General features: G+C 48.5%; 2 long non-coding RNA genes across 18 annotated transcripts; both read right to left on the bottom strand.

Annotated features, from left to right (window-relative positions):
• Positions 1-25,243: 25,243 nt before the first annotated feature.
• LOC147827560 (uncharacterized) lies at positions 25,244-45,306 on the bottom strand. Of its 14 annotated transcripts, none has more exons than XR_015451876.1 (6): positions 45,118-45,306; positions 36,744-44,426; positions 30,938-36,052; positions 28,382-28,550; positions 26,427-27,690; positions 25,244-26,263 (listed from the first exon to the last, which is right to left on the bottom strand). It is a non-coding gene; the product is annotated as an uncharacterized LOC147827560 (long non-coding RNA). The 14 variants fall into 14 exon arrangements; XR_015451878.1 differs by having other exon boundaries at positions 25,244-26,148; XR_015451873.1 differs by having other exon boundaries at positions 25,244-27,690; positions 30,938-31,623; positions 31,761-36,052.
• A 2,948-nt stretch (positions 45,307-48,254) lies between these two features.
• LOC147827559 (uncharacterized) lies at positions 48,255-70,396 on the bottom strand. Of its 4 annotated transcripts, none has more exons than XR_015451867.1 (5): positions 70,208-70,396; positions 61,844-69,516; positions 53,482-61,152; positions 48,499-52,790; positions 48,255-48,361 (listed from the first exon to the last, which is right to left on the bottom strand). It is a non-coding gene; the product is annotated as an uncharacterized LOC147827559 (long non-coding RNA). The 4 variants fall into 4 exon arrangements; XR_015451866.1 differs by lacking the exon at positions 48,255-48,361 and having other exon boundaries at positions 48,510-48,676; positions 49,102-52,790; XR_015451868.1 differs by lacking the exon at positions 48,255-48,361 and having other exon boundaries at positions 48,578-51,248; positions 51,527-52,790.
• Between the last annotated feature and the right edge of the window lie 837 nt (positions 70,397-71,233).

The raw sequence follows: 71,233 nt of genomic DNA, 5'->3' as shown, positions 1-71,233 counted from the left end.
AATACTGATGCCCCCAGTCCGATTGACCAAACACAGAAGGCACACCAATTCCATCATCTTAATGCTCACACGCTTCGCCTTATGTATAAGCTTACTAGAGAACAAGCTAGACAAATTGTTAAGGCCTGCCCTACGTGCACTCTGCACCTTCCTACACCTCATCTGGGAGTTAATCCTCGTGGCTTGATTCCAAATGCCCTATGGCAAATGGACATCACACATTACCCTAAATTTGAAAATCTTAAATATATACATGTCAACATTAATACATATAGTGGATTCATATTTGCCACCCTGCAATCTGGGAAAGCTACTAAACACGTCATTGCTCATCTCCTCACTGCCTTCTCAGTGCTTGGCTGCCCACAACAAATTAAAACAGATAATGGTCCTGGCTATATCAGCTCTGGCTTCTCCAAATTTTACAAACAATTTACAATAACACATATAACGGGAATCCCATATAATCCACAGGGACAAGGTATTATAAAAAGGGCTAATCTCACACTTAAAATTACTTTAGACAAAATAAAAAAGGGGGAATGGTATCCTACTAAGGGGTCTCCTAGAAATCTGATATCACATGCACTATTTATTCTTAACTTCTTAAATTTGGATGCCAAAGGTTTATCTGCAGCCAATCGTTTCTGGCAACCAGAGACGCAACGACAATTTGCCTCGGTGATGTGGAAAGACCCCCTGGACCACTCATGGCACGGGCCGGATCCTGTACTTATCTGGGGCTGAGGATCGGTGTGTATTTACTCCAAGGAAATGAAGTCAGCCAGGTGGCTCCCAGAACGCCTAGTAAAACAAGTTGATAGGTGTGCTGATGATGCCGATGACCTGACGTTGTCCAATCTTAACCAGTTAACAATGGCACCTACAATTACAATCTAATAATCATCAAGAGTATAGTATAATTCAATTTGGCTAGTTATATTTGGGTACACCCTAATTTTACACACTGTCTTATATGTTTGTCTATTGTCTGTTGTTTGTGTTTGTACAGTTGAGCTCAATATGTTCCTTCCTCTTCAAAGGATATTCGCCTATTGTTAAATTGACTTATAGATAATATTATTAAACTAAAGACATGCTTTTCTTCCCAGGTTGTTAATTGATCAAAGTACCACTGAAATTTATTTTATGAAAGTGACGTGCATTGTTACCCACACGCAACAATCAAATTACAATTAACAGTTATAAAATAAAAAGATATATATTCTTAATTGTTTGTCAAAACGATTATAGATGGGAACTCCCTTTGATAAATATAGAAGTGGCCACCCAGAAAATGATTATTCTGGTCTTAATTCATTAAAGGGACCCCCTAGTAAATTTTATATTATATAATCTTATGGGAGACATATCACAATGAATATTATCTAAATATGTTATAAATTGATTGTATTGGTTGTCCTTGATATTTAAGCACTAAATATGTTGTTACAAAACGTTCATATTGGTTAAGTTCTGAATATGTTATTGTAGCATGTCCACATTGGTTATCTTCAAAAGCTTAATCAGGGTAGCTTAACTCTCTTATTCACAGTCTAGCCTTAAATGAACATTGCTGTTTTTATGCCAACAAATCTGGGATCGTCAGGGGAAAAATTTGCGAACTTCAGGAAGATTTAAACAGATGACGACAAAAATTCACTCAAAATCCCCTCTGGACTGGCCTCAATGGTTTCCTCCCTTATCTCCTCCCTTTGCTGGGACCCTTATTGGGTCTACTCTTGCTCATTTCTTTAGGGCCTGTACTTTATAACAAAATCATGGCCTTTCTTAGAGCCCAGATAGAGGCAATAAAAACAGCGCCCATACAGGTCTACTATAATAGATTGGCAATGGCTGACCAGGACGAATGTCGGACCATCGATTAGGTCCTTGCCGTGGCAAAGTGTTCTCGCCCCACCTGGTGAGTGGGCTGGCAAGCCAATGACGGGCAACTGAGCAAGCGTGCCATGCAATGAGAGAGCCCTCGTGTGCCGCCTAAGACAGGTGCCAGAGCCTTGATTCTCTGGTTAACCGATGACGGGTAAGGTGCACGGTGCAGACACGTGTGTTGCTCTGACCCAAGACAGGCTCAGCCCCCGCAGGCTTGGCTCTCCTGACGCCTTTCTAAAATTATAATTTTAAAGGGAGGACCTGTGGGGGGCCTTGCCCCCCCGCTAGAACTCTTGAGTGCCTTTTACGGACATATCCGGGCCTGCTGCAAATCTACCCGGCAACAAGGAAGTAGCCCCAGTACCCTTCTCTTGCTCCTCCCCTCTAGCCCTACGGTATATATGTTGTAACAGCTTCTGCAATAAACGAGACTTGATCAGAAACCTGTCTTGTCTCCATCTCTCGTGTCCCCTGTCCCCTCTCATCCTCGCTCCCCCTCTAGGGTCTCCGTTGACTTACCCGCGGGCCGGGACAGAAAAAAGGTGGCATTTTTTTGGACCTAGAAGGCCATGTGGGAATTAGACACACAAACATGTGGGCAGAAAAATATTAGAGATTTCAAAAAGGAAGTGGTAAAACAACATAGGGTGGTGGCAAAGAACAGAGTGTGGGGGCTGAATTGATCAGGGAAAAATGTCGACCCTGCTACTAGAAGCTGGGTAAGTTACTTGCCCTCTCTGTACCTCGTTTTACTTTGTTGGAATGGAGATCACTCCCCAAAGCAGCCTCCACAGTCCCTCCCATACTCTTCATAATGACTTTCCTTTCCCCCCTAGGGGGCGGGGATTTAGCGAAGTGGTTCTGGTGCCTGCCACACAAGCACAAGGTCCCGAGTTTGATCCCTGGTACCAAAAAATAATAATAATAATAAATTAATTTTTTTAAAAAGAGGGAGGATCTAGCTGCCTTCCCTCTGGTTACTGGCTCTGAGCAATAGAAAGTAGCAAACGTATGCTGAGTCTGGCTCAGGCTGCAGGAGGCCTTGTAGCTTCTGCTTTTACCCTGCAGGATGCCAGCTACCATGAAAGAAACTCAAGCTAGACCCCTGAGTGGTGAGAACCATATGGATGGAGAGGTAGAAGGAGAATGGAGCAACTACAGGAGAGAGCCAACACTGATGCCTCAGACATCAGACGAGACTCCTCCCCATTTCAGGGCCACAACAACAGGCCCATGTATGGCTGGACGGGCATTCTCGGAGGCTCTGCTCAAAGCCCTGACCCATGGAGCTGGGAGGAGTGAATGCCTGATATTCTAAATCACTATATCCTGGCCATGATTTTGACACCTGATGCACCTGGTGAACATCTTAGCTATCTCATTCACTCTGTAAACTCTAGGACTACAAGAGATGCTAAGAAAAAAGGTACACAGAAAAAACTTTGTGTACCCCAGGTGTGAAGTCCTGAGACGCCAATTGGAAAAGCAGAGGAAGCAGGTGTCGAGGGAACCAACACTGAAGGTGCAACCTGGGGACCTGAGGCTAGCCACAAAGTCAATCAGGTGGCGAGAATGCTGAGAAGCTCCCACCAATCCCATCGGCTTCTGGCCTCAACGCAAACAGTCTTGAGTGCTTACAGGGAAACCTCTGAGAATTCTGCATCTGTGCTCACTTGGGGCTGCAGCTGACTGGAGAACAACAGCTCCTCCTTCTCTTCAAACTTTCCAGACCTCCTGCTAATGCTTCTTATAACCCAAAACCATAGGGGAGTGGGGTTCTGGGAAATGGAATCCATAGCTGCTTAGAGCCCTTGAAGTGCCCATGATATTGAATTGATAACAGAACGTTCAGTCCAGGATGTAATTCATTAATTGTTAGAGGATGTCTCCTTTGTGTCTTATTTAGGTTTTTCAATTGGTTATCTCCCTCCTCCATCCCTGAATGTCAGGTCACGCAACAGAGACCAACAATAGGGTGAATAAAGCCTCAGTATCCAAAATAGTCAGTGGAATATTTCACTTCTTTTTCCTTGAGAGTCACAGGGTAGACAATAGCAGCAGTGTTGGGTGGGGGCAGAGGTGTGGAGCAGAACACCTGCTGGGGACTAGAATCATTAAGAAAAGTCCCTGTTAAGGCTTCTGCAAAAGAAGAACAAGAAAAGCTTCCAGACTCAGGGTATCCAGGTCTCCCACTATGCAGACCAGGGCAAACATAATGACAATGACTGGTGTTCATTTACTCAATCCACTATCATTTTTTGAACTCCTGGCATAAAATGGGAATGTTGTCAAAGACATACAGTTTGTTCCCTCAAGATTTCCAGGAAATAATGATAAGTAAACCAAAAATCTACAATACGCTGAAAAGAACTATAGTTGAAGGAAATATAAAGATATTGTCCAAGCACCAAACATGAAAGCAATTGGTTCTAAGGATGAGATTTGGGAAAGCTCAAAGACAAATGTATATTGAAACCTTTAAAAGATGACTAGAAACCCCTAGAAGACAAAGGGGGTCAAGTACATCTGTTCACACACAGAGGCATGGAAATGTGAAGGGGTATGCTGCTTCCATGGACCAACAGGCTTTCCCACAGGCATGAGACCAAGTGCGTCAAGAGCAGAGATCATGCTCAAGGACAGAGTAGAAGGGTAGTGTGGGCCAGCCCTGAGGACTTCTGAATGCCATCTAGAGAGCTGGGATCCAGTTCTTTAAGTCAATTTCCAAAGCACATTTGCATCTGCACTAAAGGTTACAGAAAACCCTTCCATGGAAGTTTTCTTAAATAATAATAGTGCTTCACAGCCATTGTAATGAAATATCCAAATAAAATGGAAGTCTGACAGCTTTGATCAGTGAGTTTCAAAAACACCAGTTATATTCAATCATTGTGCTCTCATCAAAGACATTATATTAGTGTAAAAAGTTTCTTCTATAGACTATTAACAACAATATTTTATTATATTATAGTACCTTTTATTATATATATAATTTATTACTATGGCAGTAGAGATACCTAAACAAATCTGTGTTGTGGGTAAAAAGCATTTTACCAATAAATGTGCAAAATCAAAATATTTGGAAGTCATTCTAGCAAGGATGGACAACCATCAGAGTGCTTAATGTAAAATAACTGGCTAATAATATTGGTTTCTGGACATCATGCTCTCACAACTATTTGGAGAATGATTGAAGGAGAAAAGAATGGAGGTAGGGAAACCATGTCAAAGGAAGTTTCAGTAATAAAGTTGGGAAATAAAGAACCTGAACTGGTTGCTTCCAGCTGTGGTTGAGTTTGTCACCTGATGCAGAGTTTGCAAACAAAAACAAAATTTTGCCACATGCTTGTGCTTATGAACCAAATTGTTTGCAAACAAAAGCATTCATGAACTGTGGTACCACTATATTTGAAAGTAAGGGACATTACCTGTCCAGTAGGATGCATTTCCAGTAGGAAGCCAAAGGAAGAACTGGATTGCTCCCAAAATTACTTTTATTATTGGGGGAAGGACATAAGGGTCACACAAAAATTTTTAGCTGAGTTTCCAAAGGTGATTGTGACAAATAAGCTTAAGTGTCAGACTGACTGCTTTGGGAGTATTTGAGGGGATTATTAAAGCACATTTCTGAGACTACCTGGTGGACTATGCAGTTGTGACCTTTTGATACTATATTTGGTCCCTGGCTCCTTCTTCTCTAGTGTCCCTCCTGCTCTGCTTCCCAGCTGTCATGAACTAAGCATCACCAATGTCCCTCTACCATGATGTTCCTGCTTGGGAGCCAGCCAACCATGGACTGAACTTTCTAAATCCATAAGCCAAAATAAACTCCTTTAAGTTGTAGATGTCAGGAAGTTTGTCTGGAAAAATGACTAATACAGAAAATTGATACCAGAAAACTGGAATTGTTCCTGTGACTACACAGGATGACATGGTTCAGAGGCTTTGGTACTGGTTTTCAGGAGGAATTGGGAAATTTTTGGAGATTTGACTTTTTGAAGCTTTAGATTGCTGTAAGTAGAGGCAGATGAGTGGTTCTGGGTGGAGTTCTAAAGATTAGAATGCTGATAGGAATGCAGAAAATAAAGGCCAGGCTCAGGAGGTTTCAGTTGGGGACAAGAACTGTAGGGAACAGGGGAAGGGGACGTTACCAGAACCTCTGCAGTGAGTCCTGGTCTCCTGCGAGCCACAGCAGCACACAGCAAATTACAGGAAAGTTAGACAAATGAGACTGAGAAGAAGCTGAGCTTTGGGTCTGATCAGTGCTGCTCAGGGCAGCAAAGACAAAAACCCCCTAGCTTGCAGCACCTTTTATTCAGTACATGGGGAAACAGATGTAACAAGTGAAATGCAGAGTTCAGTACTTCACATTGGGATAAACAAGGTGTAACAGAAGGCTGGGGGCAGTGGAAATCCAAGAACAATGAGGAACTATGCAGATGAAGAGTTGGTTCCTCCCTGGCGTCTCCCACAGGTGTGGTCTTGTCCTGGAGATTGAAGCATCCAGGGATCACTGAGGTCTCAGTTGTGACCAGAGGCCAAAATGCAATTATGTCTGGAATGTCCTAGCTGGGCTGTAGGCAGGAGAACTAGGCCTACTCAAATGATTTTTCCCTAGAATTATGCAGCATTGCTCCCAACAAAGAACTCCATTGGAAATTGAACCATGCCTATTTCATTCTGGCAAAAAAAAAAAAAATGTCTACATTTTGCCTATGTCCTGAGACTTTACAGAACACCACAATTAAAAGCTGTAGACTACTTGATCTGACAGTATAAATTTCAAGACAGCCCAGTGTTTAGGATGTGGCATTTGTACTGTTGGCTGCTTTTAGTCACATTTGCATGGAGAATCTGGGGCAAAAACTAGAGCAGGAAAATTTTAAAAATTTAAATTTTGGCCCAAAAGGAACAGTGTGTAAAGTTGGGGTGAAAGGAGGTGTGATTGCTGAAGAGATTAGCACCATTTAAAAGAAACTCAGTACTTTTTACACCAACAAGAAGAAAAATGGCTTCAGGCATCTCAGAAATTATCAAGATGCCACTCATCATAGGAGCAAGTGTACACAAGCGTAAGTATTCATTTGAGAAGAGAGCTTCTGGGGTCCTTCTTTGAGAAGGGCTTCCTAGGGAATTACTTCCCAGGTTTCAAATTCATTTAATATCGCACAGCCATCCAAACACTCAAAGACTGCTGCAGCTATGATCAAGGTGTGTTGGCCACTGCTTGAGCTTCTGATATACCTTGGTGCTATCCATGCGATGTTGTTTATTTCAGGCATACAGAATTCAAGAGCTGTAGAAAGAAGAAGGCTTTCACTCAGTTTTTAAAAGAAGGCCTGAGAGGCCAAGCATTGTGCCCCTGACAGGTTTGTAGGCAAAGCTGTGCGAATGAAGACAAAGCTACAGTAGAGACTCCAGGAGTTGAAGATGCTAGGAAGATAGAAAGACTGCAGAGCAATCCACAGGTAGCAAGTAGAACCAGCCCTAGAGAGAAGACGTATGGCTGCCTCTAGCAAGGCCGTAGTGGTGAGGCTGCACAAGCCCTCTGAAACTCAAATGTTATAACCATGTGCCCTGAGTATCAGACAAGGAGCTACAGGACTTAATGTTTGGCCTGCTGGGGTTTGATCTTGCTTTGGTTTCATTGTTTTCCACTTGCCATCCCTCCCTTCTGGAATGAGAGTGTTTATCTTGTGTTGTTTTATTTTGGGATTAGTTAACATGCTTTTGGAATTTTACAGAGGTTCTCAGCTGAGCATTTGCCTTGAGTCTGAGAGGAGACATGGACTTGGACTTTTGAGCCATGCTGAAACTGTTGAGACTTTGGATTGCTGCATTTTCATTGTATGCAGAATAGTTGTATCATGTTAGGCAGAATTATGAACTTGGAGATTGTGTATGGTTTAAGGAGATGTGCCCAGGTGTCAGGTTGACAAGCGATGCCATGTGCCATGTTTGTCAACTTGATTCACTTGGGAGCTGCCTCAGGAATTAGTAAACACACTCCTGTGTGTGTCTGGGCAGGTCATGGAGGAGTGACCTAGGGTGCTATATCTGTCTCTGACCCCTTCCTCTCTGGCACTCTTCCCTGCTCTGCTTCCCAGCTGCCAGGAACTAAGCAGCCTTGCTCTACCACATACCTCTGCCATGATGCTTCTGGCTTGGAGCCAACTAGTCATGGACTGAACCCTCAGAAAACATGAATCAAAATGAACTACTCATTTTTTAAAATTGTGGATGCTGAGCAGTGATTTTTCCCACCGATGAAACCTGATTAATACAGTTATGGTGATTTCTTGTAGTAGAAAGGAATGTAAATGGCATTCTAAACCATGAGATCCTAAATGCAAAGCCTAAAGAAATAAGTGTTGTTGATATGTGCAGGAAATAGAAGCCCTTAGATGGATCCAAGAAGCAGAAGGTAAGCTGGCTCCCAATCACAATGGGCTAGGAATGCTGCTGCAATTTCTAAGATATTTGTGTCTTATCCTGTAGTTTATTTAAACAAGTGAAATAGACAAGACATAGAAGGTTAAATATCATGTTTTCTCTTACATGAGAAACTCAAAGTATGAATACTTAAAGAGCAAAATAAAAGATTATAGGAAACAGAAAAAGACCTTTTGAAGTTTGGAAGAGGATCTAAGGGAGAGAGGAAGGAGAGGTGGAGAAGGGAAATTAAAAAGTATCAAAATGTGTCACATACATTTACCAAATCATGAAGAATGTATCCATTATGTATCACAAACTTACTGAAAAAGCAAAAAGTTTTAAAAATCAAAATAAAAAGCATAGGAAAAGACTTTATGAACAAAATCTCAGTAGCATGGGAACTAGCATGAAAAATCAACCACTGGGATCTCACCTTATTAAAAAGCTTCTGCACTGCAAGAGAAACCACCAACAGAGCTAAGAGACAATCTACAATGTGGGAAAAATTTTTTAGCAGCTGTAACTCAGACAAAGAGCTACTATCTAGGATATATAAAGAACTTAAAAAATTCAGACCCCCCAAATTTAAAGACTCAATTCAAAAATGGGAGTCTGAAATGAACAGACATTTCTCAGACAAAGAAGTAAAGACAGCAAATAAATATATGAAAAAATGCTCAACATCACTGGTCATTGGAGAGATGCAGATTAAAACAACACTGAGATTCCACCTCACCCTACAAAGAATGGCTGCTATCAAGAAATCAACCAATAACAAATGCTGGTGGGGGTGTGGGGAGAAAGGAATCCTTCTCCACTGCTGGTGGGAGTGTAGACTGGTGCAACCACTGTGGAAATCCGTATGGAGATACCTCAAAGAACTAGGACTAGAGGTCCCATTTGACCCAGCTATGCCCCTGCTGGGGATCTTCCCAAAAGAATTAAAAGAATCATACCACAGTGATATATGTGCACCCATGTTCATAGCAGCACAGTTTGTAATGGCTAAATCTTGGAAACAGACCAATTGCTCATCAACTGGAGACTGGATAAAGAAGATGTGGGGTTTTTGTTTGTTTTATTTAATAAAATGGAGTACTACTCAGCCATAAAGCTCAAGAAACTAGAGACATTTATAGCTAAATGGATGCATATTGAGGCCATACTTTTAAGTGAAATAAATAGAACACATGTGTAAATATCGAATAGTTTCTCTAGTGTGAGAAACTGGAAGTGTAAATAAGGATTAAAATGATTAAAATGAATAATTGATAATGTGAAATAGGAAAAAAGGCCCAAAGGGGAAGGGAAAGTGGGAGGGGAAGGGGAAAGGAAAGAAGGGAAAGGAAAAATTATGAGAAAAGGAAAAAATGGAAACAAAGTCTTCGTAAATGGGTAAGGGTGGAGGGAGTGAAGGGTGCACAGGTAATGGGGGAAAAATAAGAACCAAGATGCATCATGTACAGGTGCAAGCACCCAGTGATAAATGTAAACGTATTGGTTACCTAAAATGTACCAATAAAAGACTTTAAGCAAAAAAAAAAAAATCAAAATAAAAAAGAATGTTTTCTAGAAACACATTGATTGCCAGAGATTTCTACATGTTCTTAGTAGCGGGACACAGTGGTTGGAAGGAAACCAGAACACACAGTCTGGTTCTCCCTGCCGCTAAAAGTTGACTTGCTCCTGTAGTTGCACATAATCAACACAAGGGGGCAGACGCAACACATCCTAACAGGAAATGCTCAGCGCAGACCAGCGTTTCCAAACCCTGCATTCTTGGGTGTTGTTCTTTGTCGCCTGTTTTTAGGCCAAAACTACGCAGTCCCTGAGATTCCCCAGGTCGTCTTCTAATCTATGACACTGCACAAAGAAGGCCGCGCAGCCACCCACAGACCCTGCAGGCAGAGCAGGCTTCACACACCCCAGCCCGTCTGCAGCCTAAGAAAAATAAACAGCAAGGAAGCTATGGGCAGGCACGCAGCGCTCCGGGGAAGAGCAGCCGGGGAAGGTGGGGCGGGACAGCGCCGAGGCCAGGAGCCCGACTGCTGGGGCCCAGGGTCCTCCCGCACGGGAGGTGAGACCCCGCCAGGCCCCGCCTCAGCATCTGGGCCTTGGTGTCCCACCTCCCCTCCTTGGATGAAATTCGTTTTTACAAATGCTCTTAGAATGCTACAGTGGCTGCCAGTAATTAGTAAGAAACACACATTACCATTATTAATTTCAAAGATTAGGTTTTCATATTTAGAAATTGTATTCGCTTTTGTAAGTAAAAGGTTGCCTCATCCGGAAGATACTTTCTGAGCAGTGGCCTGAAGGCGTGGGGGAGGATGCTGTGCAGATGTCTTCGGCAAGAGCTTTGCAGGCAGAGCAAATGGAAAGCTGAGTCAGGAGGGTACTTGGCAGGTGCCAGGGGCCCAGGGAGACTTCAAGGGACTGAAAAGTGCCAAGAGCACTGAGCAAGTCAGAGACTGCAAAAGCCAGGTCGCGGGCGTCTTTTCAGGCGCCCTGAGGACTGAGCCTTCACTCCTAAGAGAATGACAGAATGACGTGCACTCACCACCAGAGAGCTACACGATCAGCTTTGTGATGTCACCGGACTCTGTTATCAAAGAGCAAATCGGGCAGGAATGTGCGTGAATGTTCACAGACAGAGCAAGACCAGGTTTCGGCAGTAATCCAGAGGAGGTCCTCACCTCCAGGATTTTTGTTTTCAGTACTGGGATTGAACTCAGAGCCATTGCACTGATCACCTCCCTTTGATAACTTTTAATTTTGATACAAGGACTTACTAAATAACTGAATCACCCAGAAGGACTCAGATCTGTCATTCTCCTACCTCAGCCTCCCAGAGTGCTGGGATTACAGTCGCACTACCACATCCTGCCACTACTAGGATTTTTATTAGAATTAGCTAGACTAGATGATTTCTAAGTTTATAGTGAAAGAATAATCAGGAAAGTCAGAAAGTAAGGAAGTTGGGGAGTAGGAGGACTGAGTCTGAATTTCTGAAGAAATTAATTACTTCTTACAGAGTAACAGTCAGTGGGTGACTGTAGAGGTGTGGAATTAGGTTTCTAATTGGAGCAAATCAGTACACAGAGGGCATATTCATTATCCATGGGATATTCTTCTTTGCTCGAATACCAATTTCCATCTCAGGCTGTGAAATGTAATTTAGTTTCCCACCGCTTGAAATGGTCTCTTCTATCCTTGTGAAAGATGCAGTTACACTGTCTCCCTCCATTTCTTGATGAACTTGATATCAGAGGAATATATGTTAATATTTTGAACAATAGAGTAGTGCGGAATATATTGCTAATGGTAGAAATATAAAATGTGAAGTAGAATATAGTGTACTGTATTTTGTGAAAAAACAGAATAAGAATTTGTATGCGTCCTTAGGGCACAAACACAATGGCACTGAAGCAGCCCCCTGAAGAATATATGCAGTGGGATTCAGGTCAGAGATGTGGAAGACAGTGGAGCTCGCTTTCCCTCTAGGACTGGTGGTTCAGGCAGCCAGATAAAGTGGGTTTGGAAACAGCAGCCACACATGACTGCATGTGGGGACTTGGCTCAGGAATCAGAGTTATGGGCAGTGGGTTGTGCGGGACCAGCTCCACATCTTCCCCTGGGGAAGGTGATCCCCTGCCCTCTGAGTGGGCTTCTCAAAGGTACCACAGACCCAGATGGGCAGCAGAGCTCAGCATCAGCCCTGGTCTGGAAGTGTGTTGAGTGAATCTTTCAGAATAAACTCCCGTTCCGTGCTGCCTTGTGCTGGAGAGCAGGAAAGCTGAGTCTCTTCAAGGAGCTCCGGTTCCAGACAACTCCAGCTGGCGCCTGACCTGCAATATGAGAGGGGAAAGGGATGATGACTCCCAGTGCTGCTCTTCTCTGAGGGGCACAAAGCCCAGGAAGGCATGGGGAGAAGTGCAGGTTGGAACAGGGAGTGGACGCCCACTCTTGTCTGCATGTTCAACCACCTCAGCAAGAGACAGTCCTGTTGTTTCTTGTTAGGACTTTGTAAAATTTTCTGATTGGTTGATATATCTATGTCTATATATCTATGTGTTTCTTTTAAATTATTACTATTATTATTATTATTATTATTATTATTATTGAGACAAGGTCTCACTCTGTAGTTCAGGCTGGCCTTGAACTCACTGTGTAGCCCAGGCAGACCTTGAATTCATGGCAATCCTCCTGCCTCAGCCTCCTGAGTCTTGGGATTACAGATGTGTGCCACCATGCCCAGCTAAATTATTTTTCTTGTTGTTCTTTTTTATTTTTTCTTGCTCTTTTTCTCTTTTCCCCTCCTTCTAATGCTTATGTTCATTTATTCTCTCTTGCTCATTTTCTTTTGGGTGGGCTACACTTTTTGCTTTCTTCTGCTTTCTCCCTTTTGACTTTTGATATATTCTTTTACGTTTTCCTCCCTGTCTTCTCTTTTGTTAATGAACTGTGCTTTACTAGCTTACAAAACATGTTACTTTGTGTTATTCCTGTCCCTGCCAATCTTGTTGTGGTTGACATTGTTGATGTTGCAGTTATACTTGTTTTTTACTTTATTACTGTATCTGGCTGCCTGCTATTTGTCACAGTTATGGTTATTCCTTTCCCCATTGCTATGTGGATTTGAGGACTGAGCAGGTCACTTCAGGTATTTGGAGTAGGTGCTCTGACACTGAGGTACACTCCCAGCCCAGCTAAGAGATGGGACATCTTGCTCCACTCACAACCCAGCCCCTCTTGAACTTCACCAAATGTTTTAACTCAGAGAATAGGGATTGAAACCCAGACAATGACTGAAGCCTTTTGACAAATGGCCAAGGCTCAGCTAGTTACAGCAACTGGGCTTGTCAAGTGCAGAGCCATGAATTAAGCTGACTTTGTAATTAATGGAGCTGTGTTTATGCCTCAGTTCTGCTCACAGTTGCTGCCCTTCTCACCACATGCCCTGACTCTTTGAACTTTCTTTGGATCTGAGAGCTTCCTGGTAGGGGAATCCTTTATTTCTTTTCTCGAATAAACTCTGCAAAGTTTCAGGCATCTAAGGGTTTTTTCTTTTTAAGATTAACCGTGGGATAGACACCGAAATTCTATTTCAATGTGCTTAGAACTTGGAGATGTTTAGTGTTTATATTCTCCATCTGTAAGTAATCTACTGATGCTGGGTGTAGTGGTGCCTGTAATTACATCTACTCAGGAAGCTGAGACAGGAGGATCACAAGTTCAAGATCAGGGTGGGCAACTTAGGGAGGGTGGGGTGGAGATGTAGCTCAGTGCAAGACCTTGGGGTTATTCTCTAGTAATACACACACACACCCCCACACACAATCAATATTTTCAATAAAATTTTTATTATAGTTTGTGAAGGATATTATACCTTAAGATTTTTGCCTTCAAAACAGTTAACAATAATTTGAACAAAAATGAAAACAAAAATTCAGTGGTTAGCATTTATTTATAAAAATAACTTTCAGGGAAACAAAAAGTTTGTGTGGTGATCTAGTCTAAGTTATACAAAAAAGTCTCGCTATTTGTTTTTAAAATTTTGGAAAAAGAGTAATCTTAAAATAGCAAGGTGCACTCTTGAGTTTTCAAGTCCCTCTCACTGGTTTGGCACAGAGAGAAGAGCTGGCAGGAGCCAAGGATCCCCTGCTGGACATCTCTGCCCAAGACACGATTTTGGTGGAAAAGAAGCAGAGTTCTGTGCACAAAGAAGTGTGGTGCCAACCTCCCTGATGCCAGCAGATTGAAGGTGCAGACGGAGGCAGCCCTTCTTGGAGGTCCAAGGGGGCTCTAGGTATCTGCTAAGGTTAGGGACCTCTAGTCCATGGTGCTTTATGTCCTGCAGACAGCTACCTAGTGGGGTCAACACAGAGTGCTGGATCTCTCCACAGCACATGAGAAGCCTCCTTCCATGGCCTCAGCACTTGTCCTGGATTCAGTCCCTGGGCAGGTTGGGGCATGAGCACCCTCCAGCCTCATTAACCCCAGGGTCCAGATGTGTGGAGAGGGGATATGATGGACAGGAGGCTGGTGGGGAAAGGGCACCCCACAGTCAGCAATCAGGGTCAGTTTAGGGTGAGTGGCAGGGTGTAGCATTGGTGTTGGGTGTTGGATTAGAGTTTAGGGTTTGAGCTTGGGTTTAGTCTTTATGGGTTAAGGTAGGGTTAGGGTTAGTTTTATGTTAATGTAAGGTTTGTAAGTAAGTGTTAATATTAGAGTCAGTGTTAGGCGTGGCACATAATTGGGGCTAGGATTCAGTGTATTGTTAGGTTTATCATCTACAATTAGGTTAGGTTAATGCTCTGGCAGAAAATCAAAGGAGTTTTTATAGGATAATACAACCCTTAGGCCCACTTCACTTTCACTACCTGTCCTGCCTGGGAGAAAAATTCCTTTTCGTTTTGGAAACAGTTTTCTTTTTGTGGAACCCACTTTGGGACAGTTCATCGTTGGCAGGACCTTGACAGATGTAAAAAATATATCCATTTTTGTTTGAATGCATCTCTTCAGTTCTTCTGGATAGCTACTTAGGAATGGAAACATAAAGCAGTATAGCAAATGTATACTCAACTTTTTGAGGATATGGCAAGCTATTTTTTAACACAAACTGCACTATATATGAGGGCCAGCACCTGTTACCTTAAATTATATTGATGATAGGTGCTGTACTAGAGGAACCTCACTGTGGTTGTCATTTACATTTCCTTAATGGCTGAGATCTTAAGCATGTTTGTATTTAAATGTGGGAGGGGTGGAAGGAGTCTTTTCACTTTCCAGCATTCTGATATTTGTCTCAATTGTCAGTTCTCACTGACAGTACTTAATGAAGTTGTGACTGGCAACACAAAATGAAACTTTAAAAGTTAGATTTCTTTTAGAAATCAGTGACTTCTGTAAGCTCCCTCAGGCCTAGGACATAACCTATTTTGTATCTGGTTTATTTCACTTAGCATTATGGTCTCAAGATGCATCCATTTTCCCAAAAATTAATCAAATTTGTCTTTCATTGCTTTGGTTTTGTTGAAACAGGGTCACACTATATGGTCCAAGCTGGCATCGGACTTGCAACAATCCTTCCACAGCCTTCTGAGTGAAATTCTTCTTTCTTGACGTTGAGCAGTAGTCCATAGATCAGATTTCTCTTGTGCATTCATCTGTTGAGTGTATAAGCCATTTCAAAATTTGAGGTATTAGGAATGGTGTTGTTATAAACATGAGAAATGTATGCGTCTCTGTAAGATTGATGTATTTGCATTTCTTGAGAAGATACCCAGATGAGTTATACCTGAGCCAAATGAAATTTATGTTTTTAGTTTTTGGAGGGATTTCCAGAATGGTTGCACTAGTTTTCATTCCAATCAACACTGTAGAAGGGTTACCTTTTTCCTACAACTTTGCCTGCATTTGTTACTTTTTGAGTTCTTGATAATAGCCAGGCCTAGTGGAATGAGGTGGAATCTCATGTTGTTTTGATTTGCATATTTCTAAGGGCCAAAGCTGTTGGACACGTTTTCCATGTACTTTCTTGGCCGTTTGTGCTTCTACTCTGAGAAGTGTGCTTTCATTGCAATTGCTCTCTGTAACTGGGACTTTCATTTTGGAGGCTCTATTCTTGTTATTATTTTCTTTATTTTAGATATTATTTCTCTTTCCAAGGAATAGCTGACAAATAACTCCCCACTGTGGAGGTTGTCTTTTCAGGCTGTTGCTTTTCCCCTTGCTGTGCAAAACCTACTTGATTTGATAAATCCCATTTGTAGATTCTCAGTATTATTTTTTGTGCAACTGAGGTTCTGTTCAGAAAGCCTTTGCCTATGCCTATGTCTTTAAGAGCTTTACCTGTTTTATCTTCCAGCAGATTCAGTGTTTCTGGCCTGATATTTAGTTCTCTGATCCATTTTGACTTAATTTTGGTGCAGCACGTGTGAGCTCTGGGTCTGGATTTAGCCTTCTGCAATGGGACCACCAGTTTTCCCAGAATAGTTTGTTGTAAAGGCTGTCTTTCCTCCAGTGTACTGTTTGGGCCTTCTTTGCCCAAAGTCAAGTGCATGAAAGTGCTAGAGACCATTTCTTCATTCTGATTTCTACTGTGTTGATCAACATGTCTGTTGATGATGTTTTCTTCACTGTACTTTTGTTATATAACTTTAAATCTAGGATTGTAATGTCTTCTGCTTTGCTTTTGTTGCTCAGGTGTGCTTTAGTGTCTCTAGATTCTACAAATTCCTTTTAAATTAAAGGAGTGTGATATATGGTTCTGAGAATAATATTCATAGCATATTGATTAGAAATGCATTAAACATGTATATCATTTGTGAAGTGTCATCATTTTGACAATATTGTTTGTGCCTATCCAGAAATAGAGTGTGTCTTTCTAGTTTATAGTTTCTCGTTTAATCTCTCTTTTTTTGCAAACTATCATAGTTGTTTTGTAGAGTATTTATACTTCATTTTTTGGCCAATTCCCAGGTACATGATTTTTTTCAAAGCTATTATGAATGGGCTTTCTGTCTAACTGGGTTCATGATTGGTGTACAGGAACACTATTGAATTATGCCCTGAACTATCCACCCTCATTATGTTTTCTTTGGTCTGGTAAAATTTTTGGTTGGATTCTTAGTTGTTGACATTAAGAATTATTTGTGTATTTTGAATATAAATTTGTTCTCAGGTATGTGTTTGTTAGAGAAGCTATCCAGTATGTGGCTTGTCTCTTTGATGTTTAAACAAGGTTAATCATAGAAAATTTAGTTTTATGAAGCCAACATGATTGACATGTTTACTTTTGTGAAAAGGATTAGAGTTTGAGGTTTAAAGTAAGTTTTAGAGTGAGGACTAGGGGTTAGGGTGAATAAATTTGAGAATTTGGGTTAGGGTTATGTTTTGGGTTAGTGTTTGAGTTTGGTTTGCAGTAGGGTTATAGTTGGGGTTAATAATTGGAAAAATTACACTGAAATTTTCTTTCTTGTTTTTTTTTTTGTACCGGGGATCGAACTCGGGTCCTTGCGCTTGCCCAGCAGGCAGCGAAACCACTGAGCTAAATCCCCGGCCCCTCTGAAATTTTCTTATATTTCATCAGTTAAATAGTATTCCAAGTATATTGTGGTAAATTAAGGATTTACATTATAAAACATTACAGCAAATAATAAAACATACTCCAACAAAGTATAGTGTATTATTTTGCTAATTCTGACAGAAACGTTAAAGACTTGACTTTAAAACTTTATTTGCTTAAAGGTCGGAAGGGTAAAATCCAAGCAAAACCTGCCTGTAAAATTTCTCCTGAGCCCTCTCTTTGACTTGAAGACAGCTGACTTCTAGCCATACCCTCACATGGCCTTTGGGCTTTCACATGTTCTCCACTGGTGTCTCTTTATAAGGACTCAAGTCAAACTGGATTAGAACAGACACACATTCTTGTCTCCCTGTTAATACAAAAAAACTGACTCATGCCAGCATGGTGGTACATATCTGAAATCCCAGCACTCATCCTTTATTCCTCAGGGGGATAAGAGGATCTGGTTGGAGGGGCCTCAGACACTCATTTCCACTCTGTGGACATCCCAGGCTAGTCTGTCCAGTGATCCCAACACAGGAATTCTTAGAAAAATTCTCAGGAGGCACATAAGTGGCAACAGTATCTCCTCCAGTTATCCAGAGTTGATGGCCAGTACCAGTCTCTCAGAGCTCATCCAGGGGCCATCCAATGCTGGAACCTATTCTACACCAGGCTTCATTGGTCTTAAGATGCATCCCTGGGTTCCCTTAGCATCCTGTCTAGAAGGGGACTGGGATTACTGAAGGAAGAGCAACTGGTGGTAGGAATAGTAAGGAAAACTGTTCATACTAGAGGGCTTTTCTTTTAAACTTCATGTCCTTCCCTGATTTCATGGACCTTATTTTTTTGTAGGAAAATTAAAAAAGAGATCAAAGTCCCCCTCTGCCCAAAAAGACACTTTGACATTAGATAGGTATTTTGAATAAAGTAGACCATGTTATTGGGATAGAGGACAGCACAGAGATGGGGTACAAATTACATTGTGTGAGGAGGGAGGACTTCCCAGAGGAGGTGGTGTATTGACCTTGCCAAGAGGTGGAGGACCAGTAAGTAGAAAGGACAAAATTCATGCATGGCCACAAGCTGCCCAAGACCTTAATGCATGACAGTGCTATCCAGTTCTAGTAATGTCAAGTGTTTCCATTCCTGTCTACTGTACATATGGCCAGCTGTTTGCTCTATCCTCAGTTATTTTAGCTAAATTTTTAATATAGAATTCAGATGAGATTATGAGATTCAATATGAGATTTGGATGGAAAATTGTAATGATTTAGTTACAAATGTTTCTTACTCTGATTTCAGTTAGCAGCTGTGTCATGTAAGAATAAGGTATAAAAAGTTTATTAAACATTTATTTATGTTTAGAGTGTCTCTGTAGGTGATGTTCTAGTCAAGGAACAATTTTTTAAAAATCACTTACTAACTTCATGTGTATATACAATTCCAAGTATCTGGGAACAACCAGGCGATCATATTCTTGATAATTGCCCCTGGGGACACAGCTCCCAGGCCAGAGGAGGTGAGATGCATGGGCGCTAGCAGCACACACGCACACCCCCATCCCAGCAAAATGAGAAGACACATAAGCAAGCCTCAGAACCAGACTTCCAGATCACCTACAGCAACCCCAAAGGGAAATGAGATGGAACACTCTGATACTCAACCACCTGGATTCCCTGAACTAGCAATGAAAGAGGATCTGGAAAAAATGAAATCAGAAATAATTTCTCAGATAACAGCAGAGATTGTGCCCATATTGCAAGACATGATTAATAAATCTAGAGTGGATACAGATAAAAAAATAGAGGATCTGAGGAACATGATGGAGTCCCAATGTAGGAAACAAATGGAATCTATAAAACAGATGCAAACAGATTTCCAGGAGATTAAAAACTCCATTGAAAGTCTATGCAGCAGAATGAGCCAATGTGAAGACAGAATTTCAGATATAAAAGATAAGATTGCAATTAATGACCAGGAAAAGAAAAATTTCTTTAAAATTGTAAGGCACCATAAGAAATCAATCCAGCAGCTGCGGGACAATGCAAAGAAGAATAACATAAGACTGATTGGAGTCAATGAATAAACAGGAGAGAGTGCAGATGACATAAAAAAACTGTTCACAGAAGTGATGGCAGAAAACTTCCCAAGCAGGAGAAAAGAACTTGACATACAGATAAGCGAAGCATATAAGACCCCAACTAGCCTTGATAAAAAAAAAAATCTACAGATAGGCATATAATTGTTAAGATTCCAGAAACCCAACAGAACAAAATTCTATAAGCTGTTAGAGAAAAGAAACAAATCACATACAAAGGCAAGCCCATCAGAATCACACCAGACTTCTCAATGCAAACCCTCAAGGCATAAGAGTTTGGAGTGATGTATTTCAAGCACTAAAGGAAAACAGCCTCCAATCCAGATTGATGTACCCTGCAAAACTATCTTTCCAAATTGATGGAGAAATAAGATACTTTCATGACAAAGAGCACCTTAGGAACTTCATGAATACTACTTCTCAAATGTTGAGCAAGTTTGGCCTGAGACACAGAATTTGTTCCCAATGCTCTCTAGTGGGGTCTCTAGGCTCCAGTGGAAGTCTTATTGTGGAGAGGACTGTGAGTGAACATAGCTAGAGAATGATGGGCCATATGTGTTTGGATATATATTTATATTTTATGTTGAGGTGAAACATGGCTTGAATATTCTCATGCCACATTAGCCATCAGGCCATGCCAGTCCCTGCAGCAATGTGAGTTGCACAAGGTCCTCTAGGCCAGGTGTGGCAAACCTATGGTGTTCATGCCTGTGGGCTCCTTGAACCCTCTCCTTTGCCACATGAGCCAAGTCACCCTGGAAGCTGAGGATCACATAACAGTTGATTTTCTCTAAACTAACACCTCAGCATTCAGGTTTAACTGCAGTGTTGGCACTTTGCAATAATTAAGTGAGTTTTTAAATAAGTGTTGTCCTGAAGTGGAAGGCAGCCTGTAGGGAGGATGACCTTCCTGGGCCTCAGGAGTCTACTACTAACTTCCCTATTACAGAATATATTTGTCGGGGCTAGGGATTTAGTTCAATGGTCCTGCTGCCTTCCTTGCAAGGGCAAGGTCCAGAGTTTGATCCCCAGTACAAAAGGAAATAAAAAAGAATATATTTGTCAATATGTAGCTTAAAGTAAAAATAATAACAGAGAAGTTTTTATTAAAATTCAAATGAAAAGAAAATTTATGACATCAATAACACAAAAATTGGAAAAGATGTTCTTATACCCAAAGTGATGTAATAGCAGTTCAGAGTAAGGGAGAAATGGAGGAAAAGGAGAAAAAGAACAAATATGACAAAGAAATAACACATAACAAAACAGTAAACTGAAAACTAACCACATAAATAATTTCACTGAATTTAAAAGATGTAGCATTCAGTTAAAGAGACTATCAGACTGGATAAAAAAGCAGTGTCAAGTCAAATTCTTTTTAAAAGAGATGAGCTTTCAGTGCAAAGAGAAAAAGAACAAAATAGAAATAGAAATGTACAAAGAAAAGCCCCCAAAGAAAAAAATATATTTCATAAATACTATACTTTGAAATGCTGTATTGGCTATATTGATATCAGATAAAGTAAAGCTGAGTAAAAAGACTTAATCAAGTCTTAGTAAATAGAAAGTAATATGTTTAACAATAAAAAAGGAATTTATCATGAATAGGCTATCCCACATCAAAATTTTTCTCTAGTGAATCATAGGCCTGAATTTAAGATCCAGGTAGCAAACTTGTAGAAGAAAGCACACAAAATGTTTGTGGCCATGCATGAAGTAAAAATGTATGAGATAGAAGTATAAACATGATGTATAAAATAAAAAAACTGTAAATTGGACTTCATCCAAGTTTAAAACATACCTTGGAGAAAGCACTATTAACAGATGAAAAGACAATCATTAGATCAAGAGAAAATATTTGTAAATATTTTTCTGATATAGTAATTTACATAATAAATATTGAAAAACTAATAAGAAGGCATTTCAATAAATCTATAGTAAAAGTATTTGAAAAGATCCCTCATGGAAGAGATGAACAGGGCTGGGGATTTAGCTCAGTGGCACTGTGCCTACTTCTCAAGCACAAGGTCCTGAATTCGATCCCCAGTACTGCAAAAAAAAAAAAAAAAAAGATGAACAGCAAGCAAGCACATGAAGCCCATGGAGAGACATATAGTACCAACCTCCATGCATTAGGAGTTCTTAGGTAAATGTAAGGTAAACCTATGTTGAAAGCTATCATGCACAAACCCCCTGGATCAATTGTAGCACCACGAAATACACAAAACCACTGGAACACACATTAGATTGGATAAGAATTAAAAATAAACTGAAAATACCAAGCACTGACAACCATGCAGAGCAGGTGGAATATTGAAGTTGTGAAAGCAAAATGATCCATGCACTTTTAAAAGCAGTTTGGTAGCTTCTTATAAAATCACATCTGCACTTGTGATACAACCTAGAAATGCTACCTACTAGTTGATAGGTCTCCCACCACCTCAGCAGCTATTATGTATCGTAGCTGCCCTCCTCCTATCATGCCTCGCCCCCTCCCCTTTGTGACATCATGCCAAGATGGTTGTTCCCACCAAAGAAGAAACCCTTCTTCCCAGCATGCCCCTGTTCCCGCCTAGAAAGTAACCAAATACTCATGCACCTCCTACAACCTAGTGACATCATGGGCTCCTCCATTCCCTAGTCACTCACTCACTCAACCCCACCTCAGCCCCTACAAACCCCACTCCAGTCTCTGTAAAAGACTCTCCCTGCCCCAGCCATATTGCTTTTGTCTCTCCTTTGTTCAGAGACAGCGTGGCACATCTATTCCCCTAATAAAGGCTTATCGTGGCCTGGTCTGGTCTTGGTCTTTGGCCCTTTTACCTGACAGTAGTTTTCAACTAGGGGAATTAAATACATGAACATATACCTGAATGTTTGTAATTGCTTTAGTCAGAATCCCTAAAAACTAGAAAGAACCAAAATGTCCACCAGGTGATGAATAGATGAGCAAATTGTGATATATTCACAAAAAGAATAGCACTAAATAGAAAAAGAAGCAAACTATTGACATGCAACAAAATTAGGACTCTTGATGGCATTGTGCTATGGGAGAAATTCAAACTCAAAAGTAGCACCTTATGTGATTCCAATTATATCATATTCTGGAAAAAACTATAAAATGATAAAGACGAATCAGATACGTGGGCACTAGAGCTAAGGGTAAAGAGTCAAGATCTAGTAAGGAATAATTAAAATGTTTAATATATTTATTGTGATGATGTTTAAGGGCTGCAAATGTTACAGAAAAGTTTTAGATAACTTAATAGATTGAATATTAAGGTAGTTGTAGAAGCAAAATAAGTAATGTGTTCTTTTAAGATTTGCTTTTCCCATAACTCCTTGTTTAAGGTGAGGATTATCTGACTCTAACTTCATTAACCTAACAAAGTTACCATGCCAGGGTGAATTTACAATGTAAATGGTCTATCTTGTGTCTGTGACTTGTAAATAGGAACTGGGATTGTATTTACATATCAAAGACCACTAGGGATGAGATAATGACTGAAAAGGCTATAAAAAGGAAAACACTGAACAAAGGGGTGCACAGATACTGTCCAGACTGGTTTCTGGTATTCCTGCCCTCTCCAAGAAGAAATTTTATTATTTTATCCAAATTCTGCATCTCTGTGTATTTCTTTCCAGGGTCTCTGCAACACATACATGTGTCAAAATTCACAAGACTGTATACCTAAAAAGGGTGAGTGATATCAGGTTTAAATGATACTTCAAGAAGCAAACAAAATCTGAAGATCTGCCTCATTACCGAAGGTACAGGTATTAAAAGAAAGTTCTCATGAAGTGGATTTTTCATAACCAAAATTGACTTAACTTAATGAGCATAAAGCTAAGATATGTTTAAATGTATATAAGGATAAATAACACTAAAGCAATAAAGGCAGAGTAGAAATTCATATTGGAGACCATAAAGAACACACATTTGGAAACCAAGATTAGGAAATATCTGCAGTGTAAAGTTATGAAAAATTATGAAAAAGTTATGAAAAGTTATAAAAAGTTATGAAAATGTGATGGGGATGAGGAAGATACAGAAAACTGGAAATATAGAATTGACCTTAGAAATATAGTAATGTTCCTGTGGAAGAGAAAAAAGACTAGTCAAAATATGAAGAAAGCTGTACACACAGATAAGAAGCATATGTAGGTATAACCCAAAAGTTCACCACACTCCAGGAAAATTCCATGTACTGATTTTTCTAAAACACAAATCTATATGTAATCTGGGAGAAAATACTATTACAAGGATAAAAGTGGAAAACCCTGCAAGGTTCAGCTTGATTTTTAAAAAGCGTTAAACTTAGTTCGGTTCCTGCTAGCTAAGGGATAATGATAAACCAATATCCTCAAATTATAAGAGCACCCATATGATTATATATTTAACACAGTCATGTATGTAAACATCACATCATGTTTTGAATTTGCTTGACATCCTGCTTTAGAACATCATGGTATGTAGCACATGGGAGCTATTGGTAGCTTTGTTGGAAATTGATCCTCGCTCATGGATACCCTACCTCTTAGGTGTGAGATTAGCACAGTCTTCTTCTATGGATCTTTCTCATGAGCCCTGGAAGACTCATATTCCAATCCTCTGACTTCTAACATGCAAAATTGCCAGACACCACTGTAGTCAGGTTCCAGTACCCACCTGCCCAATATATGATGCAGACCTGAGAAAAAAAATACACTAAGAGACAGAACTAAGTGAGGAAGCGGGTGCCAGGACGACCAATGCCGGTGCAACTGAAAAAGGCACTGGCCAGGCCCAGGCACTGACTTTTATTGGCGATCAACTGGGGTAAAGGTGATGTGTGGTTTCTATGGAAACTAATGTAAACAAGGTGCAGAAAGGACAAGACAAAGCATTCTCAAGTTAGGAACAAAATAGACTCACTTCTATAAACAACCCAGTTGTGGGGTTAACCCTTCACAGCCTGTTTTGGGCATAATCAATATTAGAGTCCTCTGCACAAAATTCCAAGCAATTCAATGAGAGAGGGAAACAGATTAGTAGAGAAGACAGGTGGTTCCAGATAAATTGTTTCACATCCTGTTGAAAAACTGTGTCTCACTCAAATATATTTTAAGTAACATTTATATATTATGAGGTTTAGATTTATATAAAATTAAGATGGCAACAGAGTTCTCCTGTTTCCTGTTATTCATGTCGTACATTAGTCTAGTACATCCCTTACAATTAGGGAACCAATATTGATGCATAATCACTAACTAAAATCCACCTTCACCCCTTGCTTCCAACAACAATCTGCAGTCCCATCCAGGCTGCCACATCGCATTTCATTGCTGTGTCCCTCAGATGCCTCTTGACTGACATTTTCACATTTTCCTGTTTTGGGGATCAAACTGGGGACCTTCCAATTGGGAGGCAGGCAGCAGAACCACTGAGCTAAATCCTCTGCTCAGTTTTTGTTTTTTATGAGCTGACACTTTTGAGGATTACCGGTCAGATATCTTGTAGAATGTCCCTAAATTTAAGTTTTTCTGATGTTTTCTTCATGCTTAGACAAGGGTTACATGCTTGGGTGCATGGCATTCCTCAGGTGTTCCATGTTCCTGACTGCACCCTCATCCTGGGTTCTCCAGGGCATGTTTGGATTAACTCTCACAGCTTCATGCACTGTCCTCTCAGGGACACCATCCTGGCCTGCCAGGGCTTCTTGTGAAATCTAGGTGGAAGCCTTCCTGACTCAACACTTGGGTTCTGCATACCTGTGAAAACAGCACCCTGTAGATGACACAAAGTTCTACCACTGGCTCCAAGCAGTCCTTAGGCCTTTGTGCATCATGGCTGCAGAAGCATCCACGGGCCTGGATGGCTGAGCACTGTGCACTGAATGAATCCCAGGGAACCCGCCGAGGTGGCCCTTCTCAAGCAGGGTGCCCTGGGGCTCTCCTCTCAAAACAAAGTCTTTCCCTTTTGCAACTGTGAGCCTTGGAAAGGTTGGGCCTTGTGGGTTCCTTATATGTCTTCAGGGCATCTTTTCCATTGTCCTATTGTAAAGTACTTGATTTCTTTTTAATGCTAATCTTTGATCCACCAGGCTGTCCATTGCTCCATCTTTCCAGGCCTTTCTTTTTGGGGGAAACTGAAAAGTTTTTAGATGGGCTTTTGCTCCTCATTTTCAGCACAAACCTGGCTCAAAGTAGCAAGCAGCATCCATGCTACAGCCTGATATTTAGGCTACCTTGATATTTTCTCCATCAGATGAATGATTCTTCCACCCTTCGTATCAGTCTCACACAAACCTCAGGACATGAACACACTACAGTCCTATTTTCTGCTGGAGCACAACACACATGGCCTGATTCCAACTGCCACTGGCATCCTTCTTCTCAACTGAAACCTCCTAAGTCTGGCCTTTCTCATCTGCAATCTATCTGCACTCTGGTCTTCTGTGCTCGGACCAGAATCTTTCATCAAGCTCAGATTAGACCATTCTAGGGCCGCTTCTCCAGCTGGCATCTCCAAACCTTTCCAAACTGCTGTGGACCACTTCCACAGGCCTCTGAACCACCTGGTGAGGTACAGTCGCTGCAGTGACCAGCAGACTTCTTGTACCAACATCTGTATCGCCCACTTTCTTGTCCCTGAACCCAATACTCAGCACTACACATTAAGGGAAGAGAGGTTTGTTTCAGCTCACATTTCAGTTCATAGTTAGCTAGTTCCAGGATGGCAGGATGGCATGTCAGAGGTGCACATTGATAGAAATGCTGCTTGCCTGGTGGAGGCCAGGAGGCACATGGTAAAGTGTGGGCCAGGGAGCAAGATACACCCTCCCAGGTCACACCCGCGCTGACCCACCTCTTCCAACCAGGCCCACATCCTGACACCAAGCCTGGCGTAGCACCCCCATCACCCACTCACCCTCTGGAAGCCCTCACCTCTGGGTGCAAGGGGCTTCAGGGTGACATCCGGATAGAATCCATAACCTGTAGTTTCCATAAAAGGATGCAATTTCTGATAAGTGATCTAGAAGTGTTATAAGAAATCTATGAAATATTTAGAGCATAAAACCTTACAATTTATTGAAGACAATTTTCTTTTCAGTAATGCACATTATGATGGACAGAATGGGAGTTAGTACTGATGATGAGTCTTTATTTTAATGTTTTGCTCCAATGCCCTGTTTTGTTTGCAGTAGTAGTTTGGTCCTTGAAGTATTTATAACTGTGGAACGAGTGCACAGATGGGTTTCTGAACTGTGTTTCTTTCCTCGTTTCTCTTTTGGTCACTTGTACCTGCATCAGCAGTCCATATCAATTTCACAGAAGCATTGAATAGTGATAATCAAGAAGAGTGTGGCTATCAGGGCTATTTCAGCTTAGGTGATCTCAGCCTGAATCAGGTGTGGATGTCAAGGATGTGTGTACGTGACATGTGTTTCACACCTAAATGTTTGAATCAGAAATGCGACAAAGAATGGAAGCTGGGACTGTATTGGGTGAGGATTTAGGCAACGTAATGTCTGAGGAAGAGGATGGGATGTGTACGTTTATGCCCAGGGACAGTTGGAACCCTGTAACAGACACTTTTTGTCACGCACAGTTGTAGGAACATCGCAGCTTATTTTGGGAGAACACCTCCACCTTCAACCCAAGACCTCCATTGTGTACATTTGGGAGGGGATTTTGTTTGGATTAAACCCAATGGGGATAGTCATTTCTGTGGTTATACAGGTTGGTTATGAATAAACCCTTTACACAAACCCAATCAGAACGAACGTGAAGAATGTTATTTGAAATGATGTAAATGAGAGCCTTCTCATCTTGGGAAATCATCTGAGAGCTGCTACGGCCCGAGGGAAGCCTGGAATAGATAAGAGAAGGTATGCCTAAGAACCCAGAAGTGGAGCCAGGTCTGAGGAAGGAGAACAACACAGTGAATGCTGGAAGTGTTTTAATCCTTCCCGAAGTCAGATGTCAGAATTGAACAAACAAACCAGCTTTTTGTTACTTAAGGCTTTCAAATTTATTTCTTACTTTCAGCCTGAAATATGGTTAAATGATATGGGTCCCAAATTCAGCCATAACAGATGAATGAATGAATTCCGGGTGACATGATTAAAGAAGTCACTTTAAAATTTATTCCAGTTGAAAAGGATGCATATGCTGCTGTCGGGATGGGAGAGCCCAATGCCTGTTGTGCCTACGAGGAAGAAAAGGAGCAAGCTAAAGTGGGCTGACTAAGGCTGAAGAACCTCTGCTAGGACACTTGCTATGGCTGAAGAGAAAGGCTGAGGCAACGGATGGACACGGGTAGGAATGGCCAAAGACTTTTGCCATGGAGACGACCAGGCCCTGAGCAGACAGCAAGCAATATTGTCAGTGTCTTGAGATCAGCAAAGCAGCAGAGGTCTTGGGGCAGAAGGACTGCAGCTTGCAGACGAAGACAGCCCTACACACCAGTGAGGTCACAATGGACTGCCCTCGCTAGCTGGGGAAGAAATCCCACGAGGACAGGACATGACTGGGCGCTGTGTGGTGGCTGAGCAGCAGGGGAGTCAGGCCCTCCCAGAGACCGATCGAGCCTTTCTAGAGCTCGTGGAAGGATCAGGACCCCACGGGTCTTGCCAGTTCAGGAGCTCTAGTGTGGCTCAGGTGGGCCCACACCCTCAGGCTGAGGCGGGCACAGGTGCGGCCGGGAAGCTGCCGGGGCCTTGTGGAGAGCGTCGGACACAGGCAGAGCCACTCCTGCACCCACACACCGTACTGTTTTTGACCACACACCTGGGGCAGGGGCCTAGACCCGTCCGGGACTCACCGGGGGCTGCCCCACCCCATCTCCAGAACCTCCCCAAGAGCCAAGGTTGGACCTGCCCCCGAGAGGTGTCACTCACGTGCCGTGCAGGTGTCAAGGGCAGGACCTCGAGGGGAGTGACTTGGTCACCGAGACACGCTACCGGACACACACAAGTTAACCCAGGAGAGGTTTATCTCGGCTCGCACTTGGTAGAGGTTTCCGTCCCTAGTCAGCAACTCGAAGGCAGCGCGGCAAGGCAGAGGGGCCTGGCAGACAGAAAGCAGAGTCCAGGGAGCAGAGGCAGCGAGATGAAGGCTTCCAGGCCCTGAACCAGGCGATTTCTCTCAGCCCAGATCCCACCTCCTGACAACCCAGGTGTACCACGCCCATGAGGCAATCACCTCCCAGAGGCGGCTTGTGAGTGCATGAGGCTCTGCGGACAGGTAGCTCTAAACTGTCCCCAAGGGAGAGGGATGGGAGGGCGAGCTTGGGGGCAGGAGGAGGGGCAGGAGGAGGGGCATCCCTGCAGGTCAGCTTCCCAAGCTGGAGCTCTCTCCTCCTGGGACCAGAGCAGGCGGGGCGTGCAGTGACACCGAGCGGCCACCGGAGGGCAGCAGGGCCCTGCGCTGAGATCACGCGCTGAGGTTGCCTTGGGCCCCAGCTCTGCCAGGATTGTATGAGGATGCATAGCATAAAGAGAATATGTTCGTATATTCGTGCTTATTTCTACCACCTTATTCTGTCTTCCTCTCTGTCTTGCTTCCTCTAAGTAGGCTTGAAGCTTTTCGTTATTTCTTCAGAAGTAATTCACCTCACTGTTTCTTTTTCAGAGAGAGAGAGAGAGAGAGAGAGAGAGAGAGAGAGAGTAGGCCTTGCTCAGTGTCCGAGATCTGAGATTGCTGGGAAGCACCACCACACCTGACTTTTCGTTTTCTCTTGCAGTTAGGAGTGATGTATCTGGTCTCCGGTTTTTCCGTAGTGACCTTAGATATCACACCCTGAACTTTTGCTTGTTAAATTTAGGTCTTTAAATTGTTTGGAAGAGGTTTAGCTTCCAGGAAAACTGAGAGAATGCTGGCCTGGCACAGCTCAGAGCGAGGGCGGAGACCTAGGCTCCCCAGAGGGCAGAGCATCTCCAACAAGCAAGCACTCCTTACTCCTCTGCAGAGGAGGACCCTGCCCTTTGCCGGTTCTCTGAGGGTTTGTTCCTGGGGCCACAGTGATGGCCCGCTGGGATCCTTGCCCTGAGGGCTCCGCTGGGCGCCTGAGCTGAGCTCCGCAGGGGCAGGGGCGTGGGGTGGGGTCTCAAGTGAGCTGTTCGCCGCCCTGGCACTCTGCCTTCCTGTGGTCCAGGGCCTTCCGCGTCCTGCGACGGGCGCTTCCTTCCTTGTCCCCAAGGCCTCTCAGGGACCCAGGTGGCTGCGCTGAGCTGACAGGGAGAGTGAATTCTGGGCCGCGCTGGTCCCGGCTTCCTCCCTTCCTGTTCGCCCGCGCTCTGAGCCGCTCTCCTGCCTACCACAGGGTCCTCTGTGTGGCAGTGTCCCTGCTGTCCTGGTCCGGGAGGAGGCCTGTAGGGGGGCCGCCTCTGCTGCGCTTCTGCGCCCCGTAAGCTCCTGGCTGCCCTGGGTGCCGAAGGGCAGAGCACTCAGCCAGCCCGCGCGGTGACCCTGGCCCCTGAGGTGCTGGGTCCCAGGCTGTGCGGGTGGTTCCTGCCCGGCTTGGCCGGGCCCCAGGAAGCACCGGGTCCCACCTGCAGAGGAGCCCCTTTCCGCCTCGCGGCCACGCCAGTGTGGACACCGGGGACCCCGGAGCTGGGGCTAGTTTAGTGCATGGTGATAGGTATGGGTCTAGTTTGAATCTTTGGCAGGTTGAAATCCAGTTGTTCCAGCACCAATTATTAAATAGGCTATCTTTCAGGGAGGATGATTTTAGTGAAACTCAAAGAAGCTTAGATCACCTGACAGCACCCACCACACGACATGACCTATGAGTCCAGGTCAGGGTCCCCTGACAAGGAGGCACTAGGGATCATGGAACATCTTAGAAACGAGCCTACAGTCTCAAGAGCTGACGGAGGAAAAGAGGCAGATTGTAGATGTCCAGAGGAAATTGCCAGCACCCTCTTACCACTTAGCTTGGCCACCCGGATCCAGTGCTCCACCACCCTGGCCCTGTCTCCAGCCCTCGTGCTGGGACCCCCAAAGCAGGAGGTGATCGTGCAGTTGGCCACATGATTAAAATGTGTGGTAGTGGCCCAAACGGTGGGCGCCAGAGGTTCTTTGCCCTTTTTGTTTCTCTGGGTCCAGATGGAGCCCAGGCAGTCCCAGGGCACCACATTCTTGAACAGCTCCTGTGGAGGAAGACAGCATCCCACGGGCAGAACCCACCCCAGAGAGTCGATGGCTTCAGCCATCCACAGGCAGGTGGCCGTGGCCTGAGCTGGACATCAAGAAGCTGCAGATATGGACAGAGACTTCTGCCAATAGCCGGTTTTCCTCCACTGCCCACTAGTGATGTCCAACTTATGACCTAGGACCTAGCACTGATGTGAAAATCAGTGGCAATTTCCCCGTGCCAATCCTCCCAAACCTCCAGCACGAGCAGACATCTGAGTCCCGCTCATTCTGAGGTATTGTCTTCTTTCCAACCTCACCTGCCCTCTGCTCCTTTGCCCGGGTCAGTGGCACATTTCCTGGGACAGCTAGGACTGGGGGCTCTGTGCGGGTGTGTGCTGTAGAACCCATGAATCTCAAATGCCTACAAAGTGATAAGGCTGGCCAGGTCTCCTGGAATGATGGCAAGGTGACACATGGTCCTGCATGCACCTCAGTGCACACCCTCCTCTCCTAGTTGGTCTGAGTCCCCATCCTTTTTCCCAATTGTCCAATCTCAGTTGACATCATAGTCACTGTGTGAAGCGGGCACGTGCGTGCCCTGCCTCTACTGTCGACCTCCACCCAAGGACAGGAGTGGCTTGGGGCTGAGAGACAAGTATAGGTGATGCAGTTGGTAGAAGCAGGAACTTTGATCTGGTAAACTGGGAATGTCAGGCCTGAGGAGATCAGTGCGAGAAGGATGGGTGTCCCCCGCCCCACCCCACCCCACCCCACCGAGCTCAGCTGCTCAGCGCACCCATCAAGGTCAGCTGCTCTGCCAGCAGCTTGGGAGAGAAGGCTAAGAGCACCTTCTGCAAGGGCCTGTCCTCGTCAGCGGCAGCAGAGAGGCAGGAGTGCTGTGGAGCTGGCTTCTGCTTCTCTCCTGTCTCCAGAGGAGGCTCCTTGTCTGGTGCTGGCTCTGGCTGCAGAGCAGGCCCGTGGTGTTCTGGACATGGAGCCGGAGCTAGGAGGAGGAAAGCTCAGCAGTGTCAGTCACTTGCCAGCTCCCTGCGGAGCATAGAAACGACATCCTGGCCATTTGGGGGATTCCAATGCCCAACCAAAAGCCATGAAAGCCTTCCGGACTGCTGTGGCCCTCACCATCTGTTTCGGCCTCGTGGGGCTCTAGATATTCCACCTGAGCAAGGGGAAGGCACAGGGGAGGCTCCATGTCTGCTCCAGGTGAGTTCACTTGCAAGCCGGCCCTTTTGATCTTGATTTGGGGAATGTCCAGTGGATGGTGCCCTTCGGACCAGGTTTCAAAATGGGAGAGGTGGCGCTGGGGAGAGACGAGTGAGCAGCAGAGTCAGAGGCCTGGGCTTTTCTTCCACCCTGCCTCTCTGAGACAGCGTCGTGTCTTGTGTGGTCCTCTGTGCCTCGGTGTAGAGGAAAGCGGACCCCACCCCAAGCCCTCTGTGACTGCCCTAGCCTTGGCTGACTTTGTCCCACTAGGCTAATGCTAACATGGGTTTCCACTTCACACTGATGATCCTTTCTGAGCGAGGCAGGCACAAAACTCCGTGCACCTGAGCGCTCGGGGCTGGGCTCCAAGCAAAGTAGTCCAAAACACTCCGTACCCTAGCAGGCCGCAATGTTTGCTGTACCTCCAGCCATGAAGTGGGGGCTGCGGGGGTGGGGTGGGGCGGTGGGACAGAGCTCTGACACCTCACAGCCTGCCCCTGTCCAAGCAGGCCCATTACATACCCTGAGCGCGAGGGGAAGCACTGCCCATGAGAGGTCACGGCTGGCGCTGATGTCCAGGATGGGCACTGGGCTGCCTCTCTCACATGTGGGTTCCTCCTGAACATTAGCTGGAAACATCTGCGGCCAGAGCCGAGCCAAGGTCGGAAAAGGCTCGGATTGCGGTCCTTTCTGTGGCTAGACCTTCGGAAAGCGGGAAAATGGCAACAGCTCATCCTCCCCTCTTCTCTGTCTCCCTCCAAGGGGTCAGGACGGGAGACAGCTTCAGAAGGGCACCCAGTTTCGCTGGGTTCTAATACCAAGGAAGTGAGGTCCCATCCTCAAAGTTTCGCTACAGTTAGGGTGAGGAAGTGGCTTAGGACCAAGGGGCAAGGTGCAGTTTGGGTTGCGGTTTTTGTTGGGACTTGGTTGAGGTTTAGGAATACATTTAGGCTTCTATCATGGCTGAGGGTGGGAGATTCAGTGTTAGAAAGCAGGCCTGCAGTTTACACGGTTGTTTATTTTTATTGTGCAGTTCACAATCATTTGAGGAGTGGCCACATGTACATAACAGAGCTTGAAGGGCTGGGGATTTAGCTCAGTGGCACCATGCCTGCCTCACCAGCACAAGGTCCTGAGTTCAATCCCCGGTACCAAGAGAAAGAAAAACCAAAAATACCAAAACAACAACAACTCATAGTACAGCTTATATATATTACGAGTTTTAGATTTATATACAATTAAGATGGCCACCCAGTTCTTCCATTTCCTGTTATTAATGTCATCCATTAGTCTAGTACATCCTGTACAAGGAGTGAGCAAATATTGATGTATAATTACTGACTAAGATCCACCTTCACCACTTGCTCTCCACAACAATCTGCAGTCCCGTCCGGGCTGCCACTTTGCATTTCATTGTTGCATCCCTCAGACGCCCCTTGACTGAGGTTTTCACAATTTTTCCTTTTTTCGTTTTGTATGAGCTGACAGTTTGGAGGATGACTGAGCGGATATCTTATAGAATGTCCCTCAATTTAAGTTTTCCTGATGTTTCCTTCCTGATTAGATGAGGGTTACATGTTTGGGTGCGTGGCTTTCTGCAGGTGTTCCATGTTCCTGACTGCACCCTCATCCTGGGTTCTCCAGTGCACCTTTGGCTTAACTCTCACAGCTGCATGCACTGCCCTCTCAGGGACACCCAGCCTGGCCTGCCAGGCCTTCTTTTGAAGTTTGGGTGGAAGCCTTCCTGACTCAACTCTTGCGTTCTGCATACCTGTGAAAACAGCACCCTGTAGATGACACAAAGTTCTACCACTGGCTCCAAGCAGTCCTTAGGCCTTTGTGCATCATGGCTGCAGAAGCATCCACGGGCCTGGATGGCTGAGCACTGTGCACTGAATGAATCCCAGGGAACCCGCCGAGGTGGCCCTTCTCAAGCAGGGTGCCCTGGGGCTCTCCTCTCAAAACAAAGTCTTTCCCTTTTGCAACTGTGAGCCTTGGAAAGGTTGGGCCTTGTGGGTTCCTTATATGTCTTCAGGGCATCTTTTCCATTGTCCTATTGTAAAGTACTTGATTTCTTTTTAATGCTAATCTTTGATCCACCAGGCTGTCCATTGCTCCATCTTTCCAGGCCTTTCTTTTTGGGGGAAACTGAAAAGTTTTTAGATGGGCTTTTGCTCCTCATTTTCAGCACAAACCTGGCTCAAAGTAGCAAGCAGCATCCATGCTACAGCCTGATATTTAGGCTACCTTGATATTTTCTCCATCAGATGAATGATTCTTCCACCCTTCGTATCAGTCTCACACAAACCTCAGGACATGAACACACTACAGTCCTATTTTCTGCTGGAGCACAACACACATGGCCTGATTCCAACTGCCACTGGCATCCTTCTTCTCAACTGAAACCTCCTAAGTCTGGCCTTTCTCATCTGCAATCTATCTGCACTCTGGTCTTCTGTGCTCGGACCAGAATCTTTCATCAAGCTCAGATTAGACCATTCTAGGGCCGCTTCTCCAGCTGGCATCTCCAAACCTTTCCAAACTGCTGTGGACCACTTCCACAGGCCTCTGAACCACCTGGTGAGGTACAGTCGCTGCAGTGACCAGCAGACTTCTTGTACCAACATCTGTATCGCCCACTTTCTTGTCCCTGAACCCAATACTCAGCACTACACATTAAGGGAAGAGAGGTTTGTTTCAGCTCACATTTCAGTTCATAGTTAGCTAGTTCCAGGATGGCAGGATGGCATGTCAGAGGTGCACATTGATAGAAATGCTGCTTGCCTGGTGGAGGCCAGGAGGCACATGGTAAAGTGTGGGCCAGGGAGCAAGATACACCCTCCCAGGTCACACCCGCGCTGACCCACCTCTTCCAACCAGGCCCACATCCTGACACCAAGCCTGGCGTAGCACCCCCATCACCCACTCACCCTCTGGAAGCCCTCACCTCTGGGTGCAAGGGGCTTCAGGGTGACATCCGGATAGAATCCATAACCTGTAGTTTCCATAAAAGGATGCAATTTCTGATAAGTGATCTAGAAGTGTTATAAGAAATCTATGAAATATTTAGAGCATAAAACCTTACAATTTATTGAAGACAATTTTCTTTTCAGTAATGCACATTATGATGGACAGAATGGGAGTTAGTACTGATGATGAGTCTTTATTTTAATGTTTTGCTCCAATGCCCTGTTTTGTTTGCAGTAGTAGTTTGGTCCTTGAAGTATTTATAACTGTGGAACGAGTGCACAGATGGGTTTCTGAACTGTGTTTCTTTCCTCGTTTCTCTTTTGGTCACTTGTACCTGCATCAGCAGTCCATATCAATTTCACAGAAGCATTGAATAGTGATAATCAAGAAGAGTGTGGCTATCAGGGCTATTTCAGCTTAGGTGATCTCAGCCTGAATCAGGTGTGGATGTCAAGGATGTGTGTACGTGACATGTGTTTCACACCTAAATGTTTGAATTAGAAATGCGACAAAGAATGGAAGCTGGGACTGTATTGGGTGAGGATTTAGGCAACGTAATGTCTGAGGAAGAGGATGGGATGTGTACGTTTATGCCCAGGGACAGTTGGAACCCTGTAACAGACACTTTTTGTCACGCACAGTTGTAGGAACATCGCAGCTTATTTTGGGAGAACACCTCCACCTTCAACCCAAGACCTCCATTGTGTACATTTGGGAGGGGATTTTGTTTGGATTAAACCCAATGGGGATAGTCATTTCTGTGGTTATACAGGTTGGTTATGAATAAACCCTTTACACAAACCCAATCAGAACGAACGTGAAGAATGTTATTTGAAATGATGTAAATGAGAGCCTTCTCATCTTGGGAAATCATCTGAGAGCTGCTACGGCCCGAGGGAAGCCTGGAATAGATAAGAGAAGGTATGCCTAAGAACCCAGAAGTGGAGCCAGGTCTGAGGAAGGAGAACAACACAGTGAATGCTGGAAGTGTTTTAATCCTTCCCGAAGTCAGATGTCAGAATTGAACAAACAAACCAGCTTTTTGTTACTTAAGGCTTTCAAATTTATTTCTTACTTTCAGCCTGAAATATGGTTAAATGATATGGGTCCCAAATTCAGCCATAACAGATGAATGAATGAATTCCGGGTGACATGATTAAAGAAGTCACTTTAAAATTTATTCCAGTTGAAAAGGATGCATATGCTGCTGTCGGGATGGGAGAGCCCAATGCCTGTTGTGCCTACGAGGAAGAAAAGGAGCAAGCTAAAGTGGGCTGACTAAGGCTGAAGAACCTCTGCTAGGACACTTGCTATGGCTGAAGAGAAAGGCTGAGGCAACGGATGGACACGGGTAGGAATGGCCAAAGACTTTTGCCATGGAGACGACCAGGCCCTGAGCAGACAGCAAGCAATATTGTCAGTGTCTTGAGATCAGCAAAGCAGCAGAGGTCTTGGGGCAGAAGGACTGCAGCTTGCAGACGAAGACAGCCCTACACACCAGTGAGGTCACAATGGACTGCCCTCGCTAGCTGGGGAAGAAATCCCACGAGGACAGGACATGACTGGGCGCTGTGTGGTGGCTGAGCAGCAGGGGAGTCAGGCCCTCCCAGAGACCGATCGAGCCTTTCTAGAGCTCGTGGAAGGATCAGGACCCCACGGGTCTTGCCAGTTCAGGAGCTCTAGTGTGGCTCAGGTGGGCCCACACCCTCAGGCTGAGGCGGGCACAGGTGCGGCCGGGAAGCTGCCGGGGCCTTGTGGAGAGCGTCGGACACAGGCAGAGCCACTCCTGCACCCACACGCCGTACTGTTTTTGACCACACACCTGGGGCAGGGGCCTAGACCCGTCCGGGACTCACCGGGGGCTGCCCCACCCCATCTCCAGAACCTCCCCAAGAGCCAAGGTTGGACCTGCCCCCGAGAGGTGTCACTCACGTGCCGTGCAGGTGTCAAGGGCAGGACCTCGAGGGGAGTGACTTGGTCACCGAGACACGCTACCGGACACACACAAGTTAACCCAGGAGAGGTTTATCTCGGCTCGCACTTGGTAGAGGTTTCCGTCCCTAGTCAGCAACTCGAAGGCAGCGCGGCAAGGCAGAGGGGCCTGGCAGACAGAAAGCAGAGTCCAGGGAGCAGAGGCAGCGAGATGAAGGCTTCCAGGCCCTGAACCAGGCGATTTCTCTCAGCCCAGATCCCACCTCCTGACAACCCAGGTGTACCACGCCCATGAGGCAATCACCTCCCAGAGGCGGCTTGTGAGTGCGTGAGGCTCTGCGGACAGGTAGCTCTAAACTGTCCCCAAGGGAGAGGGATGGGAGGGCGAGCTTGGGGGCAGGAGGAGGGGCAGGAGGAGGGGCATCCCTGCAGGTCAGCTTCCCAAGCTGGAGCTCTCTCCTCCTGGGACCAGAGCAGGCGGGGCGTGCAGTGACACCGAGCGGCCACCGGAGGGCAGCAGGGCCCTGCGCTGAGATCACGCGCTGAGGTTGCCTTGGGCCCCAGCTCTGCCAGGATTGTATGAGGATGCATAGCATAAAGAGAATATGTTCGTATATTCGTGCTTATTTCTACCACCTTATTCTGTCTTCCTCTCTGTCTTGCTTCCTCTAAGTAGGCTTGAAGCTTTTCGTTATTTCTTCAGAAGTAATTCACCTCACTGTTTCTTTTTCAGAGAGAGAGAGAGAGAGAGAGAGAGAGAGAGAGAGAGAGAGAGAGAGAGTAGGCCTTGCTCAGTGTCCGAGATCTGAGATTGCTGGGAAGCACCACCACACCTGACTTTTCGTTTTCTCTTGCAGTTAGGAGTGATGTATCTGGTCTCCGGTTTTTCCGTAGTGACCTTAGATATCACACCCTGAACTTTTGCTTGTTAAATTTAGGTCTTTAAATTGTTTGGAAGAGGTTTAGCTTCCAGGAAAACTGAGAGAATGCTGGCCTGGCACAGCTCAGAGCGAGGGCGGAGACCTAGGCTCCCCAGAGGGCAGAGCATCTCCAACAAGCAAGCACTCCTTACTCCTCTGCAGAGGAGGACCCTGCCCTTTCCCGGTTATCTGAGGGTTTGTTCCTGGGGCCACAGTGATGCCCCGCTGGGATCCTTGCCCTGAGGGCTCCGCTGGGCGCCTGAGCTGAGCTCCGCAGGGGCAGGGGCGTGGGGTGGGGTCTCAAGTGAGCTGTTCGCCGCCCTGGCACTCTGCCTTCCTGTGGTCCAGGGCCTTCCGCGTCCTGCGACAGGCGCTTCCTTCCTTGTCCCCAAGGCCTCTCAGGGACCCCGGTGGCTGCGCTGAGCTGACAGGGAGAGTGAATTCTGGGCCGCGCTGGTCCCGGCTTCCTCCCTTCCTGTTCGCCCGCGCTCTGAGCCGCTCTCCTGCCTACCACAGGGTCCTCTGTGTGGCAGTGTCCCTGCTGTCCTGGTCCGGGAGGAGGCCTGTAGGGGGGCCGCCTCTGCTGCGCTTCTGCGCCCCGTAAGCTCCTGGCTGCCCTGGGTGCCGAAGGGCAGAGCACTCAGCCAGCCCGCGCGGTGACCCTGGCCCCTGAGGTGCTGGGTCCCAGGCTGTGCGGGTGGTTCCTGCCCGGCTTGGCCGGGCCCCAGGAAGCACCGGGTCCCGCCTGCAGAGGAGCCCCTTTCCGCCTCGCGGCCACGCCAGTGTGGACACCGGGGACCCCGGAGCTGGGGCTAGTTTAGTGCATGGTGATAGGTATGGGTCTAGTTTGAATCTTTGGCAGGTTGAAATCCAGTTGTTCCAGCACCAATTATTAAATAGGCTATCTTTCAGGGAGGATGATTTTAGTGAAACTCAAAGAAGCTTAGATCACCTGACAGCACCCACCACACGACATGACCTATGAGTCCAGGTCAGGGTCCCCTGACAAGGAGGCACTAGGGATCATGGAACATCTTAGAAACGAGCCTACAGTCTCAAGAGCTGACGGAGGAAAAGAGGCAGATTGTAGATGTCCAGAGGAAATTGCCAGCACCCTCTTACCACTTAGCTTGGCCACCCGGATCCAGTGCTCCACCACCCTGGCCCTGTCTCCAGCCCTCGTGCTGGGACCCCCAAAGCAGGAGGTGATCGTGCAGTTGGCCACGTGATTAAAATGTGTGGTAGTGGCCCAAACGGTGGGCGCCAGAGGTTCTTTGCCCTTTTTGTTTCTCCGGGTCCAGATGGAGCCCAGGCAGTCCCAGGGCACCACATTCTTGAACAGCTCCTGTGGAGGAAGACAGCATCCCACGGGCAGAACCCACCCCAGAGAGTCGATGGCTTCAGCCATCCACAGGCAGGTGGCCGTGGCCTGAGCTGGACATCAAGAAGCTGCAGATATGGACAGAGACTTCTGCCAATAGCCGGTTTTCCTCCACTGCCCACTAGTGATGTCCAACTTATGACCTAGGACCTAGCACTGATGTGAAAATCAGTGGCATTTTCCCCGTGCCAATCCTCCCAAACCTCCAGCACGAGCAGACATCTGAGTCCCGCTCATTCTGAGGTATTGTCTTCTTTCCAACCTCACCTGCCCTCTGCTCCTTTGCCCGGGTCAGTGGCACATTTCCTGGGACAGCTAGGACTGGGGGCTCTGTGCGGGTGTGTGCTGTAGAACCCATGAATCTCAAATGCCTACAAAGTGATAAGGCTGGCCAGGTCTCCTGGAATGATGGCAAGGTGACACATGGTCCTGCATGCACCTCAGTGCACACCCTCCTCTCCTAGTTGGTCTGAGTCCCCATCCTTTTTCCCAATTGTCCAATCTCAGTTGACATCATAGTCACTGTGTGAAGCGGGCACGTGCGTGCCCTGCCTCTACTGTCGACCTCCACCCAAGGACAGGAGTGGCTTGGGGCTGAGAGACAAGTATAGGTGATGCAGTTGGTAGAAGCAGGAACTTTGATCTGGTAAACTGGGAATGTCAGGCCTGAGGAGATCAGTGCGAGAAGGATGGGTGTCCCCCGCCCCACCCCACCCCACCCCACCGAGCTCAGCTGCTCAGCGCACCCATCAAGGTCAGCTGCTCTGCCAGCAGCTTGGGAGAGAAGGCTAAGAGCACCTTCTGCAAGGGCCTGTCCTCGTCAGCGGCAGCAGAGAGGCAGGAGTGCTGTGGAGCTGGCTTCTGCTTCTCTCCTGTCTCCAGAGGAGGCTCCTTGTCTGGTGCTGGCTCTGGCTGCAGAGCAGGCCCGTGGTGTTCTGGACATGGAGCCGGAGCTAGGAGGAGGAAAGCTCAGCAGTGTCAGTCACTTGCCAGCTCCCTGCGGAGCATAGAAACGACATCCTGGCCATTTGGGGGATTCCAATGCCCAACCAAAAGCCATGAAAGCCTTCCGGACTGCTGTGGCCCTCACCATCTGTTTCGGCCTCGTGGGGCTCTAGATATTCCACCTGAGCAAGGGGAAGGCACAGGGGAGGCTCCATGTCTGCTCCAGGTGAGTTCACTTGCAAGCCGGCCCTTTTGATCTTGATTTGGGGAATGTCCAGTGGATGGTGCCCTTCGGACCAGGTTTCAAAATGGGAGAGGTGGCGCTGGGGAGAGACGAGTGAGCAGCAGAGTCAGAGGCCTGGGCTTTTCTTCCACCCTGCCTCTCTGAGACAGCGTCGTGTCTTGTGTGGTCCTCTGTGCCTCGGTGTAGAGGAAAGCGGACCCCACCCCAAGCCCTCTGTGACTGCCCTAGCCTTGGCTGACTTTGTCCCACTAGGCTAATGCTAACATGGGTTTCCACTTCACACTGATGATCCTTTCTGAGCGAGGCAGGCACAAAACTCCGTGCACCTGAGCGCTCGGGGCTGGGCTCCAAGCAAAGTAGTCCAAAACACTCCGTACCCTAGCAGGCCGCAATGTTTGCTGTACCTCCAGCCATGAAGTGGGGGCTGCGGGGGTGGGGTGGGGCGGTGGGACAGAGCTCTGACACCTCACAGCCTGCCCCTGTCCAAGCAGGCCCATTACATACCCTGAGCGCGAGGGGAAGCACTGCCCATGAGAGGTCACGGCTGGCGCTGATGTCCAGGATGGGCACTGGGCTGCCTCTCTCACATGTGGGTTCCTCCTGAACATTAGCTGGAAACATCTGCGGCCAGAGCCGAGCCAAGGTCGGAAAAGGCTCGGATTGCGGTCCTTTCTGTGGCTAGACCTTCGGAAAGCGGGAAAATGGCAACAGCTCATCCTCCCCTCTTCTCTGTCTCCCTCCAAGGGGTCAGGACGGGAGACAGCTTCAGAAGGGCACCCAGTTTCGCTGGGTTCTAATACCAAGGAAGTGAGGTCCCATCCTCAAAGTTTCGCTACAGTTAGGGTGAGGAAGTGGCTTAGGACCAAGGGGCAAGGTGCAGTTTGGGTTGCGGTTTTTGTTGGGACTTGGTTGAGGTTTAGGAATACATTTAGGCTTCTATCATGGCTGAGGGTGGGAGATTCAGTGTTAGAAAGCAGGCCTGCAGTTTACACGGTTGTTTATTTTTATTGTGCAGTTCACAATCATTTGAGGAGTGGCCACATGTACATAACAGAGCTTGAAGGGCTGGGGATTTAGCTCAGTGGCACCATGCCTGCCTCACCAGCACAAGGTCCTGAGTTCAATCCCCGGTACCAAGAGAAAGAAAAACCAAAAATACCAAAACAACAACAACTCATAGTACAGCTTATATATATTACGAGTTTTAGATTTATATACAATTAAGATGGCCACCCAGTTCTTCCATTTCCTGTTATTAATGTCATCCATTAGTCTAGTACATCCTGTACAAGGAGTGAGCAAATATTGATGTATAATTACTGACTAAGATCCACCTTCACCACTTGCTCTCCACAACAATCTGCAGTCCCGTCCGGGCTGCCACTTTGCATTTCATTGTTGCATCCCTCAGACGCCCCTTGACTGAGGTTTTCACAATTTTTCCTTTTTTCGTTTTGTATGAGCTGACAGTTTGGAGGATGACTGAGCGGATATCTTATAGAATGTCCCTCAATTTAAGTTTTCCTGATGTTTCCTTCCTGATTAGATGAGGGTTACATGTTTGGGTGCGTGGCTTTCTGCAGGTGTTCCATGTTCCTGACTGCACCCTCATCCTGGGTTCTCCAGTGCACCTTTGGCTTAACTCTCACAGCTGCATGCACTGCCCTCTCAGGGACACCCAGCCTGGCCTGCCAGGCCTTCTTTTGAAGTTTGGGTGGAAGCCTTCCTGACTCAACTCTTGCGTTCTGCATACCTGTGAAAACAGCACCCTGTAGATGACACAAAGTTCTACCACTGGCTCCAAGCAGTCCTTAGGCCTTTGTGCATCATGGCTGCAGAAGCATCCACGGGCCTGGATGGCTGAGCACTGTGCACTGAATGAATCCCAGGGAACCCGCCGAGGTGGCCCTTCTCAAGCAGGGTGCCCTGGGGCTCTCCTCTCAAAACAAAGTCTTTCCCTTTTGCAACTGTGAGCCTTGGAAAGGTTGGGCCTTGTGGGTTCCTTATATGTCTTCAGGGCATCTTTTCCATTGTCCTATTGTAAAGTACTTGATTTCTTTTTAATGCTAATCTTTGATCCACCAGGCTGTCCATTGCTCCATCTTTCCAGGCCTTTCTTTTTGGGGGAAACTGAAAAGTTTTTAGATGGGCTTTTGCTCCTCATTTTCAGCACAAACCTGGCTCAAAGTAGCAAGCAGCATCCATGCTACAGCCTGATATTTAGGCTACCTTGATATTTTCTCCATCAGATGAATGATTCTTCCACCCTTCGTATCAGTCTCACACAAACCTCAGGACATGAACACACTACAGTCCTATTTTCTGCTGGAGCACAACACACATGGCCTGATTCCAACTGCCACTGGCATCCTTCTTCTCAACTGAAACCTCCTAAGTCTGGCCTTTCTCATCTGCAATCTATCTGCACTCTGGTCTTCTGTGCTCGGACCAGAATCTTTCATCAAGCTCAGATTAGACCATTCTAGGGCCGCTTCTCCAGCTGGCATCTCCAAACCTTTCCAAACTGCTGTGGACCACTTCCACAGGCCTCTGAACCACCTGGTGAGGTACAGTCGCTGCAGTGACCAGCAGACTTCTTGTACCAACATCTGTATCGCCCACTTTCTTGTCCCTGAACCCAATACTCAGCACTACACATTAAGGGAAGAGAGGTTTGTTTCAGCTCACATTTCAGTTCATAGTTAGCTAGTTCCAGGATGGCAGGATGGCATGTCAGAGGTGCACATTGATAGAAATGCTGCTTGCCTGGTGGAGGCCAGGAGGCACATGGTAAAGTGTGGGCCAGGGAGCAAGATACACCCTCCCAGGTCACACCCGCGCTGACCCACCTCTTCCAACCAGGCCCACATCCTGACACCAAGCCTGGCGTAGCACCCCCATCACCCACTCACCCTCTGGAAGCCCTCACCTCTGGGTGCAAGGGGCTTCAGGGTGACATCCGGATAGAATCCATAACCTGTAGTTTCCATAAAAGGATGCAATTTCTGATAAGTGATCTAGAAGTGTTATAAGAAATCTATGAAATATTTAGAGCATAAAACCTTACAATTTATTGAAGACAATTTTCTTTTCAGTAATGCACATTATGATGGACAGAATGGGAGTTAGTACTGATGATGAGTCTTTATTTTAATGTTTTGCTCCAATGCCCTGTTTTGTTTGCAGTAGTAGTTTGGTCCTTGAAGTATTTATAACTGTGGAACGAGTGCACAGATGGGTTTCTGAACTGTGTTTCTTTCCTCGTTTCTCTTTTGGTCACTTGTACCTGCATCAGCAGTCCATATCAATTTCACAGAAGCATTGAATAGTGATAATCAAGAAGAGTGTGGCTATCAGGGCTATTTCAGCTTAGGTGATCTCAGCCTGAATCAGGTGTGGATGTCAAGGATGTGTGTACGTGACATGTGTTTCACACCTAAATGTTTGAATTAGAAATGCGACAAAGAATGGAAGCTGGGACTGTATTGGGTGAGGATTTAGGCAACGTAATGTCTGAGGAAGAGGATGGGATGTGTACGTTTATGCCCAGGGACAGTTGGAACCCTGTAACAGACACTTTTTGTCACGCACAGTTGTAGGAACATCGCAGCTTATTTTGGGAGAACACCTCCACCTTCAACCCAAGACCTCCATTGTGTACATTTGGGAGGGGATTTTGTTTGGATTAAACCCAATGGGGATAGTCATTTCTGTGGTTATACAGGTTGGTTATGAATAAACCCTTTACACAAACCCAATCAGAACGAACGTGAAGAATGTTATTTGAAATGATGTAAATGAGAGCCTTCTCATCTTGGGAAATCATCTGAGAGCTGCTACGGCCCGAGGGAAGCCTGGAATAGATAAGAGAAGGTATGCCTAAGAACCCAGAAGTGGAGCCAGGTCTGAGGAAGGAGAACAACACAGTGAATGCTGGAAGTGTTTTAATCCTTCCCGAAGTCAGATGTCAGAATTGAACAAACAAACCAGCTTTTTGTTACTTAAGGCTTTCAAATTTATTTCTTACTTTCAGCCTGAAATATGGTTAAATGATATGGGTCCCAAATTCAGCCATAACAGATGAATGAATGAATTCCGGGTGACATGATTAAAGAAGTCACTTTAAAATTTATTCCAGTTGAAAAGGATGCATATGCTGCTGTCGGGATGGGAGAGCCCAATGCCTGTTGTGCCTACGAGGAAGAAAAGGAGCAAGCTAAAGTGGGCTGACTAAGGCTGAAGAACCTCTGCTAGGACACTTGCTATGGCTGAAGAGAAAGGCTGAGGCAACGGATGGACACGGGTAGGAATGGCCAAAGACTTTTGCCATGGAGACGACCAGGCCCTGAGCAGACAGCAAGCAATATTGTCAGTGTCTTGAGATCAGCAAAGCAGCAGAGGTCTTGGGGCAGAAGGACTGCAGCTTGCAGACGAAGACAGCCCTACACACCAGTGAGGTCACAATGGACTGCCCTCGCTAGCTGGGGAAGAAATCCCACGAGGACAGGACATGACTGGGCGCTGTGTGGTGGCTGAGCAGCAGGGGAGTCAGGCCCTCCCAGAGACCGATCGAGCCTTTCTAGAGCTCGTGGAAGGATCAGGACCCCACGGGTCTTGCCAGTTCAGGAGCTCTAGTGTGGCTCAGGTGGGCCCACACCCTCAGGCTGAGGCGGGCACAGGTGCGGCCGGGAAGCTGCCGGGGCCTTGTGGAGAGCGTCGGACACAGGCAGAGCCACTCCTGCACCCACACGCCGTACTGTTTTTGACCACACACCTGGGGCAGGGGCCTAGACCCGTCCGGGACTCACCGGGGGCTGCCCCACCCCATCTCCAGAACCTCCCCAAGAGCCAAGGTTGGACCTGCCCCCGAGAGGTGTCACTCACGTGCCGTGCAGGTGTCAAGGGCAGGACCTCGAGGGGAGTGACTTGGTCACCGAGACACGATACCGGACACACACAAGTTAACCCAGGAGAGGTTTATCTCGGCTCGCACTTGGTAGAGGTTTCCGTCCCTAGTCAGCAACTCGAAGGCAGCGCGGCAAGGCAGAGGGGCCTGGCAGACAGAAAGCAGAGTCCAGGGAGCAGAGGCAGCGAGATGAAGGCTTCCAGGCCCTGAACCAGGCGATTTCTCTCAGCCCAGATCCCACCTCCTGACAACCCAGGTGTACCACGCCCATGAGGCAATCACCTCCCAGAGGCGGCTTGTGAGTGCATGAGGCTCTGCGGACAGGTAGCTCTAAACTGTCCCCAAGGGAGAGGGATGGGAGGGCGAGCTTGGGGGCAGGAGGAGGGGCAGGAGGAGGGGCATCCCTGCAGGTCAGCTTCCCAAGCTGGAGCTCTCTCCTCCTGGGACCAGAGCAGGCGGGGCGTGCAGTGACACCGAGCGGCCACCGGAGGGCAGCAGGGCCCTGCGCTGAGATCACGCGCTGAGGTTGCCTTGGGCCCCAGCTCTGCCAGGATTGTATGAGGATGCATAGCATAAAGAGAATATGTTCGTATATTCGTGCTTATTTCTACCACCTTATTCTGTCTTCCTCTCTGTCTTGCTTCCTCTAAGTAGGCTTGAAGCTTTTCGTTATTTCTTCAGAAGTAATTCACCTCACTGTTTCTTTTTCAGAGAGAGAGAGAGAGAGAGAGAGAGAGAGAGAGAGAGAGAGTAGGCCTTGCTCAGTGTCCGAGATCTGAGATTGCTGGGAAGCACCACCACACCTGACTTTTCGTTTTCTCTTGCAGTTAGGAGTGATGTATCTGGTCTCCGGTTTTTCCGTAGTGACCTTAGATATCACACCCTGAACTTTTGCTTGTTAAATTTAGGTCTTTAAATTGTTTGGAAGAGGTTTAGCTTCCAGGAAAACTGAGAGAATGCTGGCCTGGCACAGCTCAGAGCGAGGGCGGAGACCTAGGCTCCCCAGAGGGCAGAGCATCTCAACAACAAGCACTCCTTACTCCTCTGCAGAGGAGGACCCTGCCCTTTCCCGGTTATCTGAGGGTTTGTTCCTGGGGCCACAGTGATGCCCCGCTGGGATCCTTGCCCTGAGGGCTCCGCTGGGCGCCTGAGCTGAGCTCCGCAGGGGCAGGGGCGTGGGGTGGGGTCTCAAGTGAGCTGTTCGCCGCCCTGGCACTCTGCCTTCCTGTGGTCCAGGGCCTTCCGCGTCCTGCGACAGGCGCTTCCTTCCTTGTCCCCAAGGCCTCTCAGGGACCCCGGTGGCTGCGCTGAGCTGACAGGGAGAGTGAATTCTGGGCCGCGCTGGTCCCGGCTTCCTCCCTTCCTGTTCGCCCGCGCTCTGAGCCGCTCTCCTGCCTACCACAGGGTCCTCTGTGTGGCAGTGTCCCTGCTGTCCTGGTCCGGGAGGAGGCCTGTAGGGGGGCCGCCTCTGCTGCGCTTCTGCGCCCCGTAAGCTCCTGGCTGCCCTGGGTGCCGAAGGGCAGAGCACTCAGCCAGCCCGCGCGGTGACCCTGGCCCCTGAGGTGCTGGGTCCCAGGCTGTGCGGGTGGTTCCTGCCCGGCTTGGCCGGGCCCCAGGAAGCACCGGGTCCCGCCTGCAGAGGAGCCCCTTTCCGCCTCGCGGCCACGCCAGTGTGGACACCGGGGACCCCGGAGCTGGGGCTAGTTTAGTGCATGGTGATAGGTATGGGTCTAGTTTGAATCTTTGGCAGGTTGAAATCCAGTTGTTCCAGCACCAATTATTAAATAGGCTATCTTTCAGGGAGGATGATTTTAGTGAAACTCAAAGAAGCTTAGATCACCTGACAGCACCCACCACACGACATGACCTATGAGTCCAGGTCAGGGTCCCCTGACAAGGAGGCACTAGGGATCATGGAACATCTTAGAAACGAGCCTACAGTCTCAAGAGCTGACGGAGGAAAAGAGGCAGATTGTAGATGTCCAGAGGAAATTGCCAGCACCCTCTTACCACTTAGCTTGGCCACCCGGATCCAGTGCTCCACCACCCTGGCCCTGTCTCCAGCCCTCGTGCTGGGACCCCCAAAGCAGGAGGTGATCGTGCAGTTGGCCACGTGATTAAAATGTGTGGTAGTGGCCCAAACGGTGGGCGCCAGAGGTTCTTTGCCCTTTTTGTTTCTCCGGGTCCAGATGGAGCCCAGGCAGTCCCAGGGCACCACATTCTTGAACAGCTCCTGTGGAGGAAGACAGCATCCCACGGGCAGAACCCACCCCAGAGAGTCGATGGCTTCAGCCATCCACAGGCAGGTGGCCGTGGCCTGAGCTGGACATCAAGAAGCTGCAGATATGGACAGAGACTTCTGCCAATAGCCGGTTTTCCTCCACTGCCCACTAGTGATGTCCAACTTATGACCTAGGACCTAGCACTGATGTGAAAATCAGTGGCATTTTCCCCGTGCCAATCCTCCCAAACCTCCAGCACGAGCAGACATCTGAGTCCCGCTCATTCTGAGGTATTGTCTTCTTTCCAACCTCACCTGCCCTCTGCTCCTTTGCCCGGGTCAGTGGCACATTTCCTGGGACAGCTAGGACTGGGGGCTCTGTGCGGGTGTGTGCTGTAGAACCCATGAATCTCAAATGCCTACAAAGTGATAAGGCTGGCCAGGTCTCCTGGAATGATGGCAAGGTGACACATGGTCCTGCATGCACCTCAGTGCACACCCTCCTCTCCTAGTTGGTCTGAGTCCCCATCCTTTTTCCCAATTGTCCAATCTCAGTTGACATCATAGTCACTGTGTGAAGCGGGCACGTGCGTGCCCTGCCTCTACTGTCGACCTCCACCCAAGGACAGGAGTGGCTTGGGGCTGAGAGACAAGTATAGGTGATGCAGTTGGTAGAAGCAGGAACTTTGATCTGGTAAACTGGGAATGTCAGGCCTGAGGAGATCAGTGCGAGAAGGATGGGTGTCCCCCGCCCCACCCCACCCCACCCCACCGAGCTCAGCTGCTCAGCGCACCCATCAAGGTCAGCTGCTCTGCCAGCAGCTTGGGAGAGAAGGCTAAGAGCACCTTCTGCAAGGGCCTGTCCTCGTCAGCGGCAGCAGAGAGGCAGGAGTGCTGTGGAGCTGGCTTCTGCTTCTCTCCTGTCTCCAGAGGAGGCTCCTTGTCTGGTGCTGGCTCTGGCTGCAGAGCAGGCCCGTGGTGTTCTGGACATGGAGCCGGAGCTAGGAGGAGGAAAGCTCAGCAGTGTCAGTCACTTGCCAGCTCCCTGCGGAGCATAGAAACGACATCCTGGCCATTTGGGGGATTCCAATGCCCAACCAAAAGCCATGAAAGCCTTCCGGACTGCTGTGGCCCTCACCATCTGTTTCGGCCTCGTGGGGCTCTAGATATTCCACCTGAGCAAGGGGAAGGCACAGGGGAGGCTCCATGTCTGCTCCAGGTGAGTTCACTTGCAAGCCGGCCCTTTTGATCTTGATTTGGGGAATGTCCAGTGGATGGTGCCCTTCGGACCAGGTTTCAAAATGGGAGAGGTGGCGCTGGGGAGAGACGAGTGAGCAGCAGAGTCAGAGGCCTGGGCTTTTCTTCCACCCTGCCTCTCTGAGACAGCGTCGTGTCTTGTGTGGTCCTCTGTGCCTCGGTGTAGAGGAAAGCGGACCCCACCCCAAGCCCTCTGTGACTGCCCTAGCCTTGGCTGACTTTGTCCCACTAGGCTAATGCTAACATGGGTTTCCACTTCACACTGATGATCCTTTCTGAGCGAGGCAGGCACAAAACTCCGTGCACCTGAGCGCTCGGGGCTGGGCTCCAAGCAAAGTAGTCCAAAACACTCCGTACCCTAGCAGGCCGCAATGTTTGCTGTACCTCCAGCCATGAAGTGGGGGCTGCGGGGGTGGGGTGGGGCGGTGGGACAGAGCTCTGACACCTCACAGCCTGCCCCTGTCCAAGCAGGCCCATTACATACCCTGAGCGCGAGGGGAAGCACTGCCCATGAGAGGTCACGGCTGGCGCTGATGTCCAGGATGGGCACTGGGCTGCCTCTCTCACATGTGGGTTCCTCCTGAACATTAGCTGGAAACATCTGCGGCCAGAGCCGAGCCAAGGTCGGAAAAGGCTCGGATTGCGGTCCTTTCTGTGGCTAGACCTTCGGAAAGCGGGAAAATGGCAACAGCTCATCCTCCCCTCTTCTCTGTCTCCCTCCAAGGGGTCAGGACGGGAGACAGCTTCAGAAGGGCACCCAGTTTCGCTGGGTTCTAATACCAAGGAAGTGAGGTCCCATCCTCAAAGTTTCGCTACAGTTAGGGTGAGGAAGTGGCTTAGGACCAAGGGGCAAGGTGCAGTTTGGGTTGCGGTTTTTGTTGGGACTTGGTTGAGGTTTAGGAATACATTTAGGCTTCTATCATGGCTGAGGGTGGGAGATTCAGTGTTAGAAAGCAGGCCTGCAGTTTACACGGTTGTTTATTTTTATTGTGCAGTTCACAATCATTTGAGGAGTGGCCACATGTACATAACAGAGCTTGAAGGGCTGGGGATTTAGCTCAGTGGCACCATGCCTGCCTCACCAGCACAAGGTCCTGAGTTCAATCCCCGGTACCAAGAGAAAGAAAAACCAAAAATACCAAAACAACAACAACTCATAGTACAGCTTATATATATTACGAGTTTTAGATTTATATACAATTAAGATGGCCACCCAGTTCTTCCATTTCCTGTTATTAATGTCATCCATTAGTCTAGTACATCCTGTACAAGGAGTGAGCAAATATTGATGTATAATTACTGACTAAGATCCACCTTCACCACTTGCTCTCCACAACAATCTGCAGTCCCGTCCGGGCTGCCACTTTGCATTTCATTGTTGCATCCCTCAGACGCCCCTTGACTGAGGTTTTCACAATTTTTCCTTTTTTCGTTTTGTATGAGCTGACAGTTTGGAGGATGACTGAGCGGATATCTTATAGAATGTCCCTCAATTTAAGTTTTCCTGATGTTTCCTTCCTGATTAGATGAGGGTTACATGTTTGGGTGCGTGGCTTTCTGCAGGTGTTCCATGTTCCTGACTGCACCCTCATCCTGGGTTCTCCAGTGCACCTTTGGCTTAACTCTCACAGCTGCATGCACTGCCCTCTCAGGGACACCCAGCCTGGCCTGCCAGGCCTTCTTTTGAAGTTTGGGTGGAAGCCTTCCTGACTCAACTCTTGCGTTCTGCATACCTGTGAAAACAGCACCCTGTAGATGACACAAAGTTCTACCACTGGCTCCAAGCAGTCCTTAGGCCTTTGTGCATCATGGCTGCAGAAGCATCCACGGGCCTGGATGGCTGAGCACTGTGCACTGAATGAATCCCAGGGAACCCGCCGAGGTGGCCCTTCTCAAGCAGGGTGCCCTGGGGCTCTCCTCTCAAAACAAAGTCTTTCCCTTTTGCAACTGTGAGCCTTGGAAAGGTTGGGCCTTGTGGGTTCCTTATATGTCTTCAGGGCATCTTTTCCATTGTCCTATTGTAAAGTACTTGATTTCTTTTTAATGCTAATCTTTGATCCACCAGGCTGTCCATTGCTCCATCTTTCCAGGCCTTTCTTTTTGGGGGAAACTGAAAAGTTTTTAGATGGGCTTTTGCTCCTCATTTTCAGCACAAACCTGGCTCAAAGTAGCAAGCAGCATCCATGCTACAGCCTGATATTTAGGCTACCTTGATATTTTCTCCATCAGATGAATGATTCTTCCACCCTTCGTATCAGTCTCACACAAACCTCAGGACATGAACACACTACAGTCCTATTTTCTGCTGGAGCACAACACACATGGCCTGATTCCAACTGCCACTGGCATCCTTCTTCTCAACTGAAACCTCCTAAGTCTGGCCTTTCTCATCTGCAATCTATCTGCACTCTGGTCTTCTGTGCTCGGACCAGAATCTTTCATCAAGCTCAGATTAGACCATTCTAGGGCCGCTTCTCCAGCTGGCATCTCCAAACCTTTCCAAACTGCTGTGGACCACTTCCACAGGCCTCTGAACCACCTGGTGAGGTACAGTCGCTGCAGTGACCAGCAGACTTCTTGTACCAACATCTGTATCGCCCACTTTCTTGTCCCTGAACCCAATACTCAGCACTACACATTAAGGGAAGAGAGGTTTGTTTCAGCTCACATTTCAGTTCATAGTTAGCTAGTTCCAGGATGGCAGGATGGCATGTCAGAGGTGCACATTGATAGAAATGCTGCTTGCCTGGTGGAGGCCAGGAGGCACATGGTAAAGTGTGGGCCAGGGAGCAAGATACACCCTCCCAGGTCACACCCGCGCTGACCCACCTCTTCCAACCAGGCCCACATCCTGACACCAAGCCTGGCGTAGCACCCCCATCACCCACTCACCCTCTGGAAGCCCTCACCTCTGGGTGCAAGGGGCTTCAGGGTGACATCCGGATAGAATCCATAACCTGTAGTTTCCATAAAAGGATGCAATTTCTGATAAGTGATCTAGAAGTGTTATAAGAAATCTATGAAATATTTAGAGCATAAAACCTTACAATTTATTGAAGACAATTTTCTTTTCAGTAATGCACATTATGATGGACAGAATGGGAGTTAGTACTGATGATGAGTCTTTATTTTAATGTTTTGCTCCAATGCCCTGTTTTGTTTGCAGTAGTAGTTTGGTCCTTGAAGTATTTATAACTGTGGAACGAGTGCACAGATGGGTTTCTGAACTGTGTTTCTTTCCTCGTTTCTCTTTTGGTCACTTGTACCTGCATCAGCAGTCCATATCAATTTCACAGAAGCATTGAATAGTGATAATCAAGAAGAGTGTGGCTATCAGGGCTATTTCAGCTTAGGTGATCTCAGCCTGAATCAGGTGTGGATGTCAAGGATGTGTGTACGTGACATGTGTTTCACACCTAAATGTTTGAATTAGAAATGCGACAAAGAATGGAAGCTGGGACTGTATTGGGTGAGGATTTAGGCAACGTAATGTCTGAGGAAGAGGATGGGATGTGTACGTTTATGCCCAGGGACAGTTGGAACCCTGTAACAGACACTTTTTGTCACGCACAGTTGTAGGAACATCGCAGCTTATTTTGGGAGAACACCTCCACCTTCAACCCAAGACCTCCATTGTGTACATTTGGGAGGGGATTTTGTTTGGATTAAACCCAATGGGGATAGTCATTTCTGTGGTTATACAGGTTGGTTATGAATAAACCCTTTACACAAACCCAATCAGAACGAACGTGAAGAATGTTATTTGAAATGATGTAAATGAGAGCCTTCTCATCTTGGGAAATCATCTGAGAGCTGCTACGGCCCGAGGGAAGCCTGGAATAGATAAGAGAAGGTATGCCTAAGAACCCAGAAGTGGAGCCAGGTCTGAGGAAGGAGAACAACACAGTGAATGCTGGAAGTGTTTTAATCCTTCCCGAAGTCAGATGTCAGAATTGAACAAACAAACCAGCTTTTTGTTACTTAAGGCTTTCAAATTTATTTCTTACTTTCAGCCTGAAATATGGTTAAATGATATGGGTCCCAAATTCAGCCATAACAGATGAATGAATGAATTCCGGGTGACATGATTAAAGAAGTCACTTTAAAATTTATTCCAGTTGAAAAGGATGCATATGCTGCTGTCGGGATGGGAGAGCCCAATGCCTGTTGTGCCTACGAGGAAGAAAAGGAGCAAGCTAAAGTGGGCTGACTAAGGCTGAAGAACCTCTGCTAGGACACTTGCTATGGCTGAAGAGAAAGGCTGAGGCAACGGATGGACACGGGTAGGAATGGCCAAAGACTTTTGCCATGGAGACGACCAGGCCCTGAGCAGACAGCAAGCAATATTGTCAGTGTCTTGAGATCAGCAAAGCAGCAGAGGTCTTGGGGCAGAAGGACTGCAGCTTGCAGACGAAGACAGCCCTACACACCAGTGAGGTCACAATGGACTGCCCTCGCTAGCTGGGGAAGAAATCCCACGAGGACAGGACATGACTGGGCGCTGTGTGGTGGCTGAGCAGCAGGGGAGTCAGGCCCTCCCAGAGACCGATCGAGCCTTTCTAGAGCTCGTGGAAGGATCAGGACCCCACGGGTCTTGCCAGTTCAGGAGCTCTAGTGTGGCTCAGGTGGGCCCACACCCTCAGGCTGAGGCGGGCACAGGTGCGGCCGGGAAGCTGCCGGGGCCTTGTGGAGAGCGTCGGACACAGGCAGAGCCACTCCTGCACCCACACGCCGTACTGTTTTTGACCACACACCTGGGGCAGGGGCCTAGACCCGTCCGGGACTCACCGGGGGCTGCCCCACCCCATCTCCAGAACCTCCCCAAGAGCCAAGGTTGGACCTGCCCCCGAGAGGTGTCACTCACGTGCCGTGCAGGTGTCAAGGGCAGGACCTCGAGGGGAGTGACTTGGTCACCGAGACACGATACCGGACACACACAAGTTAACCCAGGAGAGGTTTATCTCGGCTCGCACTTGGTAGAGGTTTCCGTCCCTAGTCAGCAACTCGAAGGCAGCGCGGCAAGGCAGAGGGGCCTGGCAGACAGAAAGCAGAGTCCAGGGAGCAGAGGCAGCGAGATGAAGGCTTCCAGGCCCTGAACCAGGCGATTTCTCTCAGCCCAGATCCCACCTCCTGACAACCCAGGTGTACCACGCCCATGAGGCCATCACCTCCCAGAGGCGGCTTGTGAGTGCATGAGGCTCTGCGGACAGGTAGCTCTAAACTGTCCCCAAGGGAGAGGGATGGGAGGGCGAGCTTGGGGGCAGGAGGAGGGGCAGGAGGAGGGGCATCCCTGCAGGTCAGCTTCCCAAGCTGGAGCTCTCTCCTCCTGGGACCAGAGCAGGCGGGGCGTGCAGTGACACCGAGCGGCCACCGGAGGGCAGCAGGGCCCTGCGCTGAGATCACGCGCTGAGGTTGCCTTGGGCCCCAGCTCTGCCAGGATTGTATGAGGATGCATAGCATAAAGAGAATATGTTCGTATATTCGTGCTTATTTCTACCACCTTATTCTGTCTTCCTCTCTGTCTTGCTTCCTCTAAGTAGGCTTGAAGCTTTTCGTTATTTCTTCAGAAGTAATTCACCTCACTGTTTCTTTTTCAGAGAGAGAGAGAGAGAGAGAGAGAGAGAGAGAGAGAGAGAGTAGGCCTTGCTCAGTGTCCGAGATCTGAGATTGCTGGGAAGCACCACCACACCTGACTTTTCGTTTTCTCTTGCAGTTAGGAGTGATGTATCTGGTCTCCGGTTTTTCCGTAGTGACCTTAGATATCACACCCTGAACTTTTGCTTGTTAAATTTAGGTCTTTAAATTGTTTGGAAGAGGTTTAGCTTCCAGGAAAACTGAGAGAATGCTGGCCTGGCACAGCTCAGAGCGAGGGCGGAGACCTAGGCTCCCCAGAGGGCAGAGCATCTCCAACAAGCACTCCTTACTCCTCTGCAGAGGAGGACCCTGCCCTTTCCCGGTTATCTGAGGGTTTGTTCCTGGGGCCACAGTGATGCCCCGCTGGGATCCTTGCCCTGAGGGCTCCGCTGGGCGCCTGAGCTGAGCTCCGCAGGGGCAGGGGCGTGGGGTGGGGTCTCAAGTGAGCTGTTCGCCGCCCTGGCACTCTGCCTTCCTGTGGTCCAGGGCCTTCCGCGTCCTGCGACAGGCGCTTCCTTCCTTGTCCCCAAGGCCTCTCAGGGACCCCGGTGGCTGCGCTGAGCTGACAGGGAGAGTGAATTCTGGGCCGCGCTGGTCCCGGCTTCCTCCCTTCCTGTTCGCCCGCGCTCTGAGCCGCTCTCCTGCCTACCACAGGGTCCTCTGTGTGGCAGTGTCCCTGCTGTCCTGGTCCGGGAGGAGGCCTGTAGGGGGGCCGCCTCTGCTGCGCTTCTGCGCCCCGTAAGCTCCTGGCTGCCCTGGGTGCCGAAGGGCAGAGCACTCAGCCAGCCCGCGCGGTGACCCTGGCCCCTGAGGTGCTGGGTCCCAGGCTGTGCGGGTGGTTCCTGCCCGGCTTGGCCGGGCCCCAGGAAGCACCGGGTCCCGCCTGCAGAGGAGCCCCTTTCCGCCTCGCGGCCACGCCAGTGTGGACACCGGGGACCCCGGAGCTGGGGCTAGTTTAGTGCATGGTGATAGGTATGGGTCTAGTTTGAATCTTTGGCAGGTTGAAATCCAGTTGTTCCAGCACCAATTATTAAATAGGCTATCTTTCAGGGAGGATGATTTTAGTGAAACTCAAAGAAGCTTAGATCACCTGACAGCACCCACCACACGACATGACCTATGAGTCCAGGTCAGGGTCCCCTGACAAGGAGGCACTAGGGATCATGGAACATCTTAGAAACGAGCCTACAGTCTCAAGAGCTGACGGAGGAAAAGAGGCAGATTGTAGATGTCCAGAGGAAATTGCCAGCACCCTCTTACCACTTAGCTTGGCCACCCGGATCCAGTGCTCCACCACCCTGGCCCTGTCTCCAGCCCTCGTGCTGGGACCCCCAAAGCAGGAGGTGATCGTGCAGTTGGCCACGTGATTAAAATGTGTGGTAGTGGCCCAAACGGTGGGCGCCAGAGGTTCTTTGCCCTTTTTGTTTCTCCGGGTCCAGATGGAGCCCAGGCAGTCCCAGGGCACCACATTCTTGAACAGCTCCTGTGGAGGAAGACAGCATCCCACGGGCAGAACCCACCCCAGAGAGTCGATGGCTTCAGCCATCCACAGGCAGGTGGCCGTGGCCTGAGCTGGACATCAAGAAGCTGCAGATATGGACAGAGACTTCTGCCAATAGCCGGTTTTCCTCCACTGCCCACTAGTGATGTCCAACTTATGACCTAGGACCTAGCACTGATGTGAAAATCAGTGGCATTTTCCCCGTGCCAATCCTCCCAAACCTCCAGCACGAGCAGACATCTGAGTCCCGCTCATTCTGAGGTATTGTCTTCTTTCCAACCTCACCTGCCCTCTGCTCCTTTGCCCGGGTCAGTGGCACATTTCCTGGGACAGCTAGGACTGGGGGCTCTGTGCGGGTGTGTGCTGTAGAACCCATGAATCTCAAATGCCTACAAAGTGATAAGGCTGGCCAGGTCTCCTGGAATGATGGCAAGGTGACACATGGTCCTGCATGCACCTCAGTGCACACCCTCCTCTCCTAGTTGGTCTGAGTCCCCATCCTTTTTCCCAATTGTCCAATCTCAGTTGACATCATAGTCACTGTGTGAAGCGGGCACGTGCGTGCCCTGCCTCTACTGTCGACCTCCACCCAAGGACAGGAGTGGCTTGGGGCTGAGAGACAAGTATAGGTGATGCAGTTGGTAGAAGCAGGAACTTTGATCTGGTAAACTGGGAATGTCAGGCCTGAGGAGATCAGTGCGAGAAGGATGGGTGTCCCCCGCCCCACCCCACCCCACCCCACCGAGCTCAGCTGCTCAGCGCACCCATCAAGGTCAGCTGCTCTGCCAGCAGCTTGGGAGAGAAGGCTAAGAGCACCTTCTGCAAGGGCCTGTCCTCGTCAGCGGCAGCAGAGAGGCAGGAGTGCTGTGGAGCTGGCTTCTGCTTCTCTCCTGTCTCCAGAGGAGGCTCCTTGTCTGGTGCTGGCTCTGGCTGCAGAGCAGGCCCGTGGTGTTCTGGACATGGAGCCGGAGCTAGGAGGAGGAAAGCTCAGCAGTGTCAGTCACTTGCCAGCTCCCTGCGGAGCATAGAAACGACATCCTGGCCATTTGGGGGATTCCAATGCCCAACCAAAAGCCATGAAAGCCTTCCGGACTGCTGTGGCCCTCACCATCTGTTTCGGCCTCGTGGGGCTCTAGATATTCCACCTGAGCAAGGGGAAGGCACAGGGGAGGCTCCATGTCTGCTCCAGGTGAGTTCACTTGCAAGCCGGCCCTTTTGATCTTGATTTGGGGAATGTCCAGTGGATGGTGCCCTTCGGACCAGGTTTCAAAATGGGAGAGGTGGCGCTGGGGAGAGACGAGTGAGCAGCAGAGTCAGAGGCCTGGGCTTTTCTTCCACCCTGCCTCTCTGAGACAGCGTCGTGTCTTGTGTGGTCCTCTGTGCCTCGGTGTAGAGGAAAGCGGACCCCACCCCAAGCCCTCTGTGACTGCCCTAGCCTTGGCTGACTTTGTCCCACTAGGCTAATGCTAACATGGGTTTCCACTTCACACTGATGATCCTTTCTGAGCGAGGCAGGCACAAAACTCCGTGCACCTGAGCGCTCGGGGCTGGGCTCCAAGCAAAGTAGTCCAAAACACTCCGTACCCTAGCAGGCCGCAATGTTTGCTGTACCTCCAGCCATGAAGTGGGGGCTGCGGGGGTGGGGTGGGGCGGTGGGACAGAGCTCTGACACCTCACAGCCTGCCCCTGTCCAAGCAGGCCCATTACATACCCTGAGCGCGAGGGGAAGCACTGCCCATGAGAGGTCACGGCTGGCGCTGATGTCCAGGATGGGCACTGGGCTGCCTCTCTCACATGTGGGTTCCTCCTGAACATTAGCTGGAAACATCTGCGGCCAGAGCCGAGCCAAGGTCGGAAAAGGCTCGGATTGCGGTCCTTTCTGTGGCTAGACCTTCGGAAAGCGGGAAAATGGCAACAGCTCATCCTCCCCTCTTCTCTGTCTCCCTCCAAGGGGTCAGGACGGGAGACAGCTTCAGAAGGGCACCCAGTTTCGCTGGGTTCTAATACCAAGGAAGTGAGGTCCCATCCTCAAAGTTTCGCTACAGTTAGGGTGAGGAAGTGGCTTAGGACCAAGGGGCAAGGTGCAGTTTGGGTTGCGGTTTTTGTTGGGACTTGGTTGAGGTTTAGGAATACATTTAGGCTTCTATCATGGCTGAGGGTGGGAGATTCAGTGTTAGAAAGCAGGCCTGCAGTTTACACGGTTGTTTATTTTTATTGTGCAGTTCACAATCATTTGAGGAGTGGCCACATGTACATAACAGAGCTTGAAGGGCTGGGGATTTAGCTCAGTGGCACCATGCCTGCCTCACCAGCACAAGGTCCTGAGTTCAATCCCCGGTACCAAGAGAAAGAAAAACCAAAAATACCAAAACAACAACAACTCATAGTACAGCTTATATATATTACGAGTTTTAGATTTATATACAATTAAGATGGCCACCCAGTTCTTCCATTTCCTGTTATTAATGTCATCCATTAGTCTAGTACATCCTGTACAAGGAGTGAGCAAATATTGATGTATAATTACTGACTAAGATCCACCTTCACCACTTGCTCTCCACAACAATCTGCAGTCCCGTCCGGGCTGCCACTTTGCATTTCATTGTTGCATCCCTCAGACGCCCCTTGACTGAGGTTTTCACAATTTTTCCTTTTTTCGTTTTGTATGAGCTGACAGTTTGGAGGATGACTGAGCGGATATCTTATAGAATGTCCCTCAATTTAAGTTTTCCTGATGTTTCCTTCCTGATTAGATGAGGGTTACATGTTTGGGTGCGTGGCTTTCTGCAGGTGTTCCATGTTCCTGACTGCACCCTCATCCTGGGTTCTCCAGTGCACCTTTGGCTTAACTCTCACAGCTGCATGCACTGCCCTCTCAGGGACACCCAGCCTGGCCTGCCAGGCCTTCTTTTGAAGTTTGGGTGGAAGCCTTCCTGACTCAACTCTTGCGTTCTGCATACCTGTGAAAACAGCACCCTGTAGATGACACAAAGTTCTACCACTGGCTCCAAGCAGTCCTTAGGCCTTTGTGCATCATGGCTGCAGAAGCATCCACGGGCCTGGATGGCTGAGCACTGTGCACTGAATGAATCCCAGGGAACCCGCCGAGGTGGCCCTTCTCAAGCAGGGTGCCCTGGGGCTCTCCTCTCAAAACAAAGTCTTTCCCTTTTGCAACTGTGAGCCTTGGAAAGGTTGGGCCTTGTGGGTTCCTTATATGTCTTCAGGGCATCTTTTCCATTGTCCTATTGTAAAGTACTTGATTTCTTTTTAATGCTAATCTTTGATCCACCAGGCTGTCCATTGCTCCATCTTTCCAGGCCTTTCTTTTTGGGGGAAACTGAAAAGTTTTTAGATGGGCTTTTGCTCCTCATTTTCAGCACAAACCTGGCTCAAAGTAGCAAGCAGCATCCATGCTACAGCCTGATATTTAGGCTACCTTGATATTTTCTCCATCAGATGAATGATTCTTCCACCCTTCGTATCAGTCTCACACAAACCTCAGGACATGAACACACTACAGTCCTATTTTCTGCTGGAGCACAACACACATGGCCTGATTCCAACTGCCACTGGCATCCTTCTTCTCAACTGAAACCTCCTAAGTCTGGCCTTTCTCATCTGCAATCTATCTGCACTCTGGTCTTCTGTGCTCGGACCAGAATCTTTCATCAAGCTCAGATTAGACCATTCTAGGGCCGCTTCTCCAGCTGGCATCTCCAAACCTTTCCAAACTGCTGTGGACCACTTCCACAGGCCTCTGAACCACCTGGTGAGGTACAGTCGCTGCAGTGACCAGCAGACTTCTTGTACCAACATCTGTATCGCCCACTTTCTTGTCCCTGAACCCAATACTCAGCACTACACATTAAGGGAAGAGAGGTTTGTTTCAGCTCACATTTCAGTTCATAGTTAGCTAGTTCCAGGATGGCAGGATGGCATGTCAGAGGTGCACATTGATAGAAATGCTGCTTGCCTGGTGGAGGCCAGGAGGCACATGGTAAAGTGTGGGCCAGGGAGCAAGATACACCCTCCCAGGTCACACCCGCGCTGACCCACCTCTTCCAACCAGGCCCACATCCTGACACCAAGCCTGGCGTAGCACCCCCATCACCCACTCACCCTCTGGAAGCCCTCACCTCTGGGTGCAAGGGGCTTCAGGGTGACATCCGGATAGAATCCATAACCTGTAGTTTCCATAAAAGGATGCAATTTCTGATAAGTGATCTAGAAGTGTTATAAGAAATCTATGAAATATTTAGAGCATAAAACCTTACAATTTATTGAAGACAATTTTCTTTTCAGTAATGCACATTATGATGGACAGAATGGGAGTTAGTACTGATGATGAGTCTTTATTTTAATGTTTTGCTCCAATGCCCTGTTTTGTTTGCAGTAGTAGTTTGGTCCTTGAAGTATTTATAACTGTGGAACGAGTGCACAGATGGGTTTCTGAACTGTGTTTCTTTCCTCGTTTCTCTTTTGGTCACTTGTACCTGCATCAGCAGTCCATATCAATTTCACAGAAGCATTGAATAGTGATAATCAAGAAGAGTGTGGCTATCAGGGCTATTTCAGCTTAGGTGATCTCAGCCTGAATCAGGTGTGGATGTCAAGGATGTGTGTACGTGACATGTGTTTCACACCTAAATGTTTGAATTAGAAATGCGACAAAGAATGGAAGCTGGGACTGTATTGGGTGAGGATTTAGGCAACGTAATGTCTGAGGAAGAGGATGGGATGTGTACGTTTATGCCCAGGGACAGTTGGAACCCTGTAACAGACACTTTTTGTCACGCACAGTTGTAGGAACATCGCAGCTTATTTTGGGAGAACACCTCCACCTTCAACCCAAGACCTCCATTGTGTACATTTGGGAGGGGATTTTGTTTGGATTAAACCCAATGGGGATAGTCATTTCTGTGGTTATACAGGTTGGTTATGAATAAACCCTTTACACAAACCCAATCAGAACGAACGTGAAGAATGTTATTTGAAATGATGTAAATGAGAGCCTTCTCATCTTGGGAAATCATCTGAGAGCTGCTACGGCCCGAGGGAAGCCTGGAATAGATAAGAGAAGGTATGCCTAAGAACCCAGAAGTGGAGCCAGGTCTGAGGAAGGAGAACAACACAGTGAATGCTGGAAGTGTTTTAATCCTTCCCGAAGTCAGATGTCAGAATTGAACAAACAAACCAGCTTTTTGTTACTTAAGGCTTTCAAATTTATTTCTTACTTTCAGCCTGAAATATGGTTAAATGATATGGGTCCCAAATTCAGCCATAACAGATGAATGAATGAATTCCGGGTGACATGATTAAAGAAGTCACTTTAAAATTTATTCCAGTTGAAAAGGATGCATATGCTGCTGTCGGGATGGGAGAGCCCAATGCCTGTTGTGCCTACGAGGAAGAAAAGGAGCAAGCTAAAGTGGGCTGACTAAGGCTGAAGAACCTCTGCTAGGACACTTGCTATGGCTGAAGAGAAAGGCTGAGGCAACGGATGGACACGGGTAGGAATGGCCAAAGACTTTTGCCATGGAGACGACCAGGCCCTGAGCAGACAGCAAGCAATATTGTCAGTGTCTTGAGATCAGCAAAGCAGCAGAGGTCTTGGGGCAGAAGGACTGCAGCTTGCAGACGAAGACAGCCCTACACACCAGTGAGGTCACAATGGACTGCCCTCGCTAGCTGGGGAAGAAATCCCACGAGGACAGGACATGACTGGGCGCTGTGTGGTGGCTGAGCAGCAGGGGAGTCAGGCCCTCCCAGAGACCGATCGAGCCTTTCTAGAGCTCGTGGAAGGATCAGGACCCCACGGGTCTTGCCAGTTCAGGAGCTCTAGTGTGGCTCAGGTGGGCCCACACCCTCAGGCTGAGGCGGGCACAGGTGCGGCCGGGAAGCTGCCGGGGCCTTGTGGAGAGCGTCGGACACAGGCAGAGCCACTCCTGCACCCACACGCCGTACTGTTTTTGACCACACACCTGGGGCAGGGGCCTAGACCCGTCCGGGACTCACCGGGGGCTGCCCCACCCCATCTCCAGAACCTCCCCAAGAGCCAAGGTTGGACCTGCCCCCGAGAGGTGTCACTCACGTGCCGTGCAGGTGTCAAGGGCAGGACCTCGAGGGGAGTGACTTGGTCACCGAGACACGATACCGGACACACACAAGTTAACCCAGGAGAGGTTTATCTCGGCTCGCACTTGGTAGAGGTTTCCGTCCCTAGTCAGCAACTCGAAGGCAGCGCGGCAAGGCAGAGGGGCCTGGCAGACAGAAAGCAGAGTCCAGGGAGCAGAGGCAGCGAGATGAAGGCTTCCAGGCCCTGAACCAGGCGATTTCTCTCAGCCCAGATCCCACCTCCTGACAACCCAGGTGTACCACGCCCATGAGGCCATCACCTCCCAGAGGCGGCTTGTGAGTGCATGAGGCTCTGCGGACAGGTAGCTCTAAACTGTCCCCAAGGGAGAGGGATGGGAGGGCGAGCTTGGGGGCAGGAGGAGGGGCAGGAGGAGGGGCATCCCTGCAGGTCAGCTTCCCAAGCTGGAGCTCTCTCCTCCTGGGACCAGAGCAGGCGGGGCGTGCAGTGACACCGAGCGGCCACCGGAGGGCAGCAGGGCCCTGCGCTGAGATCACGCGCTGAGGTTGCCTTGGGCCCCAGCTCTGCCAGGATTGTATGAGGATGCATAGCATAAAGAGAATATGTTCGTATATTCGTGCTTATTTCTACCACCTTATTCTGTCTTCCTCTCTGTCTTGCTTCCTCTAAGTAGGCTTGAAGCTTTTCGTTATTTCTTCAGAAGTAATTCACCTCACTGTTTCTTTTTCAGAGAGAGAGAGAGAGAGAGAGAGAGAGAGAGAGAGAGAGAGAGTAGGCCTTGCTCAGTGTCCGAGATCTGAGATTGCTGGGAAGCACCACCACACCTGACTTTTCGTTTTCTCTTGCAGTTAGGAGTGATGTATCTGGTCTCCGGTTTTTCCGTAGTGACCTTAGATATCACACCCTGAACTTTTGCTTGTTAAATTTAGGTCTTTAAATTGTTTGGAAGAGGTTTAGCTTCCAGGAAAACTGAGAGAATGCTGGCCTGGCACAGCTCAGAGCGAGGGCGGAGACCTAGGCTCCCCAGAGGGCAGAGCATCTCCAACAAGCACTCCTTACTCCTCTGCAGAGGAGGACCCTGCCCTTTCCCGGTTATCTGAGGGTTTGTTCCTGGGGCCACAGTGATGCCCCGCTGGGATCCTTGCCCTGAGGGCTCCGCTGGGCGCCTGAGCTGAGCTCCGCAGGGGCAGGGGCGTGGGGTGGGGTCTCAAGTGAGCTGTTCGCCGCCCTGGCACTCTGCCTTCCTGTGGTCCAGGGCCTTCCGCGTCCTGCGACAGGCGCTTCCTTCCTTGTCCCCAAGGCCTCTCAGGGACCCCGGTGGCTGCGCTGAGCTGACAGGGAGAGTGAATTCTGGGCCGCGCTGGTCCCGGCTTCCTCCCTTCCTGTTCGCCCGCGCTCTGAGCCGCTCTCCTGCCTACCACAGGGTCCTCTGTGTGGCAGTGTCCCTGCTGTCCTGGTCCGGGAGGAGGCCTGTAGGGGGGCCGCCTCTGCTGCGCTTCTGCGCCCCGTAAGCTCCTGGCTGCCCTGGGTGCCGAAGGGCAGAGCACTCAGCCAGCCCGCGCGGTGACCCTGGCCCCTGAGGTGCTGGGTCCCAGGCTGTGCGGGTGGTTCCTGCCCGGCTTGGCCGGGCCCCAGGAAGCACCGGGTCCCGCCTGCAGAGGAGCCCCTTTCCGCCTCGCGGCCACGCCAGTGTGGACACCGGGGACCCCGGAGCTGGGGCTAGTTTAGTGCATGGTGATAGGTATGGGTCTAGTTTGAATCTTTGGCAGGTTGAAATCCAGTTGTTCCAGCACCAATTATTAAATAGGCTATCTTTCAGGGAGGATGATTTTAGTGAAACTCAAAGAAGCTTAGATCACCTGACAGCACCCACCACACGACATGACCTATGAGTCCAGGTCAGGGTCCCCTGACAAGGAGGCACTAGGGATCATGGAACATCTTAGAAACGAGCCTACAGTCTCAAGAGCTGACGGAGGAAAAGAGGCAGATTGTAGATGTCCAGAGGAAATTGCCAGCACCCTCTTACCACTTAGCTTGGCCACCCGGATCCAGTGCTCCACCACCCTGGCCCTGTCTCCAGCCCTCGTGCTGGGACCCCCAAAGCAGGAGGTGATCGTGCAGTTGGCCACGTGATTAAAATGTGTGGTAGTGGCCCAAACGGTGGGCGCCAGAGGTTCTTTGCCCTTTTTGTTTCTCCGGGTCCAGATGGAGCCCAGGCAGTCCCAGGGCACCACATTCTTGAACAGCTCCTGTGGAGGAAGACAGCATCCCACGGGCAGAACCCACCCCAGAGAGTCGATGGCTTCAGCCATCCACAGGCAGGTGGCCGTGGCCTGAGCTGGACATCAAGAAGCTGCAGATATGGACAGAGACTTCTGCCAATAGCCGGTTTTCCTCCACTGCCCACTAGTGATGTCCAACTTATGACCTAGGACCTAGCACTGATGTGAAAATCAGTGGCATTTTCCCCGTGCCAATCCTCCCAAACCTCCAGCACGAGCAGACATCTGAGTCCCGCTCATTCTGAGGTATTGTCTTCTTTCCAACCTCACCTGCCCTCTGCTCCTTTGCCCGGGTCAGTGGCACATTTCCTGGGACAGCTAGGACTGGGGGCTCTGTGCGGGTGTGTGCTGTAGAACCCATGAATCTCAAATGCCTACAAAGTGATAAGGCTGGCCAGGTCTCCTGGAATGATGGCAAGGTGACACATGGTCCTGCATGCACCTCAGTGCACACCCTCCTCTCCTAGTTGGTCTGAGTCCCCATCCTTTTTCCCAATTGTCCAATCTCAGTTGACATCATAGTCACTGTGTGAAGCGGGCACGTGCGTGCCCTGCCTCTACTGTCGACCTCCACCCAAGGACAGGAGTGGCTTGGGGCTGAGAGACAAGTATAGGTGATGCAGTTGGTAGAAGCAGGAACTTTGATCTGGTAAACTGGGAATGTCAGGCCTGAGGAGATCAGTGCGAGAAGGATGGGTGTCCCCCGCCCCACCCCACCCCACCCCACCGAGCTCAGCTGCTCAGCGCACCCATCAAGGTCAGCTGCTCTGCCAGCAGCTTGGGAGAGAAGGCTAAGAGCACCTTCTGCAAGGGCCTGTCCTCGTCAGCGGCAGCAGAGAGGCAGGAGTGCTGTGGAGCTGGCTTCTGCTTCTCTCCTGTCTCCAGAGGAGGCTCCTTGTCTGGTGCTGGCTCTGGCTGCAGAGCAGGCCCGTGGTGTTCTGGACATGGAGCCGGAGCTAGGAGGAGGAAAGCTCAGCAGTGTCAGTCACTTGCCAGCTCCCTGCGGAGCATAGAAACGACATCCTGGCCATTTGGGGGATTCCAATGCCCAACCAAAAGCCATGAAAGCCTTCCGGACTGCTGTGGCCCTCACCATCTGTTTCGGCCTCGTGGGGCTCTAGATATTCCACCTGAGCAAGGGGAAGGCACAGGGGAGGCTCCATGTCTGCTCCAGGTGAGTTCACTTGCAAGCCGGCCCTTTTGATCTTGATTTGGGGAATGTCCAGTGGATGGTGCCCTTCGGACCAGGTTTCAAAATGGGAGAGGTGGCGCTGGGGAGAGACGAGTGAGCAGCAGAGTCAGAGGCCTGGGCTTTTCTTCCACCCTGCCTCTCTGAGACAGCGTCGTGTCTTGTGTGGTCCTCTGTGCCTCGGTGTAGAGGAAAGCGGACCCCACCCCAAGCCCTCTGTGACTGCCCTAGCCTTGGCTGACTTTGTCCCACTAGGCTAATGCTAACATGGGTTTCCACTTCACACTGATGATCCTTTCTGAGCGAGGCAGGCACAAAACTCCGTGCACCTGAGCGCTCGGGGCTGGGCTCCAAGCAAAGTAGTCCAAAACACTCCGTACCCTAGCAGGCCGCAATGTTTGCTGTACCTCCAGCCATGAAGTGGGGGCTGCGGGGGTGGGGTGGGGCGGTGGGACAGAGCTCTGACACCTCACAGCCTGCCCCTGTCCAAGCAGGCCCATTACATACCCTGAGCGCGAGGGGAAGCACTGCCCATGAGAGGTCACGGCTGGCGCTGATGTCCAGGATGGGCACTGGGCTGCCTCTCTCACATGTGGGTTCCTCCTGAACATTAGCTGGAAACATCTGCGGCCAGAGCCGAGCCAAGGTCGGAAAAGGCTCGGATTGCGGTCCTTTCTGTGGCTAGACCTTCGGAAAGCGGGAAAATGGCAACAGCTCATCCTCCCCTCTTCTCTGTCTCCCTCCAAGGGGTCAGGACGGGAGACAGCTTCAGAAGGGCACCCAGTTTCGCTGGGTTCTAATACCAAGGAAGTGAGGTCCCATCCTCAAAGTTTCGCTACAGTTAGGGTGAGGAAGTGGCTTAGGACCAAGGGGCAAGGTGCAGTTTGGGTTGCGGTTTTTGTTGGGACTTGGTTGAGGTTTAGGAATACATTTAGGCTTCTATCATGGCTGAGGGTGGGAGATTCAGTGTTAGAAAGCAGGCCTGCAGTTTACACGGTTGTTTATTTTTATTGTGCAGTTCACAATCATTTGAGGAGTGGCCACATGTACATAACAGAGCTTGAAGGGCTGGGGATTTAGCTCAGTGGCACCATGCCTGCCTCACCAGCACAAGGTCCTGAGTTCAATCCCCGGTACCAAGAGAAAGAAAAACCAAAAATACCAAAACAACAACAACTCATAGTACAGCTTATATATATTACGAGTTTTAGATTTATATACAATTAAGATGGCCACCCAGTTCTTCCATTTCCTGTTATTAATGTCATCCATTAGTCTAGTACATCCTGTACAAGGAGTGAGCAAATATTGATGTATAATTACTGACTAAGATCCACCTTCACCACTTGCTCTCCACAACAATCTGCAGTCCCGTCCGGGCTGCCACTTTGCATTTCATTGTTGCATCCCTCAGACGCCCCTTGACTGAGGTTTTCACAATTTTTCCTTTTTTCGTTTTGTATGAGCTGACAGTTTGGAGGATGACTGAGCGGATATCTTATAGAATGTCCCTCAATTTAAGTTTTCCTGATGTTTCCTTCCTGATTAGATGAGGGTTACATGTTTGGGTGCGTGGCTTTCTGCAGGTGTTCCATGTTCCTGACTGCACCCTCATCCTGGGTTCTCCAGTGCACCTTTGGCTTAACTCTCACAGCTGCATGCACTGCCCTCTCAGGGACACCCAGCCTGGCCTGCCAGGCCTTCTTTTGAAGTTTGGGTGGAAGCCTTCCTGACTCAACTCTTGCGTTCTGCATACCTGTGAAAACAGCACCCTGTAGATGACACAAAGTTCTACCACTGGCTCCAAGCAGTCCTTAGGCCTTTGTGCATCATGGCTGCAGAAGCATCCACGGGCCTGGATGGCTGAGCACTGTGCACTGAATGAATCCCAGGGAACCCGCCGAGGTGGCCCTTCTCAAGCAGGGTGCCCTGGGGCTCTCCTCTCAAAACAAAGTCTTTCCCTTTTGCAACTGTGAGCCTTGGAAAGGTTGGGCCTTGTGGGTTCCTTATATGTCTTCAGGGCATCTTTTCCATTGTCCTATTGTAAAGTACTTGATTTCTTTTTAATGCTAATCTTTGATCCACCAGGCTGTCCATTGCTCCATCTTTCCAGGCCTTTCTTTTTGGGGGAAACTGAAAAGTTTTTAGATGGGCTTTTGCTCCTCATTTTCAGCACAAACCTGGCTCAAAGTAGCAAGCAGCATCCATGCTACAGCCTGATATTTAGGCTACCTTGATATTTTCTCCATCAGATGAATGATTCTTCCACCCTTCGTATCAGTCTCACACAAACCTCAGGACATGAACACACTACAGTCCTATTTTCTGCTGGAGCACAACACACATGGCCTGATTCCAACTGCCACTGGCATCCTTCTTCTCAACTGAAACCTCCTAAGTCTGGCCTTTCTCATCTGCAATCTATCTGCACTCTGGTCTTCTGTGCTCGGACCAGAATCTTTCATCAAGCTCAGATTAGACCATTCTAGGGCCGCTTCTCCAGCTGGCATCTCCAAACCTTTCCAAACTGCTGTGGACCACTTCCACAGGCCTCTGAACCACCTGGTGAGGTACAGTCGCTGCAGTGACCAGCAGACTTCTTGTACCAACATCTGTATCGCCCACTTTCTTGTCCCTGAACCCAATACTCAGCACTACACATTAAGGGAAGAGAGGTTTGTTTCAGCTCACATTTCAGTTCATAGTTAGCTAGTTCCAGGATGGCAGGATGGCATGTCAGAGGTGCACATTGATAGAAATGCTGCTTGCCTGGTGGAGGCCAGGAGGCACATGGTAAAGTGTGGGCCAGGGAGCAAGATACACCCTCCCAGGTCACACCCGCGCTGACCCACCTCTTCCAACCAGGCCCACATCCTGACACCAAGCCTGGCGTAGCACCCCCATCACCCACTCACCCTCTGGAAGCCCTCACCTCTGGGTGCAAGGGGCTTCAGGGTGACATCCGGATAGAATCCATAACCTGTAGTTTCCATAAAAGGATGCAATTTCTGATAAGTGATCTAGAAGTGTTATAAGAAATCTATGAAATATTTAGAGCATAAAACCTTACAATTTATTGAAGACAATTTTCTTTTCAGTAATGCACATTATGATGGACAGAATGGGAGTTAGTACTGATGATGAGTCTTTATTTTAATGTTTTGCTCCAATGCCCTGTTTTGTTTGCAGTAGTAGTTTGGTCCTTGAAGTATTTATAACTGTGGAACGAGTGCACAGATGGGTTTCTGAACTGTGTTTCTTTCCTCGTTTCTCTTTTGGTCACTTGTACCTGCATCAGCAGTCCATATCAATTTCACAGAAGCATTGAATAGTGATAATCAAGAAGAGTGTGGCTATCAGGGCTATTTCAGCTTAGGTGATCTCAGCCTGAATCAGGTGTGGATGTCAAGGATGTGTGTACGTGACATGTGTTTCACACCTAAATGTTTGAATTAGAAATGCGACAAAGAATGGAAGCTGGGACTGTATTGGGTGAGGATTTAGGCAACGTAATGTCTGAGGAAGAGGATGGGATGTGTACGTTTATGCCCAGGGACAGTTGGAACCCTGTAACAGACACTTTTTGTCACGCACAGTTGTAGGAACATCGCAGCTTATTTTGGGAGAACACCTCCACCTTCAACCCAAGACCTCCATTGTGTACATTTGGGAGGGGATTTTGTTTGGATTAAACCCAATGGGGATAGTCATTTCTGTGGTTATACAGGTTGGTTATGAATAAACCCTTTACACAAACCCAATCAGAACGAACGTGAAGAATGTTATTTGAAATGATGTAAATGAGAGCCTTCTCATCTTGGGAAATCATCTGAGAGCTGCTACGGCCCGAGGGAAGCCTGGAATAGATAAGAGAAGGTATGCCTAAGAACCCAGAAGTGGAGCCAGGTCTGAGGAAGGAGAACAACACAGTGAATGCTGGAAGTGTTTTAATCCTTCCCGAAGTCAGATGTCAGAATTGAACAAACAAACCAGCTTTTTGTTACTTAAGGCTTTCAAATTTATTTCTTACTTTCAGCCTGAAATATGGTTAAATGATATGGGTCCCAAATTCAGCCATAACAGATGAATGAATGAATTCCGGGTGACATGATTAAAGAAGTCACTTTAAAATTTATTCCAGTTGAAAAGGATGCATATGCTGCTGTCGGGATGGGAGAGCCCAATGCCTGTTGTGCCTACGAGGAAGAAAAGGAGCAAGCTAAAGTGGGCTGACTAAGGCTGAAGAACCTCTGCTAGGACACTTGCTATGGCTGAAGAGAAAGGCTGAGGCAACGGATGGACACGGGTAGGAATGGCCAAAGACTTTTGCCATGGAGACGACCAGGCCCTGAGCAGACAGCAAGCAATATTGTCAGTGTCTTGAGATCAGCAAAGCAGCAGAGGTCTTGGGGCAGAAGGACTGCAGCTTGCAGACGAAGACAGCCCTACACACCAGTGAGGTCACAATGGACTGCCCTCGCTAGCTGGGGAAGAAATCCCACGAGGACAGGACATGACTGGGCGCTGTGTGGTGGCTGAGCAGCAGGGGAGTCAGGCCCTCCCAGAGACCGATCGAGCCTTTCTAGAGCTCGTGGAAGGATCAGGACCCCACGGGTCTTGCCAGTTCAGGAGCTCTAGTGTGGCTCAGGTGGGCCCACACCCTCAGGCTGAGGCGGGCACAGGTGCGGCCGGGAAGCTGCCGGGGCCTTGTGGAGAGCGTCGGACACAGGCAGAGCCACTCCTGCACCCACACGCCGTACTGTTTTTGACCACACACCTGGGGCAGGGGCCTAGACCCGTCCGGGACTCACCGGGGGCTGCCCCACCCCATCTCCAGAACCTCCCCAAGAGCCAAGGTTGGACCTGCCCCCGAGAGGTGTCACTCACGTGCCGTGCAGGTGTCAAGGGCAGGACCTCGAGGGGAGTGACTTGGTCACCGAGACACGATACCGGACACACACAAGTTAACCCAGGAGAGGTTTATCTCGGCTCGCACTTGGTAGAGGTTTCCGTCCCTAGTCAGCAACTCGAAGGCAGCGCGGCAAGGCAGAGGGGCCTGGCAGACAGAAAGCAGAGTCCAGGGAGCAGAGGCAGCGAGATGAAGGCTTCCAGGCCCTGAACCAGGCGATTTCTCTCAGCCCAGATCCCACCTCCTGACAACCCAGGTGTACCACGCCCATGAGGCCATCACCTCCCAGAGGCGGCTTGTGAGTGCATGAGGCTCTGCGGACAGGTAGCTCTAAACTGTCCCCAAGGGAGAGGGATGGGAGGGCGAGCTTGGGGGCAGGAGGAGGGGCAGGAGGAGGGGCATCCCTGCAGGTCAGCTTCCCAAGCTGGAGCTCTCTCCTCCTGGGACCAGAGCAGGCGGGGCGTGCAGTGACACCGAGCGGCCACCGGAGGGCAGCAGGGCCCTGCGCTGAGATCACGCGCTGAGGTTGCCTTGGGCCCCAGCTCTGCCAGGATTGTATGAGGATGCATAGCATAAAGAGAATATGTTCGTATATTCGTGCTTATTTCTACCACCTTATTCTGTCTTCCTCTCTGTCTTGCTTCCTCTAAGTAGGCTTGAAGCTTTTCGTTATTTCTTCAGAAGTAATTCACCTCACTGTTTCTTTTTCAGAGAGAGAGAGAGAGAGAGATGAGAGAGAGAGAGAGTAGGCCTTGCTCAGTGTCCGAGATCTGAGATTGCTGGAAGCACCACCACACCTGACTTTTCGTTTTCTCTTGCAGTTAGGAGTGATGTATCTGTCTCCTCGGTTTTTCCGTAGTGACCTTAGATATCACACCCTGAACTTTTGCTTGTTAAATTTAGGTCTTTAAATTGTTTGGAAGAGGTTTAGCTTCCAGGAAAACTGAGAGAATGCTGGCCTGGCACAGCTCAGAGCGAGGGCGGAGACCTAGGCTCCCCAGAGG

The sequence above is a fragment of the Heterocephalus glaber genome, unplaced genomic scaffold, assembly GCF_053883595.1.
Source record: "Heterocephalus glaber isolate CG9 unplaced genomic scaffold, H.glaber_assembly_v1.0 deba00001442, whole genome shotgun sequence".
NCBI lineage: Eukaryota > Metazoa > Chordata > Mammalia > Rodentia > Bathyergidae > Heterocephalus > Heterocephalus glaber.
Note: the sequence above shows the minus strand (reverse complement) of the source record. Positions and strands in the feature narration are given on the sequence as shown.